The following is a 72,089-nucleotide window of genomic DNA, read 5'->3' as shown; positions in this document are numbered from 1 at the left end:
TACCTCAATTCCTCCTCTCCTCTTTTTTTCATTTTTCTCTTTTCTATCTATATAGATTTTAGTTTTTAAATTGTTTTTCTAAACCACATTGAACCCTATGGGGGTCTTTTACTAAAGCGTGCTAGCGTTTTTAAAGTGTGCTAATATTTAGGATGCACTAAAAACACTAGTGTGCCTTAATAAAAGGAGGCCCTATGAGGTATATCAAGCATGCAAAATAAATCAATCTAGTGATCACCGAATGGTGTGGTTCCATACTATGACACAGGAGAAGAGGGATTATTCAAGCCTGAAGGTTCTAGACTTCAAAAGAACTAACTTTGTCAAGATGGGGGACTATCTCAAGGAAGAGAGTTAGTTGGATGGGAACAGCTGAAGGCATTAGAACAGTAGTGAGAAAAACTGAAAGGAGCTATTTTAAATGTGACAAACCTTTATGTTAGAAAAGTACATAAAAGTAAGAGGAAAAGAAGGCTGTTCTAGTTCTCTAATGTAGTAGCTGAAAAGGTAAAGGAAAAAAAGGTTAGCCTTCATAAATTACAAGATAACTCAGAAAGAGGAAGACAGACAAAAATATCTGGAAAAGCTGTCAGGAAAGCAAAGATGCAAATGGAAGAAAAGAAAGCCAATTAGGGCACGACATATTTTAGATATGTAAGTGATAGGAGGAAGTGCCAAAATGGCATTGTGAGGCTCAAGGGTGAAGGGGAGGAGTACGTAGAAGCTGATAAGAATAAAGCTAAACTGTTTAACAATTATTTCTTGTCTGTGTTCATAGGTGGAAGGCCAGAGGTAAGACCACGGAAAACAAAACGCTAATTGGAATGGATGTGTGATAGACTAGACCAGATTGATTCTCAGAAGACTGTGTTCATGCGGAACTAGCTACACTAAAAATAGACAAAGTGATGGGACCTGATGGGATACATCCAAGGGTAGTCAAGGTACTCGGAGAAATTCTGGTGGCTTTGCTGCCTGAGCTCTTCAATGCTTCCTTAGAGTCTGGAGTGGTCCCAGAGGACTGAAGAAGGGAGGATGTGGTCCCTCTGCACAACAGCGGAAGGAGGAGGTTGGGAATTACAGACCTCTCAGTCTGACCTCAGTGGTGAGTAAACTAATGGAAACACTTCTAAAGCGGAGGATTCTGAGGTTTCTCAAATTGAATGGACTGCAAGACCCGAGGCACCATAGTTTCACTATAGGCAGGTCCTGTCAGACAACTCTGATCGATTTCTTTGACTGGGTGACCAAACTGTTAGATTGGGAGAGGCGCTAGATGTGGTGTACTCAGAATTTACCAAAGCCTTTGACACAGTTCCGAATAGGCAACTGATAAATAAAACTGAGTGCCCTCAGTATGTAGGCCCTAAGCGACTGACTGGGTTAAAAACTGATTAAGTGGAAGGAGACAAAGGGTAGTGATAAATGCAGAGCCCTGTTTACTAAGGTGAACTAACATTTTTAGCATATCCTAAAAATTAGCGCATGATAAACACTAAACACATACTCCTATGGGTGTGTCTAGTGCACGCTAAAAACGCTAGCGCACCTCTAGCATGGCTTAGTAAACAGGGCCCGGAGTTTGCTCCAAGGAAAAGGATGTTATTGGTGGTGTAATACAGGGATCAATCCTTGGGCCAGCACTTTTTAACATCTTTGCAAGTGATACTGTGGAAGGGCTGTCTTGTAAGGTTTGTCTCTTTGCGGAAGATACCAAACTTTGTAAGAGGGTAGACATCCCGAAGGGTGTGGATAACAAGAGAAGGGATCTAGCAAAACTTGAAGAATGGTCCTTGGTAACTAAGATTTAATGCTAAAAAATGCAGGGTCATGCACTTGGGTTGCAAAAATCGAAGGGAACGGTATTTATTTATATCCCACATTTTCCCACCTATTTGCAGGCTCAATGTGGCTGTGGTATAGTATAGTATAAGGGGTAAAGTATTTCTGTGTAAGAAAAAAGAAAGGGACTTGAGGGTGATCACATCTGATCATCTTAAAGTGGTCAAACAGTACAAAAAGCAACAGTCAAACCCAGAAGGATGCTTGGGTGCATAGGGAGAGGAATGGCCAGTAGGAAAAAGAAGTTGATGCACACAATATTCTAAATGAGGTCTCACCAGAGTTTTATACAGGGGCAATTCTGAAGACTGCACCTTCAAAACGATATAAACAGGATGGCGTTGGTTCAGAGGGCAGCTACAAAACTGGTCAGTGGTCTCTGTATGGGAACAGACTTACAGACCTCAATATGTATACTTCGGAAGAAAGGTAGGAGAAAGGAGATATAATAGAGATGTTTAAATATCTCCATGGCATTAATGTACATCAGGTGAGCCTTTTTCAAATGGAAGCAAACTCTGGAATGAGAGGGCACAGGATGAAGTTAAGAAGTTATAGGCTCGGGAGTAATCTAAGGAAATGCTTTTCACAGAAAGGGTGGTGGATGCAAGGAACAGCCTCCCGTGAAGGTGGTGGAGAAAAGGACTATATCTTAAGAAAATGTGGGCAGGGCCGTGCCTAGGGTCTCTGGTGCTCCCTGCAGACTATCAGTTGGCGCCCCCCCCCCCCCACCCCGGTGTGGCACAAGATGCAAAAGAAATAGGAGCTGAAAGATGGAGTGCATCTTTGTGGGATTGCCTATTTATTACCTTTAAAATTGACTAACACAGCAGCCACAGTATGTTACCCCCTGAAAGTGAAACTTGAAAGGGATATTGCACTTTTTGACAGCTTTAAGAAAAATACATGTATATGCTTCTAAAATGGCAATATTAATCCCTTTGATTTTGTAAACTTTTATTGTTATAAAATGGATGCCCTCACCACATATAACCAGCTCATAAACACCCATTTCTCAATGTATTTCAGAACAGACTCTGCATCAGCAGATCCTGTTCTCAAATACTAGTGGAACTTCAAATATCTCAACCTAGACATATCAACTCCAGTTTACATGTCCTTTCTAAAATCCACTTTAATATACAGCAGTTACAGGTAGTTTATTAAATTTGCTATACCGCTAGGCTTTCTACCACAGAAAGATCACAGCGGTGTACAATAATAAAAAAACAATAAAACACAACACATAAAAGGAACTACAATGTTCACATAGGAAAGAAACAAACAGAACAAAGCAAAGTGGGACAGGCAGGTGGGGTCTCTTAGGGAAAGGTGATAGTGAATGATGAAGACTGCTGACTGGATGGGTCATTTGGCACTTATCTGCCGTCATGTTTCTAACAAGTGTCTGTGGTATGGTAACATGCATTATCACAGTAACTCTAGCTGCTGTACTATATGCTCTCTGAGCTCAGGGAAATTCCTACTGTTTCATTTGCATTGGGTTGAAAAGCATCTAATATCTAAAAGGGCAACAGGAACAAGTATTAGCAGCTGCCAAATACAGGCACGAAGAAAATAATTACACACAACAAAACGGCCCCGTAAATTATTAAAAAAAGAAATCACATAAAGGCCCAGATACTTTTATGGGGTCTATCAAAAGATTTTTTTATTTTTTGTGGTGACAATTCACTAATCCACAATTTCCATGTTCCGATTTCCCAGGAGTCATTGTATTAAGTATAAAGACTAAATCACTCCAAGACACCGAAATAAACACAACTTAAAGGAACTGCTCCGGGCTCCGCACACCGCCACCTTTTCCTCCTCCCCCACTTAGGTACCGGAGCCTTACCTATAGCTTCCCGGTACTGCAGCCCTGGACAGGCGAACCAGGTTCCACGCCACCGCCATATTTACGCACACACGCACAGCAGGTCGGGACGCACGCACCGCGCTCTTCTTGGCTGCCTCCGTCGCCTCGTCCTAATGCTGCCGCTAATGCTCACGGGACTCGTAGTGTAGGCGGCCTGGAAGGCTGTACGTCTAGCTCACGTGGGGCAGTTGCAGAGCGGTGATAATGATAATGTGTCAGTATTATATGCTGTGTTCATTGCTTTAATCATTGTTTTGTATCATAACATAATCCGCCGAGGGCCATTTATAATTTCACCGATGACAAAATAAATTGGTGAGATTAAGGTCCCCCCCCCCCCATTCAGTAAGAGGCGGCGGCTATTTGTACATTACTCGCAATTAGATTATCAAAGGTATTATTTGTATTATTTGTGTTCTTCCAAAAATAATTTGTGGCCCGGTTTCCATAGCATTGCCTGTTTTAATACAGTAAGATGTCCGTTGGTGGTACTTGCTTTAAAGACACATTCCAAATAGTCACTGAGGATTCTATTCATCTGAAAACAGTAACACTTAAGTATTGCAATTAATATATTGCAAAGTATTCAGAAAAATAATGTATATTTATCTCCAAAAGCACATTCCTGTAGTAAACTGAAATGCAGCTTTTTTGTGTGATTTATGTTCTCTAGGCATACTTGATGACTTTTTTTTTAATAGTGTTTAATTCTCTGCTAATGTATATTTGTTTAATTCTCTGCAAATTTATATTTGTCTCATTATTTAGGTTTTATTTATTTATTTATTTATGCATGCATGCATGCATGCATGCATTCTTGTATCCCACTGTTATCCAGAAAGAAGTTTTGGTTCAAAGTTTATAAATGTCCCTAATATGAAATATACTGAGTGCATCTTAAACTTAGTAACTTGACAAAATAAACACAACCTCACAATTTGCAAGGTAGACTACAGTAGTTGGGAAGCACACAGCCTTGGACAGGGTAAAAGGAAGGCAACTGTCACTTGGCCATTCGAAGACCAGAAACAAAGCAAACACAAGCACAAAAGAAAAGGAACGAGAGACCGCATGGTTTATCCAATCTCCCCATTTTCACCAACTGCTCTGCTCTACAATTCCTTCCTCTCCCTCAGAGATCATTTGTGCTTGTCCTATGTTTTTTTTTTATTCAGATACAGTCCTCATCTCATCTATATGGGTATCAATGACATAGGAAGATATAGGAGGGAGGCTCTGCAAGTCAAATTTGGGATTTTAGGTAGAAGGTTTGAATCCAGATCCTGCATTGTAACATTCTCAAAAATGCTCCCCATTCCACACACAGAATCCCAGAGGAAGGTAGAAGTTCCAGAATCTCAAATGCGAGGATGAGACAATGGACAGAAGGCAGTATTATATTTCTTAGAATATGGGCAATATTTTGGGGGGGCTGGAAGCAGCAGTTGTTATTGGGGGTTGTGGGGAAGCAGAAATAGGGACCAGTTACAGGAATTTCAAGAACCCGACTCTGAAGATTTCTGGTCTTCCCAGTTTGCAGACACTGATGATTGTAAAGGAAACACGGGCTTGCCATCTACACCAAATTTTTGGTGACACACCTCTTGGGTTCTTAATTGGACACCACTGGTTCTTAATTGGAGAAGAATTCAGAAGTCTATAGCTTAACCCAAGTGGACGTATATTACTAAGGGAAGGGTGGATAGTGTTGCTTTTTGATCCAGTTATGATATTTTGGAGCCTTGTCTGGCATTCCAAAAATCTACGCACAGGGTTATAGAATACACCAGCTCTACTACTACTACTATTACTACTATTTAGCATTTCTATAGCGCTACAAGGCGTACGCAGCGCTGCACAAACATAGAAGAAAGACAGTCCCTGCTCAAAGAGCTTACAATCTATGCCTAACAATTAAATTACAATAATAAGACTTTCTTTTTTCCTCAGTGCCAATTTCAGTGTCTCTTTGTGATAAGCCGCATTGAGCCTGCCATCGAGTGGGACAGTGCGGGGTACAAATGTTATAAATAAAATAGCATAAACTTGACCTGCACGCCAGATAAAGGGATTTAGCAAATTCTTAATAGACAGAAACATAAAAAAGTATGTTTTGTTGTGGGACTTGGATTATATCAATGGTTCCCAAACCTGGTCCTGGAGGCACCCCAGCCAGCCAGGTTTTCAGGATATCCACTATGAATATTAGTGAGAGAGATTTGCATGCACACTATTTATACTGAAGTTTGCCACCGGTGCATCACTATCATTAAGGTCTATTTAAAGACCAGTTTTATAGTCGTTGTAGCAACCTGATAAGTGTTATACCTCAATACTATCTTGGATACATCTATATAGTAATGCTTTAGAAATGATAAGTAGTAGTAGTAATCTTATGACCCCTGAGGAACACAGTACCGTGTCTGGCTTTATATATGTTTACAAGTACCAGAAATAAAAGTGGTTTTGTCATTGATGACTATCTTGTATTCTTGGTTCATCTCAAGCCTTTTCCATCTACCCACTGCCGTTTGCTGACTACGCTCTACGTGGGATTCCTTTTAGTTTTCTTTTTGTTTCCTGTGGTAACTCACAGTAACTCGCATTTAGAAATTAGGAATGTCCTTGTTTTCTTAAGAATGTTGTCTCTGAAATAAGTATTCATCTTCCATCTCCACTGTTACCTATCAGCTTTTTATTTAATTTCTTGAACTATTGCTGGTTTATATATTTGTTTAGTGTGGGATCTTTGATGCTTTTTGGGGGGAAACCTGAGACAACAGAGAGCAGCAAGGAAAGTGAAGGAAAAGTCAGAAATAAGGTTGGCTTGGTGATATTGTAGCAGAATGGAAAAACCAGGGGATCAAATAGGTCTTTATTTACATTTGCAAATGTGAGTTCCTTCCACTGCAGGTTGTGCAGTCAGTGCTGGGTGCAGAGTGTGTAATCTCATACCAGACAGTGATTCACTGCAGCAGCACTGCACTCACTGTTCTGCAGCAGCCTGTTGAATCATGTTTTATAGAGAACAAGACAGCAGGTCCCTCATGGTGGCAGTTATCTAACCTTTTGGTTACCAATTTCTCTCTGTAACAGCTGGTTCTAGAAGTACACCAAGAACAAAGTTTGCCTTCCTGGAGAAAGTTTGCCAGCTCTGTTGCACACGGATTTCCTTCATGTGCAGCAGCTTGGAATCAACGGTATAATTTACATAAGAACATAAAAAATATGACCATGAATATTGAATCAGAACAAGTCCAGCATCCTGTCACTGACAGTGGCCAATCAGGGTTGCAAATACAAATACTCATCTGATCCCAAAAAGTAGATCCTATACACCACAAATAAGCAGTGATTTCGCCAAGTCTAAACAGTGAATAATGGTTTATAGACTTTTTATTTGTAGGAACCTGGCCTGCATCTTTTTAAATCCAGATATACCAACTTCTTTCACCACATCTTCCATCTGCAAAGTCCACAGTTTAATTGTATATTGAGTGGAAAGAATATGTTCTCTGATTTGTTTTATTTATTTATTTATTGCATTTGTACCCCACATTATCCCACCTTTTTTGCAGGCTCAATGTGGCTTACAGAGTAAGGTTATGATAGAGTCAAGACATGATTTAAATACAGTTGATTATAAGCTGAGGTAGAAGAGGATTTAGATGGGTGGATGTTGGGTAGGTTGTGTGAGAAGTGTTTTAAGTGGATTACCTAATTTACCTGTTAGGTTCATGGAGTGTTCTTCACAATCTTTGTGCTATTTGAAAGGGTAAACAATCATTCCCTATCTCTTCTTAACTGTCTTTTCTCCAAGCTGAAAAGCAATATCCGTTTAGCCTTTATAATAGCCTTTGTTTTATTCTCTATTCCTTTCTCAACAATGCACTCCCCCATACCACTGAAACAAAGCAGAAAAAGAGCTCTCCAATGCTTAAAAGAAATGCTATTCAAATTATATGTGTGCTGCAAAAGCAAAATCAGGCGGAGGAATGTGCTTGGCACATGTGCAGAAGAGTTTCGCAGTCAGCACAGCTCTTGTGTGCATGCGCCGGGCAAACCTGACCATGCAGCACACATTAATGCTGCTCTTCTGCACCCTTAAATATAAGCTTTTCAAATTTTTTTTTTAACTTAGAAGGATTTAATTTAAGCACAGAAACCAGACACCAGTGTGCGCTTTCACTTTTGGATTTGCCTGCACTCGCTCACATTTCGTTTTCAGTACCAGCGTTTACAAGCTTGTACGGGCTTTCGTCTAAAGAAATCAAAACTGGCAAATTTTAAACTGGACATTAAAAGAAAACCTTTCTTTAAATCTTCCACCGCCAGCTATGAGCTGGTGTTATTTTTCCAACAATAAGAGCAAGGTTTATTTGTCCGCTGTTCCCTGAGCATTGGGAAGGCATAGCAAACAACATCATTAGCATACATGTGACTACATTTAAATACAATTTGCGGCCATCTCTGCTGCACATTTTGTTTCCTGCGCTAAAGCCCTTTGAGCTTTACACGCAGATTTATATGGGTGCTAACTGGCTTTACCGCTGGCGGTAGGTTTTGAGAATCAGCTTGTTAATAATTTGTAACATTGTATTTGCTTTTTGAACACGTTATATCGAGCTGAGGATTTCAACATATTGTCCATGAAGATTCCAAGGTCCTTTTCCTGGATGGTGACTCCTAATATGGAGCCCAGCATTTTGTACCTATTGTTAGGATTATGTTTTCCCGGGGCAATTTCTCCAAATGGGTTAGTATTGCGCATACTGTGACAAGAAAGGAACTCACTTCTAAGCCAGGGCATGTGGAGTATGATTTAGTCTCTCAAATTAATGCTAGCGCTCACCATAGTACTTGTATTGTGCCAAAGAGAGCTTCCTTCTGGAGTTCATAAGATGTAGCATGTATAGGCAACTTATCCAGATGTGCTTAGAAATTCTTTTTGGTCAAGTCTGTGGCACCCAAAACAATGGGAAATATTATTGTATCTTTCTGCCACATTTTCTTGGTCTTCAACTAATTGGACTTCAGTCCATTCGATTCACCAAGCAATGGCTTGGGACCAAACCTGTATAATTAATGCTGTTCTGGCGTTTTTCTTTTTTACCGTTATGTACGTTTTTCTGGCATCCAGCTTTTTATCTGTTGGGATGGGGCTGTCCCAGGCAATCATCATTTCTTTGTTTTGCCAATTCTGTTTGGACCCTGTTTACTAAGGTGCGCTAGCGTTTTTAGCATGCACTAAAAATTAGAATGCGCTAATGCTGCAGAGTCCCATAGGAATATATGGGTGTCTCTAGCATTAGTGCGCGCTAAAAATGCTAGCGCGCCTATAGCACGGCTTAGTAAACAGGGTCCTTAGGATCATGATCCTGATGCTTTTCTGGTTCACTGATGTTGCAGCATTTACAGAGATTCCAATGAATGAGACATGCACAGGGCTGCTGAGAGACAAAGCTGGGCCTGGGGCAAATTAGTCTTAGGGGACCTCCCTCCTTGCCACACCATCAGTCACAGTGGAAAGCAGGGGTGTAGCCAGCAGCCCATTTTTTTGGTGGGGACTGGGGAGCCACCCATTCCTTTCTGCTCTCTCCCTGACTCCCCACCCATTAAAAATTTTAACTTTGCTGGCAGGGATGTCCAAGCCCTGCCAGCTGAAGAGATCTGGGGGCTTCCCTGGCATGTGGAAATAGGGGACTTTGAAGAAGATGGAAGGATGGAGTCTTGTGGGTAACTGGAGAAGCTGATTGGAACAGGCTGAGAATCCTGGGTCATGGACCCCACAGGAAGAACCAAGGGAACCAAACTTACAACAAGAAGGTACTTACCTAAAAGGCTCAAAGAAAAAGAAGCTTTTCAGTACAGTTTATGTTAAATACCACTTTGAAGAAAATGCTAGATTAGCTTGAAACTTAGTCAAACAGACAGGGGGTGGATCATAAGATTATGGAGAAAGTTAAAGTCCTGTCCAAGGGGTGGTGGCTGTTTAACTGAGGCCCTAATTCTCCAGTGAAAGAGGGCTCAATTGGAAGAATTCCCCACAACAGAGTGGTTGTTGAAGACAATCTGCATATTTGTTGCCTAATTTGCATATCATCTGAAGCCTGCTAACCTGTTTATTCCTATGAAAGGCAGCAGGGGGCTCATGAGAAGTACTAGAACTGTTGGCTGATCCAGGGAAAAACTTCATAAAGATATTTAGACTGGACAACCAGGGTGGCGGGGGGGGGGGGGGGGGGGGGAGTCGCCCTGTGAGAAAAGAGGTCCCCTATTCATGACAGTGCGAGTATGTGCCATTTATTAAGTATTGTTTTTAAACAATTTCTTACAAGCAAAGTATTCTGGATGGCTTTTAAAGTGGTCTGGTTATAGTCAGGGCTATAGAAATCCAGAGAGTCCACCAAAGCACTAGTTACCTAACAAGGAGATCTGGTTCCTAATGGCAATTCCCAAAAGAGACTTTGTGGGATCCCATAGGTATTGTAGAGGAGCACTACTTTTACTAACTGAGCCACAACTGAAGTGTATTATCAAAATCAACCAGTGAAGCAATACTTTTTTCCTTTCACTGATCCACAACTGAACTGTATTAAATAGAATACCCATTAGAGTCTCTGTACTGAAATTCAATTGAAGCCCTGGTTGGGGAAAAAGGAAAAATATTATGTTGATCCACAAAATGTGACAATTGAGCACCAACTGCTCCTTCCATCAATTATTCAAACGGTGGTATAGATGCAATCAGCTTATAATTTGTGACCGTACCTACTGGTTCCCTATTCTTCAGAATAGGAATAATAATTATGTCCCCTAATTTAGAAGGAACTCTTCCCACTGTAAGAGCACCTTCCATGAGGAGCTGAGAGAAAGGAAGGGGACCTCCATGAATTAAGAAGGAAGGATGTGGAGCAACTCGTGAGCAGACTCTCAGGAGATGGACCAAGGCGGGCTGAAACCCCGGGGTTAGGACCCCAAAGGGAAAGTCCATAAAGAATGAGAAGGAAGGATGCCAGAGAGAGAAAGGTTTAAGTTGGACTGGAAACCCAGGGGGGAAGGATTCCTAAAGAACAGTTAAGGAACTTACCTGAACACTAGAAGAAGATGGAAAATGTATCAGGAGGAATCTTTGTTGGGGACTCCAATGTGAAGAACATTGGCCCAGATTAAACTCAGTAGTTTTTGAACTAACAACCGTGGGGTGGAGGACAGGACCGTAAGGTGATTGTAAGAAAAGTCCTTTCCAAGGGGAGGAGGCTGTTAGACTGAGACCCCCCATGCTCTGTGAAGAGAGGCTCAGTCCAACCAGTGACCAGGAGTGAGAGACCTGGAAAAGAGGAGATGGAAGACTCTACATTTGTGTTTAGCTAAAGCAGCTTGTAAGGGAATTTGCATAAGGCTGTTTTACTGAGACTCCAATTCTTCCTAAGGAGTGCTCAGGTGTAAGAGTGTTTAATGACATACTGATATGAAGAAGTTATTCCCCCATAAAGTATCTTTCATTAAAATGGTAAAGGATACTGCCTCCTGAAGCCCTGGCTCATTTACTAGATTACTTTGAAGAGGTGATCCATGAAGGCTGCTTCCCAGCTTTTGCTAACACAGCATTAGTAACACTAATTCCAAAAATAGGAAAATCACCAGAGAGACCAGGGTCTTACAGACCAATATCATTATTAAATGTTGAAATAAAATTACTGGCAAAAGTCATGGCGGATCGCCTGGCGGCGTGTCTGCCTGACATTGTTGGACCTGAGCAGGTTGGATTTGTTAGAAACCGGAGGGCGGGCCATAATGTGAGAAAACTATTACTGGCGATGGCAACATGTAAAATTAAAGACATCCCAGCTTGGGTAATAAGTCTAGATGCCGAAAAGGCGTTCGATCAAGTAAGTTGGGCTTACCTATTCCAGGTGTTAGCAACGGTGGGCATAACGGGGTGGTTTGCCAAAGCAATAAAAACCTTATACACGGACCCCAAGGCCAGTGTGATTGTAAATGGACAGAAAGAGACAGAATTCCCCATACAAAGAGGCACCAGGCAGGGATGCCCACTCTCGCCATTGTTGTTTGTGCTAGCAATGGAACCATTATTGAAACAATTAATGCAAGACAAAGAAATACAGGGAATAGAGGTGGCAGGTCAACGGTTGAAAGTGTATGCATATGCAGATGATTTGCTACTATTTCTAACTAACCCCAAGTGCTCTCTAGAGGCGGTACTGAGCGAGATAGAGAGGTTTGGAGAACATTCAGGGTTCAGAATAAATTACACTAAATCACATGTTCTACCAGTCAATGCAGAAGTAGTGGGAACCTGGAAAGGCCCGCAACATCTTACGTGGACCCAGAGACCAATCACATACTTAGGAATTAAGCTACCTGCAGATTTGGGAGAGCTTTATAAAGAGAATGTAAGGAGGTTATTAAAAGAGACTGAAGAGAAGTTGGCTATGTGGAGATCACTGCCCATAACACTCTTAGGACGGATTGCCCTATACAACATGACTATAGTACCAAAATGGCTATATGCATTCCAAACTATCCCACTCTACCTAAAGAAAAAAGATGAAAAGACCCTGAACAAAACATTACAGAAATTTCTTTGGCAGGGGAGAAGGGCACGTTTACCGATATCCACCTTAACAACTCCGGTGGAATACGGAGGACTGGGACTGTTGAGTATACGATATATGACAGTGGCTTGTGGAATGCGCCACATTAATGACTGGTTCCGTGGAACAGAGGATTTTTCGAACACAAGTTTGGAGTTACAAGTGGTACCAGAGAATCACTTCACAAATTACCTACATGTAGGAGGTGGCCCCATACCTGAAGTTTTAAGGTACTCGTGGATAATGCTGGCAGCAAAAGCCACATGGAACTGGATATGCCGGCTACACAAGTTCTCAGCAAGAGTGACGCCATTTAGGTCTATATGTGGAAATAGAAATTTTGCACCTGGAAACATGTATGCGGTGTTCCACAGATGGAAAAATAAAGGAGTGATATATCTACTGCAAGTGCTCAATCGGGAGGGCAAGATAAAACCGTTTTTGGAGCTACAGAAAGAGTTTGGCCTTGCAGCAACAGATGAATTTCACTACAAACAGCTCAAGCACTATGTAAACACCTTGCCATGGGAGTGGTTGGCAGAAGACGTCCAGGAGGAACTGGCGGCGGCGTTCTCTATGGGGGCGCAGCAAAAAGTCCCACTCACATATCACCATCGTCATATCCGGGATACCGCAACAGAACTGGATTATAAAGGACTGGCGGAGCAATGGAATAAGGAATTGCCGATCAAGATACAGGCTTCACAGTTGCAAACATATATCCTCTCCATCAGGCAATTAACTACAGCTGCGAACCACTGGGAATTACAATACAAATTTGCACTGAGACTATATATAGCTCCTCGAAGAGCCTTCCACATAGGTGTGTCCCCTTGGGGCACGTGCCCAAAATGTGGAAAAGAAGGAGCGACGCTAGGACACATGTTCTGGGCCTGCCAGAACATTTTGAAATTTTGGAGGACCATTACAACCTATGTCTCACAGATATGGAGCACGACTTGGAGATGTGAGGCGACTTTGCTGTTTGGACAACCACGGTTGAGTACGCTGAGACCAGGGGGGCTCAAAGAGTTTGTACTTAAAACCACCATTGTAGCTAAGCATGTCATTTTGTCAGAATGGATTTCAACCAAATCACCCACAAGACAACAATGGAGAAGCAGGATGTTGCACCTAATGAGAATAGAACGGCAAGGGATCCATAACCTAGACACAGAGACAGGAAAGAAATTTCAAAAGTGCTGGACCCCATTTTGGTTGACGCTAACTCCAGCAGCCCGAAGTTATCTTTTGAATTTTTGAACACTTAAAGACAATTAGGGGGACATATCTGGCATGGAAGAAGTGGAATAGATAGGATCAGAGATGTTGTAGATGTGAAGGATTAGTGGAGAGTTAGCTTAGTACTAGAAGGAAAGGGGGGGGGGGAGATAAAGGGAGGGAAGGGAGGGAGGAAGGGAGAAGAAAAGGGCACTACTGTTGAATACTGTTAAATGGGGGAAAGGAACGGCTGTAAAAGATAGGCACACAATATGTTTTTTTCTCGGACACAATATGAAGTGTCTGGGATGTCGTTAAGTTCTAAGTGGTATGCCATTTGAATAACAAATTGGAATTTAAATGTTTGGTAATATAGAATTGTGGGGGGATGTAAGCTGGGCAGAAGGGGGGAGGGAGGGGGAGAAAAAGTAAAACTGTTCAATGATTCTTAATCACAGATAGGAATTATTGTATTGTATACTGAATAGAATTGTTGTCATATTTCGGCTAATAAAAAAGATTTAAACATAAAATGGTAAAGGAAGCTAATTTGGATATTTGTGGAGTCTAATTTGCATGTTACCATCAGCATGATAACCAGTGTTTTACAAAGAAAGAAAGAAATCTGATGATCAAGAGATGGTACCAGAACTGTTAGATAATCTTTGAATAACCTTCCCAGAAAAGTTGAGAGGGAAAACCCAGGTGGACAAAAGTCACCCTAAGGTGGAAGGAGGTCCTTTACATTGACTCAGATAGCATTAGCCGCTTGATTGAGAGAATTCTTTGAATTCTTTCTTAGAGATAAAGGTCTGACAGTAAGTTAGTGGTATAGGTGGTGAATCACAAGGGAGTTATCATATAATTATCACCCCAAATGAGAGTGGAAGGACCATACATTGATGATTAAGTCCAGTTAATACTGTAGAAGACCTAGGAGTATCACCTGTTGGAATACAGATAGTCCCCAGTGAGCAAGAAGATAGAGCAGAGTGAACCCTTGGCTACAAGGAGCCCATCACAGTATATAGAATCTAGTCCTAAGTGCACGTAACAGAGAATTCTATAAGTGCTGTTCAAAAATTGGTTTGGAAAAATCATGTCCTTTATATAATCGCACTTAGCACTGATTTCTGTGCCTAACTTTTGGTGCTGAAACCTGGTGTAAATGCTGCGCTGAGCCAGTATTCTGTAAGAAAGCATGTAATTTTTCAGAATGCTCTGACATTCCTTTGCGTCACCTGGCCACACCCCCTTTTGACTTATGCACTATTAGAATTAGGCGCAATGCCTTATAGAATAGCGAGCAGCCACATGTGTGTAAATTTTTATTAATGGGTGCCAATTAATGCCAATAATTGGTTGTTCAAATCATACTAACAAAATGTCCCAAACATTTGAATTTGCACCACAGATTTTCTATAACTGCAATAACACCTCAGTTTATTCAATTTTTTATGGGGATCATCAGATCTAATGCATCTCACACCATATGAACTGCCTTGTTCTTTCTTCACAGAAAAAAATGGCTGTGGTGCAAATCTTCATAAGATCACCCTTCTTTTCTAAATTTCTCTTTACTTTTGTTGTTATTTTACATATTTTAGTATGCCATGACTGTGCAGTAAAACAGCATTGTTTTGCTATAACAAAAGTGCATTTTAGCACAAACTTATCTTTGAAAAATGGCAGCTTTCAAGCGCAGGAGAACCTCCACAGACGTGGCCAGGTTTCGCAATAAGCTTTTTCAAGGAAGATGTATGATGTGTTTTTTTGTAGAGAGCCTCTTCCTTGAAAAAGCTTATTGCGAAACCTGGCCACGTCTGTGGAGGTTCTCCTGCGCTTGAAAGCTGCCGTTTTTCAAAGATAAGTTTGTGCTAAAATGCACTTTTGTTATAGCAAAACAATGCTGTTTTACTGCACAGTCATGGCATACTAAAATATGTAAAATAACAACAAAAGTAAAGAGAAATTTAGAAAAGAAGGGTGATCTTATGAAGATTTGCACCACAACCATTTTTTTCTGTGAAGAAAGAACAAGGCTGTTCATATGGTGTGAGATGCATTAGATCTGATGATCCCCATAAAAAATTGAATAAACTGAGGTGTTATTGCAGTTATAGAAAATCTGTGGTGCAAATTCAAATGTTTGGGACATTTTGTTAGTATGTATTGAATGTTAGTCCCCACATTTTTTAATTTGGTGGACTACAATTAGAATAATTGGTTGTTAGCACCCGATTATTGACATTAATTGACTTATTAGCCAATTAATTTGCACACACATCTTGGAAGCGCATCCAAATTTTGGCGCACAAATCTAAGCACCATATATAAATTCCGGGGGACAGTGCACACTATTGCACACATTCCGCACTCTCTTCTGATAGCACACTCATGCATGATGGTTTGTGCATCTGTACTGGTTCACACATAATTATAATATCAGGAAAGACTGTGTACTGTGGGCCAAATTCTATAAATGGCACCTTAAAAATCGTTGCTGAAAAACCACATGGTTAGCGTAATTCTATAAACTACACCTAAAGTTAGGCGTAGTTTATAGAATACATTCATGTGCTGTCCTTGTGACTAAAATTTAAGTGCACCCATTTAGGCCACCTAAAACCAGGCCTAAATAGCGCAGATCGTGTGTATTCCATAATAGTGCACATAGTTTTTTTAATGCCCACAACCTGCCCATTCCACGCCCATGGACAAACCCCCTTTTCAACTGTGCACATTAGAATTTATGTGCACCATGTTGTAGAATACGCCTAGAAAGTTGTGTGTGTACATTCTAATTAAAGCCAATTAGTGCTGCTAATTGGTTAAGTAACAATTATCAGTGCTGACCGGCTGGTTAGTCAATTAAGTTAGTACATAGTACATAGTAGATGACGGCAGAAAAAGACCTGCACGGTCCATCCAGTCTGCCCAAGAAGATAAATTCATATGTGCTACTCTTTTTTATTTGTACTGTCCTCTTCAGTGCACAGACCGTATAAGTCTGGCCAGCCCTATCCCCGCCTCCCAACCACCAACCCCGCCTCCCAACCACCAGCTCTGGCACAGACCGTATGTCTGCCCAGCACTATCCCTGCCACCCACCACGGCTCTGGCACAGACCGTATAAGTCTGTCCAGCACTATCCCCGCCTCCCAACCACCAGCTCTGGCACAGACCGTATAAGTCTGCCCAGCACTATCCCCGCCGCCCAACCACCAGCCCCGACACAGACCGTATAAGTCTGCCCAGCACTAGTCCCGCCTCCCAACCACCAGCCCCAGCACAGACCGTATATGTCTGCTCACACTAGCCCCGCCTCCCAGCCACCAGCTCTGCCACCCATTCTAGGCTAAGCTCCTGAGGATCCCTTTCTTCTGCACAGGATTCCTTTATGTTTATCGCACGCATGTTTGAATTCCGTTACCGTTTTCATCTCCACTGAGACAGCATGGGCATAATTATACATATATAAGAAATTATATTAAGTGTTAATTCTGTTTAAAGGTGGTCAAATACTATTTCAACTTTGACCTTGCAAGTAAAGTGAAGGAATGCCAGATGGCTCAGATTATTTAGAAATCTAGCTTTGCTGGGTTAAAAGGTCAGAGAGAGAAACTTCTTTCACCCTTTGTGAGTGATGGAGGGTTAAGGCTAGTTCAAAGATATTACCTTACCACATACATCTGTATACTATTATGAACGAGGCAAGCAGGCAGTTTGTTTTAAGATTAAGCTGAAATACTGTTTAGAAGAAAATAGTTAGATTTTAGAAGTTCTTGATATTTAGAATATGTCTTATAAGGAATACTGATTCTGCTTATTTTAGAATATGTTTATTCTGTGTAGTTAATATGTAGAATACCTTTTTAAATCTAATGTCTGTCCAACTCTTTGTCTGACTTTCTAAGTAAGACTGTAGTTGAAAAGGTCAGCATATGGTTTGAGTTAGCTGCAGTCCTGGCTAGGTGAAAGAGAAGTCAACTCTCTTTTCCTTGATTAATTATAGGTAAATGTAGGACTGGGCTTTCTGAAAGAAATAACAAACTATAGCTGTATGCTATTAAGTAAGACTGGCCCTTGACCCCTTAATGAATGCCAGAGTTCAGTTAGCAGTTAGTATGAAGTTGACTAGGAATATGAGAATGTCCCTTAGCCCCTAAATGAACCCAGTTTAAGCTATAGCTGAGAAATTAATCATAATGAAAATGCAAGAGACTGGTGCTATATTGTCTAATGTGAGGGGCCCCAGGTCATAGGTCAGTTTGAGAAATATTAAACCTATGTAACTGATATTTGGAATATATGTATGGTAATAATTAGTTCAAGGCAGGGTGATCAATCTATTCTTTACCATCTGGAGAGTAAGGGGGGCTAGGAGGGAGATAGAACGGTATATAAGTGGGAGCAGAAGCAGCTTACGTCAGAAGGAACAGACAGAAGAAGGAGAGCTGAAGGAAGACAGACAGCAGAAGAAGAGAAGAAGCTGAGACAGAAGCCATAACATCCAGAGAGCTGAGAAAGGGAAGAAGAGAGCTAGAACTGATGTCCTACTTTGTTTGCTGGCAAATAAAGAAGATTTCTCCCTCATTCTGGTGTGTGCTGTTTGACTCCTGAAGTACCACAGATTCTGCTAACAATAGGGGTAATTCATGCATCAATTCCTGCAACAATTCTTGGTGGCAGCGGTGGGATCCTGAACCGGCACCCAACTGACTGAGGAACATTCGCCGGGTATGTATTCTGTATTCTGTATTGTAATCCTAGCTAGGAAACTGTAAACCAGCCCCTCATAAATTGAGGGAAGGGGAGTCTGATCAACTCTCAGCGAAGGCCTTAGTAGCTTTTAGTCTAGTGGAGATTAGAAGCGAAACCGCTTGAGCTTATCTGTATCTGAGAAATTTGAAATTGTTGGGTGGGATTTTCTGTATTGAATGTGTGATGCATGAATGTTAAATGAGTGCGGACTTCTTATAGCTGCGTTTCCAATTAACGCGAGTTCAATTGGCCAGCGATGGAAGGAAGCGATTGTTGTCTGTCTACCTAGTGTCTCGAGAGTGGGGACCCCTTACTGCACTCTCAAAAATTCCCTCCCTCTTTGTGTGTTGTAACTGTAAGCATTATGGGAGGGAAATCGTCTAGACAAATTGATACTCCCCTAGATTGTATGCTTAAGAATTTCAAGAAAGGATTTTTAATTAATGATTCTGGACAGACTTTAAGCTCAAGTACTCTAAGAACCTTATGTGAAGTTGAGTGGCCATCTATGGGAGTGGGGTGGCCCCCTAGTGGCAGCTTAGATATTGAAGTAATCCGGAAGGTCTACAGCATAGTTGTAGGAGAACCAGAATATCTTGAACAACTCCCCTATATAGATTCCTGGGACAGCCTTGTGACTGACCCTCCCTCTTGGTTGAAAACTTATATGGGATCCCCAGTAAAGTTCATGTTGGGCCGCGTTCAAAGAAAGATTAGAAAATCTAAATTGGAAGAGGGAAAGAGCCCTAGGAAGCCTACCACCCAATCGGTGGCTTCCGCCCCTACCCTGTCCGAGAAACCTATACTCTCGGATGACCCCTCAGATCTTGAGCCACCACCTTATGGCCCATTGTTGGGGTTCCGTGCCACCCCCAGAGATTCACGCCGCCCAGCCCAAGCTTCTCCAGCACAGGCTTCTCCGGATAGCTCCTCTTCTGTGCAAACCCCGTCACATCCTAGGGTGGACCTTTCAGCCAGCCTCTACCCTCCTTTGCCACATTCTCCCCTGTTAACCTCCCAAGACCCGCTTTGGGCTGCACCCCCTGACTCCTCAACTCCCGACAGCCCAGCCTTTCCCTCTAGTACCCCTACCCACTCATCAGGGGCCCGGCATCCCTTTCAATGGACTGAATCACCTGTGACCACCTCTCAGTCTATGAGTACCCCTCCCCATCCCTCAGGGGTTCAACACGCCTCCTCTGAATGGGTTAGACCTGCTGCAATCACCTTTGAGCATGTTAGGAGGGTAGCTCCTAGCTCTACCTCAGGTTCCATTCCCACCTCCTCGAGAGTTCTGCCCCTCCGCCAGGTAACCATCACTCGACCGGATCCTAATAATGAGGGTCAGGTTATACAGGCACAGGCCTACCAGTATGTACCCTTCACAACCACCGATCTCCTGAATTGGAAGACGCATTACCCCTCTTATACTGAAAAGCCTCAGGCAGTGGTGGACCTAGTGGCTAGCATTATGGCCACCCATAACCCAACTTGGACTGATTGTCAACAACTTCTCCTGACCCTCTTCACAACTGAGGAGAGGCGGAAGATTTTACAAAATGCTGAGGCCATCACACGAGCGCGTGTCCCCGAGGGGACACAGGACCCAGAGCAATGGGTTAGAACTCGGTTTCCTCGCGCAGCTCCAGTTTGGGATCCAAATAATGGGCAGCACTATGAACTGTTGTCTGGCTATTGCCGGGACTTGCTGGAAGGTATGAGGAAAGGCATAAAGAGGCCCATTAATCTGGCAAAGGTCTCTGAAATTCTCCAAGGGGCAACTGAATCCCCTGGGGCCTTTTTAGAGCGACTAATTGAAGCCTACAGAACATACACCCCATTTGACCCTGAGGCACTAGAAAACCAGAGAATGGTGAATAGTGCATTGGTGGCCCAGAGTATGCCAGATATCCGGAAGAAGTTGCAGCGTCAGGAGGGATTCGCAGGGATGAATACCACCCAGCTAATTGAGGATCGCAACCAAGGTTTTCATTAATAGGGATCAGGAGGTGCGCCAAGAGGCCGACCGGAAGATGCAGAAGAAGGCCGACCTTTTAGCGGCAGCCATTACTAATTCCACCCTTAACCGAGGTCGACCTCTAGCTAATGGGAAGCCAAAGTGGGACCCCGGACCACCAGCCAGGCCCCGAGATTCCTTCAATCAATCCTGGCCACGAGTGGAGAATCCCAGACCAAGATTGGAGAGGGATCAGTGTGCCTACTGTAAGGAAAGAGGGCACTGGAAAGATGAATGCCCCCAGAGGCGCCAGGGACTGAGAAGGGGACCAGGAGATCGAGGAAGCCGAGGCCGTGTTCGAGAGGGAAGGTATGAGCCTCCTGAATCTGACATCATCGGGATAGCCGAGATGGCAGAATGGGACGAATAGGACAGACCGGGTTCCTACAAACTGGGCTCCCAGGAACCTATGGTCAAAACTATAGGGAGCCGCTCAATTCCATTCATGATTGATACAGGAGCTGAACATTCTGTTGTGACGGAGCGATTAGCGCCTGTGTCTGGAAAAACTGTCCGAGTGGTGGGAGCCACAGGGGTGCAGAACCGGAGGCCCTTTCTGACGACCCGTAGATGCCAATTAGGCTCACACACAGTCACTCATGAATTCCTGTATATGCCAGACTGTCCAATCCCTTTGTTAGGTCGAGACCTGCTGTCCAAGCTTAGGGCCCAAATTTCCTTTGACTCTGATGGCCAGACTTCAGTCTCCTTTCGGCCCCCGATATCCAGCCCTAAGGGTATATTGAGTTTCTGCTGCCCCCTTGAAGAAGAATGGCGGCTGCATCAGTCGCATGGCCAAGTTGACCTACCCCTGGCAGACAGCTTTCAGGTCAGTGGGGTATGGGCAGAAGATAATCCCCCAGGGTTGGCCCGAAATATTCCTCCTGTCCATGTAGATTTACTTCCAAGTGCCCGGCCAATCCATCTTCGCCAATACCCAATTCCCCGAAAGGCTCTGGAAGGGATTCAAGCACACCTGAATCGTTTGTTATCCCATGGAATTATTCGTCCTTGCCAGTCTCCATGGAATACGCCACTGTTGCCAGTTCAGAAGCCAGGGACTGAGGACTACCGGCCAGTCCAAGACTTACGAGTGGTCAACAAATCCACTATCTCATTACACCCTGTAGTGCCTAATCCATATGTCCTGCTAGGATTGATACCTTCTGGAGCTACCCATTTCACGACACTAGATCTAAAAGATGCCTTCTTTTGTATTCGGGTGGCCCCCGCCAGTCAACTGCTTTTCGCCTTTCAATGGGAAAACCCAGTAACAGGAAGGAAGCTTCAGTATACATGGACCCGCCTGCCACAGGGGTTCAAGAACTCCCCCACCATTTTTGGGACAGCCCTAGGGCAAGACCTTAAGACTTTTAAATCTGAGCCTTCCAGGCGAGTTTTACTCCAGTATGTAGATGATCTCCTGATTGCAGCAGTGACCCAGGAAGAGTGTTTTGAGGCTACCAGAGAATTGCTGGAGCTACTCTTGGATGCAGGCTATAAGGTCTCACGCTCAAAGGCCCAACTCTGTCAGTCAGAAGTGAAGTATCTGGGCTTTTGCATTTCCCAGGGAAGTCGGAGACTGGATGTCAGTAGGAAGCAAGCAGTTGCTGCAATTCCCCAACCCAAGTCCAGAAGGGAAGTTAGGGAATTTCTGGGAGCAGCCGGATTCTGCAGAATTGGATTCCAAATTTTGCATTGATGGCGAAACCCCTTTACCAGGCCACAAAGGGGGGTGAAAAGGAACCATTTGAATGGGGACCTACTGCTCAACAATCCTTCATTGCCATAAAGAAAGCCCTACTCCAAGCCCCTGCGTTAGGCCTTCCTGATGTGGAGAAACCTTTCTCATTGTATGTCCATGAGCGACAGGGGGTTGCTCTGGGTGTGCTGACCCAGATGATGGGATCCTGGCAGAGGCCTGTTGCATACCTGTCTAATGTAGATATGATCCAGCTGGCCCTCAGCTCAGATCCTTTTTTTCTCTGTTGTCCCGATTCCTTAGGGGTCTTTCCACTCAAAACCCGGCTCCCTGGGGAGACAGGCTGTTTCCAGCACCTTTCGATTTACAGCAAGGCTTTTAAACACAGTGCCACTTGCAGCAGGGCTTTTACAAACTCAGCCCTAAATGTAGCCTGGCTTTTCAAACACCTTCTCACAAAGTAGCAAGGCCTTTAAACACAGTTCCACTTGCAGCAGGGCTTTTCCAAACACAGCCCTAAATGTAGCCTGGCTTTTCAAACACAGTCTCACAAAGTAGCAAGGCCTTTAAACACAGTTCCACTTGCAGCAGGGCTTTTCCCAACACAGCCCAAAATGTAGCCTGGCCTTTCAAACACCGTCTCAAAAAGTAGCAAGGCCTTTAAACACAGTTCCACTTGCAGCAGGGCTTTTCCAAACACAGCCCTAAATGTAGCCTGGCTTTTCAAACACAGTCTCACAAAGTAGCAAGGCCTTTAACACAGTTCCACTTGCAGCAGGGCTTTTCCAAACACAGCCCTAATGTAGCCTGGCTTTTCAAACACAGTCTCACAAAGTAGCAAGGCCTTTAAACACAGTTCCACTTGCAGCAGGGCCTTTCCAAACACAGCCCTAAATGTAGCCTGGCTTTTCAAACACAGTCTCACAAAGTAGCAAGGCCTTTAAACACAGTTCCACTTGCAGCAGGGCTTTTCCAAACACAGCCCTAAATGTAGCCTGGCTTTTCAAACACAGTCTCACAGAGTAGCAAGGCCTTTAAACACAGTTCCACTTGCAGCAGGGCTTTTCCAAACACAGCCCTAAATGTAGCCTGGCTTTGCGCGGGCTCAAAGCCTCCGGGTCCCACCCTCTTGGTCAGCCTTTTCTCCTGACCTCCTCCCGCTTGACCCGGACAGCCCCCTATACCTCCTGCTCTGACTGAGTCAGAGCCAACAGCTCCATCGGTTCCTCAGGGACCTCCTCTGGCTCTCCTTGTTCCATTGCCTCTGGCTCCTCTCCTCCCCTCTCCTCTGGAGCCCAGTCCATTTCTCCTCTCCCCTCCCTCCTCCAGCTGATTCCCTTTTCCCTCATTAACCGGGTTCTGGGGTTGTTCTTTCTCCGCCCCTTTTTTCCACCACCACCTTTTCCACCAGGGTAGGGCTTCAGCCTTCTCCCTTTTTGGTTGGCCCCCTTTTGGAGCCTCTGGGAGGTGCACCCTATTTCTCCCCCTTACCAGGTGCTCTCCTGGGGCTTTCTGGGACTTGTAGTGTTCTACTCTTGTGTCCCTTTTGGGCAGGATCGGAACCCCCACCGTGCCTTCTTTCCCTTTTTGGTAGCTGGGGTTCCTCCCCATCCCCTTTCTTTCTCCAGACTCCTTACCATACTCCTTACACTAAACAGCTGGATGGAGTGGCTAAAGGATGGCCAGCCTGCATGAGGGCCATTGCAGCAACAGCCTTACTGGTCCAGGAAGCTGATAAGTTGACCTTGGGGCAAGAACTAGTTGTCAAAGTCCCCCACGCAGTTCTCACCCTCATGGAGTATAAGGGCAACCACTGGTTTACAAATAACCGTATGGTTAAGTACCAAGCCAGTTTGTGTGAGAATCCACGGATACACTTGGAAACAGTGGCTACATTCAATCCTGCCACTCTTTTGCCAGCATCTGAGGGACCACCGGATCATGACTGTATCCAAACCATGGATGAAGTGTACTCCAGTCGACCAGATCTTAAAGATGTTCCTTGGAGGGACCCAGATGTAATTTATTTCACAGATGGAAGCAGTTACGTGGAGAACTCCAAGCGATTGGCAGGCTATGCTGTGGTGACAGAGGACAAGGTGATAGAAGCAAGAGCCCTGCCCCAAGGAACTTCAGCCCAGAAAGCAGAACTTGTGGCCCTCATACGAGCTCTGGAGCTAGCAGCAGGACTGGTAACCAACATTTATACTGATTCCAAGTATGCCTTCACAACTCTACATGCTCATGGAGCTTTGTATAAGGAAAAGGGACTCATAAATGCCGCAGGCCAACCTGTAAGTATGGACCTGAAATACTTCAGTTGCTAGAGGCTGTTTGGGCCCTAAGAAGGTAGCTGTCATTCACTGCAGGGGACACCAAAGGATAGATACTCCAGTGGCTCGAGGGAATCGCCATGCTGATCGGGTGGGCCAAGGAAGCTGCTCGAGGACCCTCAGCAAGTACTGTGACTCCCCTGTTCCAAATTCGACTGCAAGAATGGACGCCTATGTACACCCAAACGGAAGAGAAATGGGCTCAAGAGGAAGGTGCAGTAAGGAGACCTGATGGCTGGTTACATCTCCCTGATACCAGAGTTCTGGTGCCACGCCACCTAGCTTGGCCTGTAGTGTCTCAAGCTCATGACCTATCACACTTAGGGAAAACAGCACTAGCCCGCCTACTCAGTCGAGTAGTGGTGCTGGAGGGATTGGATAGTCTGGTTGCCACTGCCTCTGCCCGATGTACTCTCTGTGCCCAGAATAATGCTCGTCAGGGACCCCGTATTCCACCAGGAGTTCAGTCTAGAGGACTAACACCCTTTGAGTCTCTAGTTATAGACTTCACAGAAATGCCCAGGAGCGGTAGGCTCCGATAGCTCTTGGTCATGGTTTGCACCTTTTCTGGGTGGGTGGAAGCATATCCTACAGTCACTGAGAAAGCCACAGAAGTAGCTCGAGCCCTCCTTAGGGATGTCATCCCCAGGTATGGACTGCCCCTTGCCATAGGCTCAGATAATGGTCCCGCCTTTGTTGAAGCTACACTTCAGGCCCTGTCCCGCGCATTGCGCATTACCTGGAAATTGCATTGTGCCTATCGTCCCCAGAGTTCAGGCAGGTTGAGCGGGCAAACAGAACCTTGAAAAAATAGCCTAGCAAAGATTTGTCAGGAAACCCAACTGAAATGGCCACAGGCACTGCCACTAGCCCTCTTCCGCCTCCGATGCACCCCAACTAAAGGAACAGCCCTCTCTCCCTTTGAAATTGTGTATGGGAAGCCCCCAGCCATTTTGCAGGGAATTAAGGGAGACATAGGGACTTTAGGGTCTGCCCAGGTGCAGGAGCAGGTAGCCCTCTTGGGCAGGATAATTTCTGAGCTTCAGTCTTATGTGAGAGAAATAAACCCTGTCCCCTTCCAGGCTCAGGTACATTCCTTCCTGCCAGGAGATAGAGTTTGGGTGAAAGACTGGAGGCTCCAGCCTTTGGGGCCCCGATGGAAAGGACCTTTTACTGTTTTGCTTTCTACCCCTACAGCTGTGAAGGTCGCAGGGATAACTCCATGGGTCCATTGGTCTCGAATCAAGTCTGCTGACCAGACTGAGCCCAGCACGGATCAGACGGAGCCTAAACAGTGGAGAGCAGAAAGTGATCCAGCGGAGCCAATGAAGTTGCGCTTGACCCGAACCAAAGAATCTACTAGCTGAAAAGAAGGGTCAACTGCATACTGCAGGAGCTGCTGAACTTCGGCTTCACACTGAGACTCTTTCTTGCCCTGATTCTGGCTTTCTTGGAATTTGAGAGCTTGATCCTTGTCAGTTGAGGGTCTATCCCAACTAGTATAAGAACTCAAAGACTGAGAACATTATATTAGAGTAATCTGTGATTAGCACAGACTGTTGAAATATTATTGCTTAATTAGTTTGCTGTATTTGTTTTAGATTAGGAAGAAAGAAAATGTTAGTAGTTTGGATGCTTTTGTTGTTTTCTACTCCTTGCCTCCTTGTTCTTAATACCCCAACTCGCTCCAACCTTTGGTTACACTCTGTCCAGGAACTAATTAGCCAGGCAAAGATTACTTCCCCTTGTATTGTGTGTTCCCGATTTTCTCCTTATACTACAGATGTCCCAGCTGTACCTGTCCCTGTGCAGCTCCCAGCTCTTATACCTCCCTACTTTTCGAGTTCAGGCCCTTGGAGCCAGGATTATACTTGGTGGTCCTTTTATAATGCTACCTCCCCCTCTGAATCTTCTCTAAGGCCAGTCTTTACGTCTCCCTATCCAGCTTCTGGAGTGTTTTGTTTAACAAGAAACATCTCAACTGTTCTTCCCATTCCCTGTAACTATACTAATGTTCTCCCAGAAAAAGGGGAATCTGTGTGGGTAGTCTCTCCAGGTACTCCTATGTGCCCTACTACCATACCTGCAGATTATGACCAAGGTGATTATCTGGCTCCTAACCGTACTACTGAGAAGACTATAGTGTCCCGGCCTATTTTCTACTTTCATAAGTCCCCGGGGTATGAAAGGTTTATGACACATGAGCAGCTTGTCACAATTGGGGATTGGCACCTATGGTGTACAAAGTCTCCATTTCTTCTTTGTTCCCCCTGGGATAGGGGCTCGCATTATGGGCATCCTAATGTCCATCCTGTGCCAACATTTATTGGGAACTTTCCTCGCCCTCTCCTTGGTCATTACTGGCTCTGTGATAATGTCCTCCACATGATTCTTCCCCCCACATATGATTTTTGTGTATTGGTAACCTTGAATTATTTTCCTAAAGTTATTCCTCTCCTCAGGCCACCATCCCCGCACCGCTCTAAGCGAGAGGCCTTGTCCTTACCTTCCTCCGTTGCCACAGAGGATGAGGCGATTGAATTAGCCCTCCAGTATATTAACTCTACTTATCCTCTGACTAAAAAGAGACTTGTAGCCCTTTCTGCCACGGCCTGGATTCCAATTGGGGGTCCGGTAGCGGGTATTACTGAACTAGGCATGGCTACCCGGAGACTTCAGTCTCTACTCCATGTTTTAGTTCATGAGCTGAACGTGGTAGTCAATGCATTGCAGGATCAAATTAATGAATTAAGTATAGTTTCTCGGTATAACCGTATGGGTCTTGACTATCTCTTTGCAGCCCAGGGTGGCCTCTGCACAGTGCTAAATTCTTCAGAGTGCTGTACTATTGTCATAAATAGGACGCATGTAGTTAGGCATGCTATGGATAAAGTCCTACAGTTGGCCAGCCTTAATGTGGAGGATTACCGAGGAGGATTAGACCTTACCTCCTGGTGGTGGTCATTGACCTCCTGGATACGTCCTTTGTTTTATTTCCCTAATAGTCTTAGTTTTAGCAGGGTTGTTGTTTTGTTTCCTGCCTCATGTGCTTCGGCAGTATGCCGTCGGACCTTAACAAGTAGGGTAATGGTGATTCACAAGCCTATTCTTAGTTAGGATCACTATAATCTCCAGAGTTTGAGTTGTGAGACTTATCTCTGCATAAGCTGATTTTAGTCTCAAAGGGGGGAATGAGACAGCATGGGCATAATTATACATATATAGAAATTATATTAAGTGTTAATTCTGTTAAAGGTGGTCAAATACTATTTCAACTTTTCACCTTGCAAGTAAAGTGAAGGAATGCCAGATGGTTCAGATTATTTAGAAATCTAGCTTTGCTGGGTTAAAAGGTCAGAGAGAGAAACTTCTTTCACCCTTTGTGAGTGATGGAGGGTTAAGGCTAGTTCAAAGATATTACCTTACCACATACATCTGTATACTATTATGAACGAGGCAAGCAGGCAGTTTGTTTTAAGATTAAGCTGAAATACTGTTTAGAAGAAAATAGTTAGATTTTAGAAGTTCTTGATATTTAGAATATGTCTTATAAGGAATACTGATTCTGCTTATTTTAGAATATGTTTATTCTGTGTAGTTAATATGTAGAATACCTTTTTAAATCTAATGTCTGTCCAACTCTTTGTCTGACTTCTAAGTAAGACTGTAGTTGAAAAGGTCAGCATATGGTTTGAGTTAGCTGCAGTCCTGGCTAGGTGAAAAGAGAAGTCAACTCTCTTTTCCTTGATTAATTATAGGTAAATGTAGGACTGGGCTTTCTGAAAGAAATAACAAACTATAGCTGTATGCTATTAAGTAAGACTGGCCCTTGACCCCTTAATGAATGCCAGAGTTCAGTTAGCAGTTAGTATGAAGTTGACTAGGAATATGAGAATGTCCCTTAGCCCTAAATGAACCCAGTTTAAGCTATAGCTGAGAATTAATCATAATGAAAATGCAAGAGACTGGTGCCATATTGTCTAATGTGAGGGGCCCCAGGTCATAGGTCAGTTTGAGAAATATTAAACCTATGTAACTGATATTTGGAATATATGTATGGTAATAATTAGTTCAAGGCAGGGTGATCAATCTATTCTTTACCATCTGGAGAGTAAGGGGGGCTAGGAGGGAGATAGAACGGTATATAAGTGGGAGCAGAAGCAGCTTACGTCAGAAGGAACAGACAGAAGAAGGAGAGCTGAAGGAAGACAGACAGCAGAAGAAGAGAAGAAGCTGAGACAGAAGCCATAACATCCAGAGAGCTGAGAAAGGGAAGAAGAGAGCTAGAACTGATGTCCTACTTTGTTTGCTGGCAAATAAAGAGATTTCTCCCTCATTCTGGTGTGTGCTGTTTGACTCCTGAAGTACCACAGATTCTGCTAACAATAGGGGTAATTCATGCATCAATTCCTGCAACACCACCACCTCTCGCGGAGGGGCATTCCAAGCATCCACCACCCTCTCCGTGAAAAAATACTTCCTGACATTCTTCTTGAGTCTGCCCCCCTTCAATCTCATTTCATGCCCTCTCGTTGTGTACGTAATTTGACCATTGTGACGTTTGTGAGCCCTTGGCCCAGAGGTGGCCGCGTGAGAATCACCCAACCATCTCTGGGTAGACCCCCTCAGAACTAAGAGTACTCCAAAGAACCGGCTGGACCACAAGTGGAGATGAACTGGCGCAGCTTTAATAGTAGCAAAACACAGGGCAAAAAGGGTAGCCAAACGGCACAGAAAGAAAACACGCAGGCCTCACTACACAGTGTAACAGCTGGATCAAGGCAAACATAAACATAAAATAAGGTAAAGTAGAACAGCCTAGATGTATAGGGAAATCAGTCTAGTTACGTCTCTCAACACTGGCTGTAGCAAAGCGCAATATAAAGTAGCAAGGCCCGAGCCGACGCTCCCAGGGCTGGTGAAATAAAGTAGCAAAACCCGAGCTGGCGCTCCTAGGGCTGGTGAAGTGAAGTAGCGAAACCTGAGCTGGCACTCTCAGGGCAGGTGAAGTAAAAGCCGAAGGCAAAGCTTTACTCCTCAGAACAATCAGGTTTGGAAGCAGACTTCCCACTGGAACACAGCATAAGGTGAAAGCTGTAGGCAAAGCTTTATTCCTCAGGACTCCCTGGCTTGGAAGCAGACTTCCACTGGAACACAGCATAAGGCGAAAGCTGTAGGCAAAGCTTTAGGCTGCAGCCTAGCAAAGAAACAGTAGTAGGAACTAGCAGAGCCCCAGGCAGGCCTGGGCTTAATCAAAGATAATTGCCAGAACACTGAGCACACTCAGAAGCCAGCTTAAGAAGTGCTCAGTGCTGATGACATCACCAGCTTGGCCTCCACCACTCTACAGTGACCCCACAGGTCACTGACTGGAACTCCAGGTAATTTTAGAAGGTTTAGAAGGAGGAACAGGGCACTGATGAGTGCCCTGACGAGCAAGTGTAATAAAAGTGAATTTAAAGATTGTTTTTCAACTCTGTCTTGACCGACCTGTGCACTCAGGGTCTGTATTGTTGATTAGAAGTAATTCTGTTTAAAAATGATTAACTTTGATTGTGTGAAAATAAGTTTGAATGCAGAAGATAAGACACAGCTCTAATTAATTTGGTATGTGAAGAGGAGGATGGCGCTTGTTTTCCGGAGTTCAGCCTGGCCACCTGGACTTGGAAACATGTGACCAAATTCCCACAGTACCTAAACATAGAAGCATTCTGTAATTTTCCTTAGCTCTGAATATGAGTTCTAAGCCTTATAAAAAGGGGGGCTTGTTGCAGCAGAGCTTTGGGGGCTCATCTGTGGTAGACGTACCATGCAGAGGACTTGTTCCTGGTCAAAGAAACTCCTGGCTTTCGCTGCAACGGGCCCCCCCCCCCAGCTGATGATAAGAGCCTGGATGATGTAAGGACCAGTGATGATTGTATGTATAGTGTATTGTTGCTTCTTTTCCTGGTCTAAGAACTCTAGCGTTGCTTAGATGTAGAGACCAGTGATGTAACGATTGTTTATATAGCTAATCATTGTGTGTATATAGCTAATCATTGTATATATCTTAATCATTGTAGATTTTGGCACCTCTAATAATGGTCTCATTTACCTAATATGAATCCAAAAGAATCCACAGTAATTATTGAGTAGTCTGTGTCAGTAAGACAGGCTATAAATCCATAGCAGTACAGCAAGACACGGACGTCGGCGACGATGACCGTGACAACCATGTGGCCAAATTAGCGTGCACAACTTAAGGCGCCACATATAAAATTTGGGGACATGTGCAAATAATGCGCAGTCTTTAAGAAATAGGAGCACTGTCCCCCGGATTCTATAAATACCATGCAAATTTCCACATTATCCTGAGATGCACACACAACTAAATTGGGTAATGAGCCAAATAGTGCCAATAATTGGGTGCTAACCATCAATTGTTGGCATTAATTGGCAAACATTAGGATTTGTGCACGCATCCTGCTAAGCGCTATTCTATAAAGATCCGTGTGCACATCTTATAGCGTGCAAATCAAAAGAGGGCATGGTCATGGGAGGGGCAGGGGGTGCATCGGGGCATTCATTAAAGATGAGCACAGTATTACTGAATACCGAGGATCCCCGGTAAAATTACACACCAGGATTGGTGTAAATCCTCGCACCTAAAGTTTTGATGCAGATCTTAGCTCTAAGCACTATTCTGTAAATAGCGTCCAGCTCAGAGTGACATTTATAGAATAGCACTCCGCATGGATATTTTTTGGTGCCATTTTTAAGCGCCATTTGCTAAATCTGGTCCTGTGTGTGCATAGTGCAAACTCTTAATGACATTCATTCCCAACAAAAACAAACATGAAATTAAATATTTCTGGGTGCCCATCTAATAGAGTGGCCTGGAAGAGTGGCCTAATGGTTAGTGCAGTGAGCTTTGATCCTGGTAACCTTGGTTTGATTCCACTGCAGCTCCTTGTGACCTTGGGCAAGTCACTTAAACCCTCTGTTTGCCCCAGTTACAATAACTTAGAGCCCATTTTACCAAGCTGCAGCAAAAGAGTGCTGGTTTTACACGTGTGCCAAGGCCCCCTTTTTACCGCAGCTGGTAAAAGGGAAGTTTCGCCTTCCTGCAGGAAATGGCCATGCAGCAAGTAAAGCACTTGCCGTGCAGCCATTTCAGGGGGGAGCCCTTACTACCACCCATTGAGGTAGCAGTAAGGGCTCCCAAATTAACACGGCGATAACTGGGCAGCACTTCCCGATTACCGTAAGGTACACTCCAGCGCTACAAAAATAAATACATTTTTGTAGCGCCGGAAATTATGGCACACTAGAGGTGGGAAGTACTGCTGGGCTGCTGCGGTAGCCTAGTGGTACTTCCTGTATAATGCGCAGTTAGCCCTTGTTGGGCTTACCACCACTTAGTAAAAGGAGCCCTCTAGGGACAGAGAAGTGCCTGCATATAATATGTACAGCACTGCATACGTCAAGTAGTGCTATAGAAATGATTAGTAATAACTTGGACCACATCCTATATAATAATTCTCACCACCAACGTTCTAATGTGGGACTGCCTGTGTCCGTGGCTCCTGGAGTTGCTGAGCTAGGCTCGGTAGCCAGGATGACGTCACTAACAGCTGATTCCCAGGCAGGGGGAGGAGTGCCAGGCAAGGGGAGGAGTGTCCCTACTCCTCCCCCTGCCTGGGAATCAGCTGTCAGTGCGCCGCTCCCTGCTACTTCGGAGCAAGTGGCAGGGAGCGGCGCATCAAAAAAACTACAAGTGCGGCACCACAGAACCCCCCCCCCTTGGTGCATCAAACCCCCTCCCCCCAAGCACATCAAACACCCCCTCCCCCCACCTGAAGCACATCAACACCCCCCCCCCCCAGTGCATCAAACCCCATCGCCACCCTAAGATGCCAGTAGTAACGCTGTCCAGCCGCTGCTGCTTCTCCTGTTGAGCAGCAGCGGCCGCTACAAAAAGAAAGAAGCAATAGATGTTTTTAAATCCAGCCCAAATCATTCGCAAATGCCCGAGTCTTACAATGCAGTCTCTGCAGCCGCTCCTCCTCTCGCCTCCACGTCACTGCCCTGGAGGAAGACCCCGGAGGAGCGCAGTGAAGTGACAGGTGAGAGGAGGAGCAGCTGCAGAGAACTGCGTTGTAAGACTCGGGCTGTCACTGTCTCTCTCTCATTCTCTCTATGACACACACATTCCATTTCTCACACACACTCTCAAAACATACACACTCCGAGGAAAACCTTGCTAGCGCTCATTTCATTTGTGTCAGACACGGGCCTTTTTTTACTAGTTTTTGACAATAAAACAAAGAATATTACAAAGTCTAAACGGATTAGGCTTTTTCAGCTTTGAGAAGAGATAGGGAATGGTTGTTTAGCCTTTCAAATAGCGCAAACTTGGGTGGGGGGAGAACACTCCATGAAGCTAACAGGTCATCCACTTAAATCAGAGAGAATATATCTCAATCAATGTACAATTAAACTGTGGACTTTGCCGCCAAAATATGTGGTGAAAGCAGTTGGCTTATCTGGGTTTAAAAACGTGCAGGCCAAGTTTCTGGAAATAAAGTCTATAAGCCATTATTCACTGTGTAGACTTGCCAAATCACTGCTTATTTCTGGTGTGTAGGATGTACTTTTGGGATCAGCTGGGTATCTGTGACTCTGATTGACCACTATCAGTGGCAGGATGTTGGGCTTGGTGGAACATTAGTCTGATTCAATATTCAAGGTCATACGTTTTATGTGCTTATGTAAATTATACCGCTGATTCCAAGCTGCTGCACCTGAAGGAAATCCGTGTGCAACGTGCTGACTAGTATTTCTCCAGGAAGGCAAACTTTGTTCTTGGTATACCTCTAGAACCAGCTGTTTACAGAGAGAATCGGTAACCAAGATTAGATACTGTCACTGTTAGGGACCCACTGTCCTGTTCTCTATAAAACATGATTCAACAGGAAGCTGCAGAAACAGTGAGAGCAGAGCAGTGAGTGCAGTGCTGCTGCAGTGAATCACTATCAGTGGTATGAGATTACACACTCTGCACCCAGCTCTGACCTGCACAACCTGCAGTGGAAAGAACTCACATTTGCAAAGGTAAATAAAGACCTATTTGATCCCCTGGTTTGATATCACCAAGCCAAACTTATTTCTGACTTTTCCTTCACTTTCCTTGTGCTCTGCTTGTCTCAAGCTTTTCCCCCAAAATGCATCAAAGATCACACACCTATAACAACTAACTACTACAAATGCACTCGATCTGCAGCCCCTCCTTACCTCTCTACCCTCATCTCCCCTTATGTTCCTACCCGTAACCTCCGCTCTCAAGACAGATCCCTCCTTTCGGTACCCTTCTCCACCACCCGCCAACTCCAGGCTCCGCCCTTTCTGTCTCACCTCACCCCATGCTTGGAACAAACTCCCTGAGCCCATACGCCAGGCCCCCTCCCTGCCCATCTTCAAATCCTTGCTCAAAGCCCACCTCTTCAATGTCGCCTTCGGCACCTAACCACTTTACCTCATTCAGGAAATCTAGACTGCCCCAACTTGACATTTCGTCCTTTAGATTGTAAGCTCCTTTGAGCGGGAGTATCCTTCTTTGTTTAAACTGTACAGCGCTGCGTAACCCTAGTAGCGCTCTAGAAATGTTAAGTAGTAGTAGTAGCAGTACTTAACGAAGATATAAAACAGCAATAGCTCAAGAAATAAAATAAAACGCTGAAGGAAAATAGTGGAGATGGAATATAATACTATCCCAGAGACAGCATTCATAAGAAAGCAGGGATATTCCTAATCTCTAGTTGTGAGTTACTGTGCGTCCACATGTATATCATATATCAAAGGATGTAATCCAAATCCCACAACAACACATACTTTTATCTTTTTTTATGTTTCTGTCTATTAAGAATTTGCTATATCACCTTATCAGGCGTGCAGGTCAAGTTTATGCTATCACAAAGAGATAAGGATGGTGGAAACCTCTTGATATCCAAACCCCGTGCTGTAGGGTTGGTTGGAAAGATGTTCATAAGCATCCAGGAGTTCTAAACACAGATGTAATCTATGAGATGGGCAGTTGTTTCAAATGAATGTTGTTCACCGATAAGAATGCCCGTATAGGGGTGAATTCTATATATGGAGTCAAAAATCGGTGCCAGAAAATCAAGCGCCTTTTACTGAATCTGGTCCTTCGTATGCATACTGCACAATCTTAACGACATTCGTTTTCAACACAATAAACAAAACATGAAATGAAATATTTCTGGGTGCCCATCCCTAACTTGGGCCACATTTGACAATATGGTCTACCACTGGGGAAAATAATCCCTGATTCACACACAAAAATGTATTGACTGTTAAATAGATTTTTGTGGGACCAATGATTATAGTCTTTGGATTTAGATTTGAGATTTAATTGCTCACTCTTCTAAATCCAAGTTCACAGCAAGTTACAAACTTTGGAGTCCATTTACTAAGCTGTGGTAGAAAGTGGCTTTACTGTGCCCTTGTGTGGATTTTTCTAGTACGCTAAGACCATTTTTACCACAGGCATAAAATGGTCAATTTTCTATTTTTTTTTTCTTTTAATGGCCATATGCTAATCTTTCCATTAGCGTGCGGCCATTACAAAAATGTACGGTGTAACCACTTACCTCCACCCTTTTTATAAGCAGTAAGGGCTCATTTGGTATCTGTGTGCCAGGGGTGTAGCCAGACCTTGAGATGGAAGGGGGCCAGAGCCCAAGGTGGGAGGGCACATTTTGATCGCTGCCCCACCACCGCCCCCCCTCCGCCACCTCATCACCCCCTCCACTGCCCACTGCCGCTGCTGTAAACATCTTGGCTAGTGGGAGTCCCCAACCCCCGCCAGCTGAAGACTTCATCCAGTGCTGGTCTCTGGCACTGCCGCATTGCCTGCCCTGCTCCCTCTTCCCCTCATGTCGGGCACGCTCCTTTTAGGGAATTCTTGACATGAGGAGAAGAGGCAGGCAATGCGGCGGTGATTGCCGCAGACCAGCGCTGGACGAAGTCTTCAGCTGGCTGGGGTTGGGGACCCCCGCCAGCCATCCAGGGGCCCAGAGCAAATTTGGGGGGTCCAGGCCCCCTTGGCCCCACCTAGCTACGCCACTGCTGTGCGCTAACCGGTCAGCACATGCTAATGCAAACGCGTTAACTGTTTAGTGCAAGAACACTCACTCTCCATCCCCAACACAAACCCCTCAAAAATATATATTTAGCATGTGGTTACCGCGCCCACATTCGCCATTTTAAGCTGCATTAGTGAGCATTAGCGCCTAATGCAGCTTACTGAAAGGTCCCCTTGATACTGAGACTAATTTGAACTTACACTTACAGTTAGGATGTATGAAGATTCTCTCTGAGACACTGTCAAGATCACTGTTTTCTATCAGAGTTTAGGGGGATTTATTGGATACTGTTGGTGTACAAGGTATGTTTGTTTCTATCACTTGCCCTGGAAGACTATGAAAAGAAATATTTCCCTATGTTATTCTTTGGTGTATGGTTTATGATTTATTTGAATTTGTATGCCCTCTGAGCCTCACAGCATGGTTCCTTGTTCTAGAAGTTGCTTCTACATACTGTGAAAATACCATTCTGACCTCAGGAAGTAGAGGAGGAGGAGGAGGCCATAGCCTGAAGTGCCACTGCCATCTTAACACTAAGCCTGGATTGGTGTGCAGAGCCAGCCCAAGGGTATCTGACACCCTAGGTGAACCTTCAGCTGTGCATCCCCTCCACCCCCAGCACCAAAGGATGGCTTGCACCTGAAGGTCCTTTCCTCCCTTTCCCTACTTCCTTCCCTCTTTGGTCTCCAGCGTCTCTCCTGTCCACCCCCCCCCCCCAGTGGTTTCCAGCATCTGTCTTTTCCACTCCCCCCCCCCATGGTCTCCAGCTTCTGTTTCTTCCACCCTCCAACCCAGTCTCCCCCCCCCCCCACACCTATGGTCTTCAGCATCTCTCTGTTCCCTCCTTTCCTTATTCTTCTCCCTTGTCCCGCAGGTGTTCTGGCCTTACTTCCCTTCCTCTGGGGCAGTGATGAAGCAGTCAGCAACTATAAAGATGTATCATGGTCAGTGTAAGGCCTTGAGCATTTGCCCATTTCTCAAGCCCTACTGGCTTCTGCCCCATCTGAACTTCCTGTTTTGGAGGAGGTGAGAGCCAACGGGCCTTGAGCATGTGCAGATGCAGAAGGTCCCCCCCACCAGTCACCATGCATTTTCTGTAGCTGCTGACTGCTTCATCACCACCCCAGAGGAAGGGAGGTAAGGCCTGATCACCTCAGAGTTGAGGGAGGAAGAGAAGAGGGAACCTATAGACCAAGTGCTGATGTTACCCCCTAAATTGTGCTGCCCTAGGAATCTGCTTAGTCCACCTAGTGGATGGGATGGAAAGGAAGGAGAGCATCAGTATAGAGAAAGCTGGTCGGTGGGAATGTGGAGAATTTGAGGGAGGGGAACATAAGGAATGTGGGGTGTAAATGAGATCAGAGGGGGTGCAGGGTGTCAGTGCAGGGATCAGTGTCGGGAGGAGAGATGGGAGAAGTGGATCCTCCCTCCCTCCCTCTCCCTGATTCTGGATCTCCCCTACCTGATTTCTCCTTTTTCTCTTCCACCCCTCAGCCCCTTTCCTTTCTTCCCCTTTGGTCCCTCATATCCTCATTACCCATTTCCAAAATCTCTCCTCTAGCCTTCATTTTTTAAATTTCTTAATATTTTATATTTTACACTGCTCCATCTCAACAGCCCAGTGCAGTGTATAGCAGAAATAAGATATAATGTACACATTTTATCTTTCTTCCCCTCCACTTCATTCTCTCCCTCCTCTAAGACCCACTCACCTTCCCTTCCCCCATCACTTAGATGCCCTCCCTATCCCTTTTCTCTATCCTATTTTTCTTCAATGCTTAGATCTTTCTTCTCCCAAAAAGAACAAAAATAACTAGCTGGACACAAAAGAAATGTTGAAAAATTACAATTTTTTATAAAGTACAATACAAATTTTTATTTCTATATTTAGTATGGAAATATATGTAAAAGTGTCACAGAAGTTCATAAACTTTGTTGCAGAATTTTCCAACTTTTGCAGCAGGATTTACCCCTTTCACTGCCACAAGAAACTGGGGGCTGTGGGTATAATGCAGAACTTGCTGCAGAGTTTTGCTTCACGTAACTGTGGGATGTGTTCTCAGGCATGAGGCCTTCCTTTGGATCTGTGCCTCACCATAACACACCACACCCCACAATGCTTCATGCTGTAATATCATCTATTACCTGAACAACCAAAACAGCTCTTGAATAATTATAAAATAATCCATCCATCAAACTGCTGTGGGTGTGCACATGGTTCTCCTTCTGGGTGACAAGTTCCACATGATGTCACTAGTGGACAGCCAATGAAAAGGCAGCATTCCTACACCTGGTGTGTTGTCTTGTTTGACTCACATGTGGAAAGGAATAAGAAGGAAATTTTCAGCCCAGAGGGAGAACTTCAGGCCAGTGTCAGAAAAGATCCTACTCCAGGAAACAGGATAACAGGGACAGTGAACGTGAGTATATCTGACCTCGTGTTACCTGGCTTTCTCTTTAGTGGCTATGGTATTCTGCATGGCTTGTGGCATGTTTTGTGATTTCTGCATTACCTGAACTCTGTAAAGTGCTAGGAAAAAAAAACAGGACAGGTATGATACTTTAGGAGAAATGAAAGGGCAAAATAGTGGAAACTATTATCAAGAATAAAATGACAGGAGACGTAGACAAACATGGTTTAATGGGACAGAGTCAGCAATGGGTTCAGCTGAGGGAAGTCTTTTGCCTCATCAATTTGTTAATTTCTTTGAAGGTATGAATAAACATGTGGATAAAGGTGAGCTGGTTGATGTAGGTATCTAGAGTTTCAGAAAGCTTCTGATAAAGCTCCTCATGAGAGAGTCCTGAGAAATTAAAGAGTCATGGGATAGGAGGCAAGGTTCTGGTGTGGATTTGGAACAGAAATTGGACAGAAAACAGAGGGTAGAGTTAAATGGCCATTTCTCTCAATGGAGGAGGATGAACAGTGGAGTGCCGAAGGAATCTGTATTGAGACCGGTGCCATTTAACATATTAATAAATGATATGGAAATCAGAACGATGAGTGAGATGATTAAATTTACAGATGATACAAAACTATTTAAGGTTGTTAAAACGTGCAGACCATGAAATATTGCAAAAATTGGAAGACTGGGCATCCAAATGGTAGATGAAATTTAATGTGGACAAATGCAAAGTGATGCACATTGGAAAGAATAATCCAAATTATAGTTACCTGATGCTAGGGTCCACCTTGGGGATCAGCACTCAAGAAAAAGATCTAGGTGTTGTTGTATCTGATCAGTATGCGGTGGTGGCCAAAAAAGCAAACAGAATGCTAGGAATTTCTAGGAAAGGGATGGTGAATAAAACTGAAAACACTATAATGCTTTTGTATTGCTCCATTGTGCAACCGCACCTTAAATATTGCGTTAAGTTCCGGTTGCCGTATCTCAAAAAAGATATAGCTGAATCAGAAAGGTTCAAAGAAGAGCGACCAAATGATAAAGGGATGGAACTCCTCTTGTATGAGGAAAGGTTAAGAGGTTACGGTTCTTCAGCTTGGAAAAGAGATGGATGAGGGGAGATATGACTGAGGTCAACAAAATCCTGAGTGGTGTAGAGCAAGTAGAAGTAAATCGATTTTTTACTCATTCCAGAAGTACAAAGACTAGGGGACACTGGAGGAAGTTACATGGAAATACTGTTAAAACAAATAGAAGGAAATATTTTTTCACTCAACGAATAGGTTTTTTTTCTTACATTTGTACCCCGCACTTTTCCATCATAGCAGGCTCAATGCGGCTTACATATTATATACAGGTACTTATTTGTACCTGGGGCAATGGAGGGTTAAGTGACTTGCCCAGAGTCATAAGGAGCTGCCTGTGCCTGCAGTGGGAATTGAACCCAGTTCCCCAGGACCAAAGTCCACCATTCTAACCACTAGGCCACTCTGGAATTCTTTGCCAGAGGATGTAGTAGCATATCTGGGTTTTAAAAAAGGTTTGGACAAATTCCTGGAGGAAGAGTCCATAGTCTGCTATTGAGATAGACATGGGGAAGCAACTGCTTGTCCCAGGATTGGTAGCATGGAATGATGCTGCTAATTGGGTTTCTGCCAGGTACTTGTGACCTGGCTTGGCCACTGTTGGAAAACAGGATACTGGGCTAGATGGACCATTGGTCTGACCCAATATTGCTACTCTTATGTTCTTATATATTCTAAGCTTTCATACACTATAAGGATTGGATATGATTATTATTTTTTTATATAGGAAAATCATATTTTGCCCCAGGCCAGTAAATGCAGGGCATTCACCTCTCTGTAGTTTACAAGAGGAGTGTGGTAGCCGTGTTAGTCCACTCTTAAGGTTATCAATAGAAATCAAACAAAATAAAACATGGAAAAGAAAATAAGATGATACCTTTTTTATTAGACATAACTTAATACATTTCTTGATTAGCTTTCGAAGGTTGCCCTTCTTCTTCAGATCGGAAATAAGCAAATGTGCTAGCTGACAGTGTATATAAGTAAAAACATTCAAGCATTACTATGACAGTCTGACAGGGTGGGAGGATGGGGGTGGGTCGGAGGTATGCATGTGGACATCAAAGCATCTCATTGATATTCTAACAGGATGGGTGTGGATAGGTGAGGGGTGGGGTGATCAACAGAGACATACAGCTTTATGGTTTATAATGGGCTAGGAACCCCAGGTCCTTGTTAAGTCCTTTCTGTTGGTGTTAAAATATTCAATCATTCTGACTTCAAAGGTCTTAGGTTCTTGTATGGTTTTAAAGTTACCTTTCAGTATTCTCACTGTGAAATCACTGGTACGGTGTCCTGGTTCTGTGAAGTGCTGTCCCACCGGGGTGGGGGCCCTAATGGCTGTATTGTTCATGTGATGTCTATGCAAATTGAACTCTTGTCTTAAGCAACTGGCCTGTTTCTCCAATATAGCATCCTTCGTTACATTTTTTACCACCTCAATATTTCCTCTAGTGCCGGAAATGGTGTGCGCTGGGGGGGGGGGTGGAGCTACCACTGGTACCCCATGTTGGGCCTGTGGTGTTCCAGGTTGCCACGCAGCATCCTTTTAGTAAAAGAACTCCAAAGTTAGGAGCATAAATCTTTTAAATATCGAGCCCTGCGTGTTTTGGGGGAACTGCTTCAAAAACTTTACTTTGCTTATGCAAATAAAACCTTAATGTTTAATTCACAGTTTGCTTGCTAAATTCATGCAATAACTTGTTTAATTTAAAAAGGGTGTTTAGTACAGGGCGTAGCCAGACCTCACCGTGGGAAGGGGCCAGAGCCTGAGGTTGGGGGCATCAGCGTGCACAGGAGGAGCAAACGAAAGAAGAGCAGGGGCAGGCAGCGAACGTGACTGTTCCTGAGACCGGCGCTGAAGAAGGCTTCGGCTGGTGAGGGTTGGGGAACCCCGCCAGCCAAACCAGGGGCCCGGACAATATTGCAAGGGCCCAGGCCCCTGTGGCTCCCTTAGCTACGCCCCTGGTTCAGTAGGGCCTAAGTTTGCCAAAGAGAGCTGCTGAACACAGTGGTGTTCCTAGGGTGGCTGCCACCTGGGGCAGATCACCACTGTGCCCCCACGGCGAATCACCACCCCCCCCCAAGCGCATCACTCTTACCTCCTGGGGGTGCAGGTAGCAGTTGTGTGGTAGTTGGCTCTGCCGGTTCCCTGCCCCGGGACAGGAAGTAATGTAAGAGGGAGCAGCGAACCGGCTGAGCCAATGCGGCTGCTCCCTGCACCCACCTTGCAGTGTGCATCCAGGGAGGACCACCCCACCGCCCCGCCATTGGTACACCATTCATACAGCAACTGACATGTGAAGTATCAATACCACCTACAAACTAAAGCATGGATCTTCATTAGATCCACCTGCAGAGATGTCGTTACCCAGTTCAGGCTGTAGATTTTGGCCCAGTCCTGGATTCCAACCACCCCATCCTAGTTGCATTATGGAACTTGCAGCAGTGATTTCAGTGGCCAGGGTCAGGCACTACAAATCCCACAGTGCTTTTGGTATGTAAGTTCCAAACCACGACTAGCCCAAATCTCCAGCCTGGAACTGAGTAACTGGCATCTCTGCACCTGCCCACTGTCGGAGACAGGACGCTGAGCTGGATTGACTTTGGTCTCACTCAGTTGGCTGTTTTTTTATGTTCAGGTGGGTCGGTCCAATGCCAGGTGGAGGGATATGGGTTCAATTCTTTGGACAGGTCTTTCGCTCCCTAGATTGATTGGAACTGGAAGTGCTATGAATGCAGTGCTCACAGCCCTAGAAGCAGTGCCAGATTTAGACTTGGTGAGGCCCTATGCTATATAAAGCTTGGAGGCCCCCTTGTTAAAAAGTTACACCAGAAGGTCTCACACAGATGCATACCAAAACAGGAACCATGGGTTGCCATGAAAAACTGAAAACATATATATGTCTTTTAATTATCCGCTCTCAAAATGTTCTCTTCGCTGCAAACCTGGAAACAGAGAACATTTGGGCTTAAAATATTACTTAATTACATATAAGTCATTTAAAAACTACACATATAAATCTGCTACACAAGATTTCAAAAACAATAGTACACATAAAAAGACACATAAAATTATAAAAGTCAAAAAACCATTTCTGAAATTTTGTGAGGTCCTAAGCTGTAACTTGTTTAGCTTATGCCTAATCGGCACTGCCTAGAAGGCAAATTTTAAAAGTCATTGTTGGTGTTAAACTCAGCAAAAATGACCTTCTCTTGAACAGTAAAGAGTTTGCTCAATACTGAGTGCTCCTTAGTAAACGTGTGGTAGTGATTCCTGGTATGGCAAATGTGATGAAGCCCATTCAATTGCTATGGGCTTCATCGCATTTGCTGCATGGAAATCACTACCACAGCTTAGTAAAAGGAGCCTTGAATGCATTAAGGGGTCCTTTTACAAAGGCACGCTAACATTCTTAACCTTACGCTAAAACTAAGCACGCACTAAACATTAGAGACACCCATATATTTCTATGGGCAACTCTAGTATTAAGCGCACACTAAAAACCACTAGCATGCCTTTGTAAAAGGACCCCACAGTGCCCAACACATCCACAGAGCTGGCACCTAGGGGAGAACAAGGGAGTCTTACCTAGTGACTGGATATAGGGCCCATGACTGCTGAGTTCCAGAAGGAGCCTCTCTCTCAGATCACACTGAAAAGATTATACAAGAAGTGGCAAGGAAATCTCCAAGATCTTGCTAATGAAGGACCAGGATGGCTGATCCCACCCCTGGGTCAGAATGAGCTGGAACTAATACAAAGGGCGGGAGAAAACTGGTGGGTGTGTGGGTGTGGGTGTGTGGAGGGTGGGGGGGGGGGGGGAACTTCATGAAGATCATCACACTGAGACATGGGGGGGGGGAAGGACCTCGTGAAGAGCATCACATTGAGACATAGGAGGGAGGTTCATTACTACCATGGTATGGTATGCGCAAAAATAACCCCTCTGGAGAAATTGCCCCAGAGACGTATGAAGAGAACACGAGGGCTGAAACACATATTCAGGATCGTGGCTATGATATCCATACAGATATATAAGATATCATATCACAGGAGAAAAAAAAAGAAAGACAACGTAGACACAGGACTTAAAATGAAAGAAGAAACAGAATTAAAGGGCAAGTTGGTATTTAGGGATCAGTGGTTAACAAGGTAATCACGCCCCAAGGAACACAGGCTGCACACCAGTGCCCCGCCCCTTTTTCTCTTAGCTGGTCCGTTACTGATCTACGCTGTGCTTCTGATGGTGGCAGCTGCTGTCAGTCATGTGAGGACCCATCCTTGAGGGAGGGGCTTACAGGGTTTCCCCTGAATCTTGCAGAAAGGAGGTGGGTTTCTCTCCGGGTCGGTGAGGAGGCAGCATGGGAAGAGGGTTCAGGTAGATCAGGTGGTGCTAGAGCAGGATGGAGGGCTCTGGCTGATCCCAGCTGCCGACAAAGCAATGAGATCAGGGCAAAGCCTCAAAAATAAATCCCCCCCCCCTCTCAGCAGCAGATTCCTGCCTCTCTGGATTGGCTGCTGTAGAGGGTTATTTGTTACCCTACCCCCTTTATTTTGCACAAAGTCTGTATTTAATTTCACGCTTATAACAACGACTGCTGATGCTTTGGGTCATTAAATGAGGTAGTTTAGCATACCTCCCCCCCCCCCCTTCACCATTCAAAGGAGTTGTATGCAGTATTATTTTTTTTGGGGGGGGGGGGGGGGGGGAGAATGGCCACAAGGTGTTGAGAACCGGAATCCTGGATTTTATAGCGATTTATAATGTTGCTTGCGATAATACTACATAGTGGTTTTGCTGCTTTGATTGATGCGCTTAGATTTTCATAGGCAAAATTAAATGAAAACAACAGGCCTTTTCCTGCCTGTCTTTTGAACGATAAAAAGCAAATCTCTTTCTGGCATGCTGCAGATTTCTGTAAATGACTTTTGTTGCAGTGTATTGGAGCTGGGCTAGGATATCTCGATTTCTCTGTTTTTCGCCTGCCCGTGGCTCTCAGTTTAGCTGACCCTGCAGCTAGCTCCCTGTATGCACCTGTCAAAGCAGGAAGGAATCCTGCAAGTATTATCACTGTACAGTTGCCCCTATGCGGGAGAGCAAGGGAGGGAGCCGAGAACGTGGATGGAAACAACCCTTTGTTTTGCAGGGGCCGAGGTGCTTTTTATTGCTCAATGTCGGTATCTTGCCGAAAGCCAGGCCGTTGGCGCGTTTTGACTGCGCAGAGTCTTGCTGAGCAGATGAGGGGGGGGGGGGGGGGGGGGATGGAGAGAACCTGCCTTTCTGTCTGGCTTTAGATGGTGATATAGCATCCTAATGGAGGCTGGAATAAGAGTATATGAAATATTTTATTTGTAATATTCTCTGCCCCCCCCCCCTCCAAACAGACTGCTGGGGGCGAATTGCGTCTCATACATCTTATCTGTTTGAATGGCTTCCATGCTTAATTAACCCTTTGGAAGCTGGTAGCAGAACTGCAGGCTCTGATCGTTCCTTGCACCGTTGTTGTTCAAATGCTTTTTTCTATAGCTGGCTGATACATTCCTAAAATGGTAACGTTATCAGGGTAGGAGTATTGACCCATGCCCAAACCTAAAAGTATATATGATCAGAGGTGTGAGCTTTGCTGATTTTATGCTGTGCTGCTAAATACTTCATATTCTGGATGGGTGGCATGTTAACACCATACGGCTGTGTTTATGAAATGTCCAAGCGAGACATGTTCGTCGTTTATTATTATTATTATTACTACATTTCTTTAATTCTCGCCCCTTCCCTAAAACATGTGCAAAATTTTCTTAAGCCCATTCGTCCTGGTTTCAAAATCGTTGCAGGGATCTCTTCGTGTCTTAATGTGTTATACTGGCTATGCTAAGCTTCAAAAGCTGCAAACAGCATAGTAGCGCCCGGATTTTTTTGTGGTTTAGCCAGTTTGCAAACAGCAAAGCAGAAAGTGTGTGTGGGGGGGGGAGGGGGGGAGAGCAATTAATTTGCTTCAAACAAAGCAGGAAAGAAAGAATCGAATGAATTATGTTGATGTTTTGCTAGCTGTAAAAATAAAATAAAAATATTATATATTAAGGGAAGAGCTGATGTTAGAGGCCACTTCAATTCACTCCCAACAGCAGCATTACCTAGCACATACCATATTCCTGTAAAAAATATAAAGGTCTAACATGTGTTTACGATTTGTATTTTAGAAGGGATGGCATTTTGGAAATGGTTTATTGTAGATTTTCTTTGCAGTTTTTCAGGGGCAGGGCAGAAGGAGGGAGGAATTGGGGTTTATAAGCAGTTCCTTTCCCTCAAGACTTTGGCACTAGCAGGTGAGAAAAACAGTGGGCAATTTTATTATTTATTTGCAGGAGGATGATATGTTATTTGGATGCGTTTGGTTTATTTGCACCACAACCGAAATCCAATAAATTGGATGACTTGCCATACGGAAATGTGCCTGCATCAGATACTCCCAATCATTTTGGTTATCTGTACTCTGTTTCGTCGAGCACATCACATTAAGGCCAGTTTAAATAATAAAAAAAAAAGGCACAAACTCAACTGTAAGAAATGGCCCCGGTGTTATTGGAATAATCAAAATGTGTGATAGGGTGACACTGAATATTAAGTTCTTAACATTTAATTTAGTCTGATCTTTCACAAGTACTACACGCTTTCCCTGGAGTTATCCGGATGTTAAAAATCTGGAGATATGATACTGAGTTTCTCTAGTCCAGTAAACACTGAAGGCAGGGCTTGGTGAGGTCACAGTGCAAGGTTCAGGTGAATTGTGCATTTCAATCATAGACACGGAAGGAGGAAAATGGTAAAGAAGTCTTGGGAAACGAGAAAACCCTTTTCAGTGCATATGGTCCCAAATCCCAGCACGATTAGAAGTGAAGGAGCTGTGGGTTCGGATTCACAGTTGAGAGAATTATCCAGTAGTCCAAATTAACTGGTCATAATTTCGTTTCTTCGTTCCTGACTAAACGCAGTGTATAGGACTATAGTCGGTTAGTACAGGCGTCCACTGAAATACACACCTTACTTGCACCGTTCCATGTAGCTCTTGATTTGAAGGTTCTATTTGCTTTTCTTTCCTGTCTGGAATCTTCTTGCCTAGCCCATTCCCACTGCAGCAGTGTTATCATATCATATACCACTTTTCAACTAAAGTAGGTCAGTGATTTATCTAGCTGGTAGCATTTATTCTGCTGTGTGGTAAATCGGGAGCAAAAAAACTCAAGGGCAATCGCATTCCAAGGGCCTGACAGCATCTTTGTCATTCAAATAAAGCCATGGGAAGGCAATGAATGAAGAACGAAAGCACAAAATCTCAGGACTTAATTTACATTCGCATAGGTCTCAGCTAATAGCTGAATGGCTCCTACGGCCCCTCCACGAACCCCGGCTGGGCTCTTGTAAGAAAGTGTTAGTCGCCGCAGGTTTTTTCAGTGTACGACTGCATTGTGTTGTTCAGCTGTATCATTCAGGGCTCCTAACCTGTCCTTCAGATTCCTAATGATCTGTATGGATGATTGCAAAGACACCAAAATGAAGGCCAAGAGTGCTGATTCTGTACAGACCTGATGCAAGTCTGTTTGCCTCCCAGAATAAGCAGGTTACAACCGCTGCCGTAGGTACCCGTACATTCTCTAAATTAAAAGGATTCCTCAACAGTGAAGATATATGCAACCACCTCGGCAATGGTGACTTGCATACTACACAAGGCAACAATACTGTGCTCATTCCTCCGCCCACCGTGAGCTCTCTCCATGGTGCTGTAACCCCTTTAGGAGAGGCATAGGGCAGGCAGATTCTTCTGTTTTGGAGTCTGTACATGAAGAGCGAGACTGTTTTCAAGGCTGGCAACTCTAATGAAGACAGCTTATTCACTTAAAGGCAATTAGCTTAATTACATTCCATATTTAACCAGAATGAATAATCAGAAGAAAGTGCATCTGGTGTTATGGTAGAGGAAAGTGGTGATTGAGCTTTGAGCATACCAAGAGGTGGGGGCAGGCTTGGATTTCCACTCCTAGAAAGTCTAGCCTGGTTGGAAGGATCGCCATATGTTGCGATGGATCGGACCACAGCATCATTGTATCTGCATCGTGCCTGACGTCCTCGGAAGGAAGTGGGCAGTAGTAGTTACCGAGGAGGTTAGATTGAGAACAGCAGACGGTACGAGGCTATCTAGCCCATTATATGGGTTGAAGCCAGTAGGCGGAATCACAAGTACACCCAAAACAATAGCAAACACTATTGAAAGCGATAGTAAAAGATTATTAGAAATAATGGACTGCCTATGTGTGGTCCTTCTGTAAAAAGTCTAAAGCTGTTCCAGTTGGGTAGGCAGTGCCTTAAAAGGTGGAGGACAATTTTTTTTTACTTATTTGACAGATTTTTTATTTATTTGAAAATGTCCCATGTGTAGATATAATATCATGACATCAAAACTGAATATCACTAAAACAGCTTCAAAAATTATTGTAGCTGGTAGAAACAGCACTAATAAAGGCTGTATTTTGTTCTCATTTTTCTACACTGTTCTATACAATTCAGTAATACATGACCAAATTTCAGAGAAGATATCTTGTTTACTGATGGGTTCATCTTAACTCTTGTTGTTGTAATCTGCCTTGGGAAGCCTGGTGTTATAAAGACTGGAAGTAAAATTAAACTCTCCTTTCATTGGGGCACATGGAATCACATCTTCAACTCATCTCTTTTGTACAAATTGAGTATCTATTTTGAGCATGTTTCAGGGACAAGTGGTTTTCATAAATCAAAATAATAAAATATTTTCTTTCATGCAGATCTCTCATTTGTTTAATAAGCTATAAGCCCCTAATGCAGTCCATTGGTTGTCTTATATTTGTCCTTGTGATGACATATACTGTGCCAAAACTGGAAATACAGAGACAGAATAATAGAATTTAGTAACATCCAAAATTTATTAATTAGCATTATAATTGTGTTCACGTTTGGGTAATAACCTGAGAAAATGCTGTTGAAACTGACTTGAAGAAAAATATGTATCACAGAATTGGAAAATTTAGACTGATTCTGGACTTCTGCATGAAGGTAGCTCTGCCCTCATTATTTAATATCTTTCTTTTAAATAGTAGTAATAAACAATATTAATTGCATTTTTATAACATACCACTGCATTCCCACAAAACAAAGGAGCAAGTTCCCACAAACCATCTTTCTCTTTTGATCTAAGCACAAGAAAAAAAAAGATTTAAATGTTCCCAGGTTTCAACCTAATTCATGTTTAATGTGGGATATAACTGCCATAAATAAGTAAATAAATTACTAAATAAATAAATAGATAGATAGAAACTCTGAATGCTGAACACCTGATTCTCATAACATCATGTCTGTTTTAGTGGCCCTTTACCAGGAGAAAAAAAATCTCTGCAGGAATATAACACATGCTAAGATATCTCCTCCAAATGACACACTGATTACGACTTATAACAAATACTTACTCTACTTATGAAAAGTTATCCCATTATTATACTTCCTCTGTGTACATCTGTGTGCTGCATAAGCTGGCATGTTTGAAAATATAAGTGAGATTAAATTAAAATACTACCAGCAATAAAGAATGACAACATGGATGCAGTAGCTCATAGGTTTGTTTGCTTTGTTTTGAGTGTACGCAGATCGACGGCTAAGTAGGGAAGCTATTGCAAGTCTAAACATCTTGTGTGTGTGTGTGGGGGGGGGGGGGCACTAAATAAGCCGTTTCAATCTTGATATACCCTTTTCTGCTATGTTACTATGAGACCGTTACCCTAGACCTGAATAGGAACAGTGGTTTTATGACCCCACTACAAGTGTCAATGAACTTCATGCCCAGTCTATGCTGTCATTGGTTTCTCTGGACCACTGTAGTGCATTCTTCAGTCTCTTTTCTGTATGCTGTATCCTCTCATCCCCTCTCTACACATCCACTCTTCATTTATACATAGTCACCTCTTCATGCACCTGACAAAGTGGACTCTTGTCCTTGAAAGGTCATGTATCAATACATTGTGGAGTCTAAAAATGGTTTGGTCAAAAAAAGAGTCAATAGAAGCTGAAGTCTAAGGGGAATCTAGCTCATAAGCTCAGCAAAGGTTAAGAAGGGAATCCAAATATCCTAAACTTCACCTGGTTGTTCTTTTAACTATTCTTCTTCAGAGCTAGAAGCATAATATATATAATCCAAAAAATATAATCACTTCTACAAATAAATGCAAGCAGGAACAATAAACTCCAGTCCTATTATATATTCACAGCAACAATGGAACAAGTTTGTGCTCACAAGTTACAATTCAGCAGCAGTTCTTTAAAGATTTTAATTCCAGTTGGATCAGTGGTGGTTTTTTTTAATGACCTATGATGGTTGAATTGAAACCTTGGGAAAATAGGGGTTGTTTATAGTAAACTGAAGTTTCTTTTTTTCTCCACTGTTGCTGTGAATATATAGTAGGACCGAGGTTTATTGTTCCTGCTTGTGATTATTTGTTGAAGTGATTATAGTTTTTTGCTCTCTTAGCTGCCAGGTCAGCTAATCCATGTGCACCATTCTGCTCCTCCCAGATTGGGGAGAGGGGGAAGGATTTTCGTCCTTATCTAACTAAAGTGGCTGTCTGGCTTCATTGCAATAGAGTTTGTGCATCATAATACACTAGATGAAAACGGGACCTCAGGAGATTATAACCCAAATTATAACTACATGATGCTACGTTCCACTTTAGGAGTCACCACTGAGGAAAAGGATTTAGGTGTCATTGAGGCATATTTTCAAAGCACTTTTGGGAGGCTAAGTTCCATAGGTTTCTATGGAACTTTGGGAGGCTAAGTGCTTTGAAAATAAGCCTCATTGTGGACAATACATTGAAATTTCTGCTCAGGGTGAGTAGTGGCCAAAATGAAAACAGAATGTTAGGAATTATTAGGAAAAGAATAGCGAATAAAGCAAAGAATATCATAGTACATACAGTGGTGGAAATAAGTATTTGATCCCTTGCTGATTTTGTAAGTTTGCCCACTGACAAAGACATGAGCAGCCCATAATTGAAGGGTAGGTTATTGGTAACAGTGAGAGATAGCACATCACAAATTAAATCCGGAAAATCACATTGTGGAAAGTATATGAATTATTTGCATTCTGCAGAGGGAAATAAGTATTTAATCCCTCTGGCAAACAAGACCTAATACTTGGTGGCAAAACCCTTGTTGGCAAGCACAGCGGTCAGACGTCTTCTGTAGTTGATGATGAGGTTTGCACACATGTCAGGAGGAATTTTGGTCCACTCCTCTTTGCAGATCATCTCTAAATCATTAAGAGTTCTGGGCTGTCGCTTGGCAACTCGCAGCTTCAGCTCCCTCCATAAGTTTTCAATGGGATTAAGGTCTGGTGGACTGGCTAGGCCACTCCATGACCCTAATGTGCTTCTTCCTGAGCCACTCCTTTGTTGCCTTGGCTGTATGTTTTGGGTCATTGTCGTGCTGGAAGACCCAGCCACGACCCATTTTTAAGGCCCTGGCGGAGGGAAGGAGGTTGTCACTCAGAATTGTACGGTACATGGCCCCATCCATTCTCCCATTGATGCGGGTGAAGTAGTCCTGTGCCCTTAGCAGAGAAACACCCCCAAAACATAACATTTCCACCTCCATGCTTGACAGTGGGGACGGTGTTCTTTGGGTCATAGGCAGCATTTCTCTTCCTCCAAACACGGCGAGTTGAGTTCATGCCAAAGAGCTCAATTTTTGTCTCATCTGACCACAGCACCTTCTCCCAATCACTCTCGGCATCATCCAGGTGTTCACTGGCAAACTTCAGACGGGCCGTCACATGTGCCTTCCGGAGCAGGGGGACCTTGCGGGCACTGCAGGATTGCAATCCGTTATGTCGAAATGTGTTACCAATGGTTTTCGTGGTGACAGTGGTCCCAGCTGCCTTGAGATCATTGACAAGTTCCCCCCTTGTAGTTGTAGGCTGATTTCTAACCTTCCTCATGATCAAGGATACCCCACGAGGTGAGATTTTGCGTGGAGCCCCAGATCTTTGTCGATTGACAGTCATTTGTACTTCTTCCATTTTCTTACTATGGCACCAACAGTTGTCTCCTTCTCGCCCAGCGTCTTACTGATGGTTTTGTAGCCCATTCCAGCCTTGTGCAGGTGTATGATCTTGTCCCTGACATCCTTAGACAGCTCCTTGCTCTTGGCCATTTGTAGAGGTTAGAGTCTGACTGATTCACTGAGTCTGTGGACAGGTGTCTTTCATACAGGTGACCATTGCCGACAGCTGTCTGTCATGCAGGTAACGAGTTGATTTGGAGCATCTACCTGGTCTGTAGGGGCCAGATCTCTTACTGGTTGGTGGGGGATCAAATACTTATTTCCCTCTGCAGAATGCAAATAAATTCATATACTTTCCACAATGTGATTTTCCGGATTTAATTTGTGATGTGCTATCTCTCACTGTTACCAATAACCTACCCTTCAATTATGGGCTGCTCATGTCTTTGTCAGTGGGCAAACTTACAAAATCAGCAAGGGATCAAATACTTATTTCCACCACTGTAAGTATTGCCATACTGGGAAAGACCAAAGGTCCTTCAAGCCCAGCATCCTGTTCCCAACAGTGGCCACTCCAGGTCACAAATACCTGGCAAGATCCCAAAAAGTACAAAACATTTTATACTGCTTGTCCCAGAAATAGTGGATTTTCCCCAAGTTCATTTAATAATGGTCTATGGACTTTTCCTTTAGGAAGTCGCCCAAACCTTTTTAAAACTCCGCTAAGCTAACCGCCTTTACCACATTCTCTGGCAACGAATTCCAGAGTTTAATTACACATTGAGTGAAGAAATATTTTCTCTGATTCATTTTAAATTTTCTACATTGTAGCTTCATAAGGGCTGTACCAAATATTCATATTTGATTCGGCCCCAAATAGTGATTTAAATCCAAATATGAATAATCCGGGGCTCTACTGTGCTAAATTCTACTGAAATAAACACTTGATCTCTGATTTCACATTTCTTCTTTTATTATTTATGTTAAAGCTCAATGCCATTATTCATATTCGGCAGAATAGTAAAATATGCTATTTGGTACAGCTCTAACATAATGCTTCAGTATTGCTTCATGGTGAGACCACACCTTTCAATCATGCAATTCTGGTTGTCACATCTCAAAAAATATATAGTGGAACTGGAAAAAGTACATAGAAGGGTGACCAAAATGATTAAGGGGATGTAAGGACTCTCACTTGAGGAAAGGTTAAGGAGGTTAGGGCTCTTTAGCTTGGAAAAGAGACGGCTGAGGGGGGACATGATTGAGGTCTATAAAATCCCGAGTGGTGTAGAATAGAAGTGAATCAATTTTTCTCTCTTTCAGATAGTACAATGACCAGGGGACACTCAATGAAATTACATGGAAATACTTTTAAAACAAATAGGAAGAAATATTTTTTCACTCAAGGAATAGTTAAGCTCTAGAACTCGCTGTCAGCGTAACTGGATTTAAAAAAAGGTTTGGACAAGTTCTTAGAGAAAAAGTCCATAGTCTGTTTCTGAGATGAACATGGGGAAGACACTGCTTGCCCCAGGACTGCTAACATGGAATGTTGCTACTAATTGGGTTTCTAGTTTCCAAACTAAAGAGCTTCCAAACTAAAGAGCCCTAACCTGGATTGGCCACTGTTGGAAGCAGGATACTGGGCTAGATAGATTATTGGTCTGACCCAGTATGGCTGTTCTTACGTTCTTAGAAGAGATGGCTAAGGGGGGATATGGTAGAGGTCTATAATATCCTCAGTGGAGTAGAGCAGCTGATCATAAATCGTTTACTTTTTCAAAAAGTATAAATACTAGGGGACACGTCGTTAAGTTACATACTTTAAAACAAATAGGAAAAACAATTTTTTTGGTTCAACATATAGTAAAGCTATGGAACTTATTGCCAGAGGATATTGTAAAAGCAGCTAATGAAGTGGGTTTAAAAAATGTTTGGGCAAATTCCTGGAGAAAAAGTCCATAAGCTGTTTTTAAAGTAGTATATAAGTAGTATGGAATCTTGCCACTCGTTCAGATTCTGCCAGGTACTTTTGACCTAGACTGGACCACTGTTGGAAACTAAATACCGGACTAGAGAGACCCTTGGTCTGACCCAGTAGGGTAACTCTTAGGTTCTAATGTTCTTATGAGATGATATTGTAAAAGAAAATTTGTTACAATGGGATTTCATTGCAGAATTACTATTGCCCGATGACCATGGTTCTCTGGTTTTACTCATATAATTTAATATAAACAGTGGCCTTCCTAATCTAATCATTGATATAAAAACCTAGACAATTGTAGGTTTATTTTTATTTTCTGCCATTTGACAAAGCTCACTTTTAAGAATTAAAATCCCCTAAACAAAACCTAGAAGTGCTGAAGTAACAGTATAGCCTCTTAAGCAAATGGCATTTTCCACCTTTCAGTTCATCTTTTCTCACCTGGGCATATCTTTGACTTCTCACCATCAGTAGAAAGCAACCTCATCCTATTAGCTCAGCCAAAGGAACTGCTGCTTCAGTTTGCTGGTAGAATCTCTGGCCTACTGTTGCTGGCTGAAGTTGTTAAAATTAGTCATAGTGGGAATATCACACTCTGGTTTTTCACTACTCACCTGAGTCCTGATATTCACATATTGTTTGACTGGAAGATTTTAGCTTGTCTATTCTGTCAGCGCCAAATATAATCAAGGTATTAGTTTGTTGAGGAGAAGATCTTAAACAGCAGCCATGGCTAGTAGCTGCTAACAATCTCTTTCTTTGATCTTGCCAGGTGGGATGAAAGATTTTTATATGATTCTTTGTATAGCACAGAACCTGCTTGCATAAAATGGGCTAAAGGTGGTACTGAGACAACTGCTGTCCTTTTTGCTTGGAAAGCATGGATTAGACTGGGAGCGAAGGCTTGAGCACTGTTTTTGGGGTTTTTTTTTTAATGCTGTTTCTTTTGCATCTTGTCACTCAGCTATGAAAGAACATGGGGTGGGTGGAGGTTATTGATGTGTATGCAAATTGGATTGACTGAGAGGTGCGGCCAATAGTGTGTGTGAGGGGTAGAGGATATGGTGTGTGTGTGTGTGAGGGGAGGATATGGGGGTGGGGGGGTAGAGGGTTAATGATTCGTGTTCAGCTGTAGGCAGAGATTCTGACATATTCCTGGAGCATCAAATGGCTGCTGTTGCTAAGTAAATTCATGGTGAATACAGGACCCAGTTCGGCTTTATCAGCACCATCTCACCCAGGCACCTCTTATATTGTAAGAAACAGCACAGGTAGCCTCCCTGTTGACCTACTGGTCTGGTAGCTTATTAGATTTTTAGACAACGGATTTTAGTAATTTATGATAGATATCTAGATAAACAGAATTAGTGCACTAAAGATCTGTCATTGCTAAGCAGATAAGCATACATTTTGTAGAAGGTAGTTTCAAAACCATTTCCATGGAAATTGGTTTTTACAATATTACCCACCTGGTATACAAGTAAGAATATCCACATGCAGTGTGTATTCACATACTTTCACCCACAGTGAGTAGAGGTGTCCCAGGGGTGGGGTTTGTATTGACCCCCTTTGAAAAAGTCAGGCATATAAATCAGAGTTTTTCACAAGCAAAAACTATGGACACCAAATAGCAGCCATAAACGTGTGTGTGTCTAGTTTTCCTAGGGTGATTTTCAAAGGGAAAGTTTGCATGTTCTTTCACTCTGAGAATCTGCCAAAGTGTACATAGCAAAAATAGGTAATTATAAAATGACTCCTATAATGTGTAGTTTTGTATAATGATTTACTGTTAAGGAAGCTAGAAACTCTCTCATTCAGATTTCTTACATCAAGTGGTGAAAGTTTGAAGGAAACAGTTGTCAGACTACTGCTCTGCCCAAGTGCTTTGGGAGCAGGACTGACCTGGCGAAGACAGGATAATTCAAAAGCTAGCCACAGACATTAAATATAGGCCAGCCTTTATTTCTAAACATTGAAATAGACTAACACACAGTGACATTCCTAGGGGGGCTGACACCCGGGGCGGATTGCTGATGCGCCCCGCCCCCCGGGTGCAGCGCCCCCCTGAACAGTGCAACGCCCCCCCTGGCGAAAGCACCCCCGATCCTCCGGCGAAAGAACCCTCCCCCCGGTGCATGCCACTGGGGGGGGGGGGGTGCCGCGCGCCTGCCGGCTCTTCGTTTTCATGCTCCCTCTGCCCCGGAACAGGAAGTAACCTGTTCCGGGGCAAAGGGAGCATGAAAACGAAGAGCCAACAGGCGCGCGGCACCCACCCAGTGGCGTGCACCCGGGGTGGACCACCCCCACCGCCCCCCCCCCCCCTTGGCACGCCACTGCTAACACAGTAGCCATGATTCTTTGCTTAAGATGGGAGCAGGAGAGAAATCTGTCAACACTTAGCTAAGGAGACAGTTGAGATGCACAGTCTTATCTTATCTCACATCTCTGGAGTGGGACTTAAGGCTCGCATATCTTGCAACCACTTCACCACCTTTCCAAAGTGCGTCATTCACCAGTCTATCACAATGTGACAAGGGCAGAGGAGGCAAGGAAAGGTTCAGTAGGCTAAAGTCATTCCAGATGGGATCTGGAGTCTGTCCAAGCTTGTTGTGATCTTTCCCTCTGCTAAGAGCTCAGACCAAGCAGAGCAGAGGGAAGTAATACAGACTGAGCAAGCTCTCATTCAGAGAGCTGGGATTACAACCCCTGGAGTTTTCACTCTCCTTCAATGCTAAATACACTCCCACACTGTTGAGTCAGCTTTCTGCATCTGAGCCCCAGTGGTTTTAGTGAAAGTGTGAAGTATTAAGGCCAAATTCTGGTGCATCAGAGTTGCTCGAACATATAAAGAGGAATCCAATAAAATCTATATGGAAATATAATGTTTGATTTTAACAAAATATTTCTAAAAAGCAAGGAAAAGACCTCAAAATGCCCGACCGCTTACTTTCAGTTTTCAGCGGCTTTAACTGGGGGCGTGGTGTTCATCACTGGTCATAAAAACCTTGCTTGGAAAAAATTATTTTAACTTTTAATTTATTTCCAAATAGATTTTAACAATTTTGCTCTTTTTACAAGAAAATGTTTTTAAATATATTGACAATATCAATGCTAATTTCAAATTTTCTTTGGTTCATAAAAACCTTCACTGATTCTCATGAAGTGCTCTAAAGCAGCTTTACAAAGATAAAGTAAAGTCGAGCACTTATCTGTTGCCCGACAGTGGCCCCATCCGTTTCGCTTGTGGGCTTTTTCAAGGGCTGTGCTTCGACAGGGAAAGCATTGAGAAAATTTTTTTCCTCTCTCTTGATCTGACCAAAACTTAGTGCTTTCCCTGTCGAAGCACAGCCCTTGAAAAAGCCCACAAGCGAAACAGATGGGGCCACCGTCGGGCAACAGATAAGTGCTCGACTTTACTTCATCTTTGTAAAGCTGCTTTAGAGCACTTCATGAGAATCAGTGAAGGTTTTTATGAACCAAAGAAAATTTGAAGTTAGCATTGATATTGTCAATATATTTAAAATTTTTTTCTTGTAAAAAGAGCAAAATTGTTAAAATCTATTTGGAAATAAATTAAAAGTTAAAATAATTCTTTCCAAGCAAAGTTTTTATGACCAGTGATGAACACCATGCCCCAGTTAAAGCCGCTGAAAAACTGAAAGTAAGCGGTCGGGCATTTTGAGGTCTTTTCCGTGCTTTTTAGAAATATTTTGTTAAAATCAAACATTATATTTCCATATAAATTTTATTGGATTCCTACTACTACTACTATATAGCGCTACAAGGCGTACGCAGCGCTGCACAAACATAGAAGAAAGACAGTCCCTGCTCAAAGAGCTTACAATCTAATAGACAAAAAAAATAAATAAAGTAAGCAAATCAAATCAATTAATGTGAACGGGAAGGAAGAGAGGAGGGTAGGTGGAGGCGAGTGGTTACAAGTGGTTACGAGTCAAAAGCAATGTTAAAGAGGTGGGCTTTCAGTCTAGATTAAAGGTGGCCAAGGATGGGGCAAGACGTAGGGGCTCAGGAAGTTTATTCCAGGCGTAGGGTGCAGCGAGACAGAAGGCGCAAAGTCTGGAGTTGGCAGTAGTGGAGAAGGGAACAGATAAGAAGGATTTATCCATGGAGCGGAGTGCACGGGAAGAGGTGTAGGGAAGGACGAGTGTGGAGAGATACTGGGAGCAGCAGAGTGAGTACATTTATAGGTTAGTAGAAGAAGTTTGAACAGGATGCGAAAATGGATAGGGAGCCAGTGAAGGGTCTTGAGGAGAGGGGTAGTATGAGTAAAGCGACCCTGGCGGAAGACGAGACGGGCAGCAGAGTTTTGAACCGACTGGAGAGGGGAGAGGTGACTAAGTGGGAGGCCAGCAAGAAGCAGATTGCAGTAGTCTAAACGAGAGGTGACAAGGGTGTGGATGAGGGTTTTGGTAGAGTGCTCGGAAAGAAAGGGGCGGATTTTACGGATGTTGTAAAGAAAGAAATGACAGGTCTTGGCAATCTGCTGGATATGAGCAGAGAAGGAGAGAGAAGAGTCAAAGATGACCCCAAGGTTTCGAGCTGAGGAGACAGGAAGAATGAGAGAGCCATCAACAGAAATAGAAAACGGGGGGAGCGGGGAGGTGGGTTTGGGGGGGGGGGGGGAAATGAGAAGCTCGGTTTTGGTCATATTTAATTTCAGGTGGCGTTGAGACATCCAGACAGCAATGTCAGACAAGCACGCTGAAACTTTGGTTTGGATGCAAGGTGAGATAGGGGTAGAAAGGTAGATTTGGGAGTCATCAGCATAGAGATGGTAGGAAAAGCCATGGGATGAGATTAATGAACCAAGGGAAGAAGTGTAGATAGAAAAGAGGAGGGGACCAAGAACAGAACCCTGAGGTACGCCGACAGGCAGAGGGATAGAAGTAGAAGAGGATCCACCAGAGTGAACACTAAAGGTGCGGAGGGAGAGGTAGGAAGAGAACCAGGAAAGGACAGAGCCCTGGAATCCAAGTGAGGACAGGGTATCAAGAAGTATGCTGTGATCGACAGTGTCAAAAGCAGCGGAAAGATCAAGAAGAATGAGGATGGAATATTGACCTCTGGATTTAGCCAGTAATAGGTCATTGGAGACTTTAGTAAGCGCAGTTTCGGTTGAGTGGAGAGGGCGAAAACCAGATTGTAGTGGGTCAAGAATAGCATGTGAGGAGAGAAACTCAAGGCAGCGGCGGTGAACAGCAAGCTCAAGTAATTTGGAGAGAAAAGGAAGGAGGGAGATGGGTCGGTAATTAGAGCGACAAGTAGGGTCGAGTGAAGGCTTCTTAAGGAGAGGTGTGACCACAGCATGTTTAAAGGCAGCAGGGACAGTCGCAGTGGAAAGTGAGAGGTTGAGAATGTGACAGATAAAAGGAATAAGAGCAGGAGAGATGGCATTAAGAAGGTGGGTGGGAATGGGATCAGAGGAACAGGTGGTACATTTTGAGGAAGAAAGGAGATGTGTAGTTTCCTCAATAGTAACTTCAGGAGAGGAGGAAAGGAGGATTCCTCTTTATATGTTCAGTGATCTTACATCTTGGAGTCCTGTATGGTAATCCTCTTACTATTGTCTGCATTAGAGTTACTGCCATAGTAACACAGTAGCTGGAAACTTAGAAAGACCAAATAGCCTATCTGCTCTGATGCTTTACAAATGGTGGAATAACAAATTAATTAAGAAAATCAAACACCACTGTCCACACTGCATGGATATATCGCAGCTGTAGAAGCTTGACTGTTTACAGGACATCACTGCTCTTCCTCTCACCTTTTTGTAGCTTCCTCATAAGATTTCCACTCTCCTCGATAGATAACCACACAATATTTCATCCCTCAATCCAAACACCCAAATACCCAGTCCCTAGTGTGCCTAATCTAGACGGCTACCAGACTAAACAACAGGTCTTTTATGCCATAGGAATTTGATGAAAACCCTGACACTATTCTGATAGCCTCAAGGCCAATTATTCCATCTATATCCTTCCAAACTTGACACAATATTTTTAGGAGAGGTCTCACCAGGGACTTAAATGGAGCAGGTATCTGCTGGTTAGGCCTCTCCCAATGAAGCCCGGCATTCCTCTGGTTCCAGCCACTTTTTTATCACACTGTTTTGGTACTGTTTTATCATCAGACACTGCCACTCCAAGGTCTCTCTTCTGGGTCATACATATGAATTTCTTACCTCTCCTGATCACGAATGCTTCCTCAAACTTCTGCACCCCTAACTGGAATCTTACCTGCCAAACATTTGATGGCTCCTTTAATCTTTTAGATCAGTTCTCATGCCATCTTCTTTCCAGGAGTGTCAGCTCTGTTCCAGATTTTAGTATCATCTGCAAAAAAAAAGGAAACTTTCCTTCTAACCCATCCATAATATTGCTCACAAGGATGCTGAATAGAATTGACCCCATGACTGTTCCCCGAGGAGCTAAACAGAACAGACCCCAGAACTGATTCCAAGGAGCTTCACTAATCATTTTTCTTCCCTCCAATGTGAATTTAATTAACTACTACCCTCTGTTGTCTGTCATGCAACCAGTTTCTAATCCAATCCATTCTCCTGGGGCTTTCCATCTGGCTGCTCAATTTAATCAAGAGACCTTTGAGTGGGACAACATTGAAAAATATTTGACAGTATCCCAGAAAGCTATGTCTCTAATGTACAGGCTTGATCTAATTCCCTAGTAAATCAATTGCTCAAATTTTTTTTTGACATGCTTTTCTTTCAGTAAAACCACTGCCTTGGTTCCTGCAAGAATTTCACTCTCCTTTCCTTCATTAGAGTCTCTATTAATTTTCTGAGAGATGTAATCTTCAATCTCATCTCTGTTCTCACATTTGGGAAGAGGAGCAACATCATCATTCCTTCAGTCTCAATGAACCACTGCTGTCTCAAAAAGTTTGTTGAGCAGATCATCTTGAGGACTCATCTAAATCTCTCTGAGCTGGCTTAATAGCCAAGGGTGTATCACATCTGGTCCTCCAGCATTGTCCACGTTAATTTTTGTTGGATTTACACAAACTCTCTCCTCTACCAAATTTGGATTTTAGATTTAATTATTCACATTTTCCTACTCCAAGTTCAAGACCAATTACTATTCAGATAGTGCACTTATTTCCCTGTCCAGATGGGTTTACAATCTAAGTTAAACCCCTGATGGTCTTTCTCCAGTCCTCCCTTCAATAAATACTGAAAAGACGTATTTAAGTATTCCTTGTCCCCACCCTCAAACCTCCTTTTCTCCTGTGACTCTTATCACTGCCCCCCCACCTTTCCTCTTTTCACTGATGTACCTGAAAACATTTTATCGCCTTACCATACTATCTCGTTTTTCTTTATTCACTTTTTGTGATTGCCATCCTGACTGTCTTCCCTGCTTCTGATATTCTTCCCTGTGCTTTTATTTTTCACCCAGTAATCTCTTTCAGTTCCTGTGTACCTCCAGCTCCATCAGAGTAACATTGTGAACAATGGCAGATAAAGACCAAAATGGCCTATGCAGTCTGCGTGGTTGAGGTTCATGCACATTTGTAGATGTACATACAAGTTCCTGTATGAAGCCCAACCCAACCTCTTCACCTCACATCTTTTACTAACTTTGCACACACCAACCTAACACTCCATATTCCCTCACAACTCCCAAACTCTGCTTCTATGATGGTCTCACAACTCCTGCAGAAGCAACCTCGAGTCTTGCCATCTTTAACTTTGCTTCATACAAGATCAACCTTTAAGTCAGCAATGATGCCCGCTTCCATGATAAAATTCAATCTTCCTTTGCTCAGTTAAACTTAACTTGAATCAGTTAAACTTAACTTGAACCATTTCCTATCGCTCTATTGCAACTAATACCATTGTTCACGATTGCAACTGCTGTTCCTTACAAGCTAAGCTGTGCTAATGCTGTTTTTAGGTTGTAATTGGCACTGCATGATTGGAATCCTGCACCATGAACCTTCATTCACAACTATATAGGAATATTTACCCCCTGTTTATATTCCCCCCCCCCCCCACACACACACACAGTCTGACTAGTGCAGTGACAGCCCTGGGTCAGGGTCCATACACCAGGGCTTCTTCTGAAACCCTGCAGTCATAGTCCCTGAATCTGGCTTCTATGTGTTACCCTTAAGTAGGCCCATGATTCCTGAGTTCCTACTGTAGCACTGTGGACATGTTTCCTTAAACTTACTGCCTTGACTGCATATCAGTAATTGGAACCTATGAGAGAGGAGATTAACCGTTTGTTTGTTTTTTCCTTCCTGCAGGACACATAATGCTGACCAGTATCACCGATGGAATCATGTGTTGCCTCACAGGCAAAGCCACCAATTCCGTGGGCCCCGTGGACAGTGTGGAGTCCAGCGATGGCTTTGATTTTGTAGAGGTGAAGCCAGGCCGAATCCTCCGAGTGAAGCACACCCTGCCAATCCGTAGTACCCCTGAGGTCCCACCAGAAGAGGAGGAAGGGAAGGGAGTGGTGCACTGCAAGCGCAAGATCACTATCTATCGCAATGGGCAACTGGTGATTGAGAATCTGGGAGATGTCATTAGCTCAGAAATCCTACAATGCCACAACAGCAATATGGTACCCAACAGCACACTGGAGGTGGAGCTGTCTGACTTCACCAGCACTACTACGCAGAGCCACACTCCCGCCAATCCCAAGGAAACAATAGCTGCCAGACGCCGGAGACGAAAGCCCAAAAAGACCATCAACATTGACTGCAAGCAGAAGATAAGTAGCTGCAAGGGCTCCCACAGTGATGTGGTCATATTTTTCATTCATGGGGTGGGTGGTTCACTGGACATTTGGAAGGAGCAACTGGACTTCTTCACCAAGCTGGGTTATGAGGTGGTGGCGCCTGACTTGGCTGGGCACGGCTCCAGCACTGCCCCACAAATTGCAGCTGCCTACACCTTCTACGCTTTAGCAGAGGATATGAGAGCCATTTTCAAGAGATATGCCAAGAAGAGGAATATTCTAGTGGGACATTCATATGGGTGAGTAGCTATGCCCACGACAATGGAAATTTCTGTACATTACACAGATTCTTAGGTGCTGGATATGAGGGAGAATCCAGCAAAGTGCAGGACATAGAATACTAGGGACTCAGAGACTATACCAATACAATAACAATAAAATACACATATTGGTCCTAAGTGAATCCAAAACAATCAAAGGCTATCTCCTGGCTGATTTGCTTGCATTATAAATGATCAGGGAAACTCTTGGAACTGATCACCACTGATATATTAGAGGCAGTTCTGCTGCTGTTTCATGCAAGGAATGCACAGTCCAACCTGCCTTAAGGCTCCTCTTAAAATGTACTAGAATTAATTATTTATAAGCTCTTCAATAAGGCATGAATTAATAATATGTACTGCTGATGCCACACTCCTCATCCAAAAACTACAGCCAAATCCAATGTCTTTCTCTAAGAGCTGGATGCCAACAGACTCCCTGAATGGGGGCAGAGCAGCTTTGCAGTTCAATGCATCAGTACACTGCAGGGGCTTTGACATGCAGATGGGCTGCGCTAACTGCACCCTTCCCAGTGATGCAGAAATCGAGATTGGCAGAGCTGAAAACCGTTGCCTTAGGGGTTCTAAAATACATTAGGAAATATTCTTAAACAATCATTTTTCTGACCTGGTTTATAAAATCATGGGGCCAGATTTCAAGAGCACATTGAGGTAGCGGATAAACGCCCTGTTTAGCTCTATCTGTGAATTTTCACTCAATGGCACTACACAGACAGTGCTACTGAAAATTCTTACAGACAGCCGGTACTATCCAGATAGAACCGGGGCACAGCGAGGGTGTTCTGCCTATCGCTGCTATCCAGAGGGCTGTGCAGTAAAGTTAGGACAGCAAAAAGAAGGTCCTACTGCTTATTTCTGTAGCACTACTAGACATACACAGCGCTGTACACAATTAAGTGACAGTCTTTGCTTGACAGAGTTTACAATGTATTCAAGACAGGATAAATAAAGGAGTTTCATTTAGTATGGGAATGATTAAAAGAACATGGGTATTAAACAGGTGAAAAGGAGTTAATAGTTAAAATCAGCCTCAACAAGGTGAATTTTATTCTGGATTTGAATAGGACCAGAGACGGAGCATGTCTTCACTTAAACCACATAACGACCTGTCTAGCAGCAGACTATCGCCCCTATCCTTACAGACAGCACCAGTCACCACTCACCACTAAATACATATATTCAGCACCATTGCTTCTGCGGACAGTGGCACTGAGTATATGTGGACAGTTTAAACACCCTGGCTGGCATTTACAAGAAACACTGATCACAACATTTGAATACTGACCCAGTGGTATCTTGATTGACATAGCTCTTAGAACGGTGCTTCACAAACTGTTTTTCAGTCCATTTTAAAATATTAAACAAATCGGGCAACCCCCATCCGACTTTTCCCCCATGCCTCACTCTAGATCGACTTCTAGCATAGGTTAGTCCCCCCTGTTGTTGTTCTGCCTCCCACTGAGCCCACACAACCAAGTTATGGTGTCCTGTTGGCTTATATATGACAATAAAGTCACTATCCAGGGATTTAAATTTTTTGTAGCCCAAGTCACAACCTCAAATAGGATTTTATGGACCCATTTGGGATTACAAACCACAGTTTGAGAATCACTGTCTTAGGACATAGAGGATTGATAGGGCAGTTTTCTCATTGCTGGATAATAAATGTGGGGGTGGGGGAGGAAGAGGAAGGCTTTAAAACTTTTCTACCTGCGTTAGCAAAGGTTTGATGTGGATTTCATAACTTGTATTTCCAAATCTAAGATCAGTTATCTTCAGCTTCAGCACGTAGGTCATTATCCTGAAGGGCTTACAATCTGTAACTGAGGCAATGAAAGGTTAAGCGATTTGCCCAAGGTCCCGAGAAGTGTCAGTAGGAGAAGTGGGGTTGAACCTTGGCTTCCCTGGATCTTAGGTTGCTGCTCTAACTGTTTCCTACGCCTTGTTAACTAGGTTTGTCATGGCATTTTGCTTAACTTTTCAATGGTTTTGAAAAGAGGAGAGGCTAACAGCATTAATAGGAACCAGACATCTCATTTCTCAGGTGGTTGATGCTCTGCTGTACAGACATGTCCTTCTAAGATTTTTCTTCTGCCTCTCACCTCTGTTCTTTAATTAGCAGATAGTCATTGGTTGCACTGTGATGCTTTGGGTCTCCACCACCAAATGACACATGGGAGAGATTATTTACAAGCACAGTGATGACAGCATCCTATAAATAACCATAAGCACAAGAAAATCAATCAGTAAGTGTAGGAAGCACCGGGGAACTGAAAAGCCAATACACTTACTGCTGCTACTCCTTGTGATCTTGGGCAAGTCACTTAACCCTGCTTTGCCTCAGGTACAAACTTAGGGGCCCTTTTACTAAAGGACAGAACTCTTTACAGGAGGAAAAGACTTCAGACATCGCAAAGAAATTTTACTAACCTGTTGGGATAATGATCTTCCATCATAGGTCAAAAACTTCCCTCCTGTCCAGTTGTTAGAATCAATGTCCCATTTAATACATTTGTAATCAATTTAATACATTTTTAATCAATTTATAAACATGAACTCCCGGATTGTATATAGCAAAAACAAAATTGCTTGCTCAAATCCGGTCGTATTCTGGATTTGTGTGTGCAATTTAATTAACAAGCCAATCAGCGCTGATAATTGCCACTTAATAAGTAATTATTAATACTAATTGGCATTAATTAGAATTTACGCACACAACTTGCTAGGCATATTCTGTAAACTGGTGGGTGGAAATTCTAATGCACACTGCTAAAAAGGGAGCGTGGAATGGGCAGACCATGGGCATTACCAAAAATCTACACACACGGTTATAGAATACACTTGCTCCATGCCTAACTTAGGCACTGGTATTTTTGGCATAAATGGATGCCCCTAAAGTTGGGTGCAGACACTAGGTGGAAATATTTTCTGTGCCATTTTTTCACCACAGACGTGTGACGTGCAGACTGAAAACCTTCATGCTGAATAGCGTATCACCCAGAAGCTTAATGTAAGGTTAATCACAAATGTATTTGGTATGAGCTAGAGCAGCTATGAATGCATTGCAGTGACACTTATCTGAAACGGCCAGATCCCGACAGGCATCCGTTTCACTGCGGCTTCAACAGGGGATCAAGTCCAAAAGCCACCTACAAAAAATAAAATGATGAAAATCCCATGCAAAATATTCTGGATCTAAAGACGCTCTATAATCCTGAACGCTAGACCTTACTTGCAGCAACACAGTCTGAACTCGTTGCCCTGTTTCTTGAAATTGAAAGCAACATGGTGGCAGTGTTTTAAAACTCTACCTCTTACCCCACATCCACCAATCATATACTAATGATGACATCAAAGAAGAATACTATGAAGCGAGACAATTACAAATTATTGTGTCACAAAATAAACCCAGCTCCAATTCCTGCTCATGTGTAAACCACCTGGTTAAATAGTACTGAGATGAAAAATCCATTGTTGCTCCTGCTGTAAAACAGTCATCAAAGCTGTGAGGAATTGATAAACAATGTTGCAGTAAAGGAGCATCCAATTTCTATCTGGATACACTTGAGCGTTGCTCATTAATCCTCACGTACAAAGGTCTTGTAGTCTTCCCCACATAGAATTTCTTGCAACTACAACACAAAATATATACCACATGGTCTGATGTACAAGTTGTGGAAAATCTCAATTGATAACTTTTATCATCCACAAGATTTACAAAACTTGTTTCTAATATCGTAACTGCAAGACTTGGGTAATGATTTCCACGTTTAGCATGTCCGTGAGAATCCACTGTTTGTTGTTGTGAGTTGCCTAGAAATAACTGGTCTGGACTCAGTAGTTCTTTAAAAAAATTTCCCCCCATGAAAAAGCAACTCTCAACTATTGAGTCCAGCCATACAAATTATGGCATAATATACTACTTACAATGTCAACACAATATGTAATAAAACATTTTAATAGAAATGTTACCATTTTAGTTTCCAGTTCCTAACCCCCACTCCCCATTTTGAGAGGACTTTCCAGGCATCTGTCCTCTTACCATCAAAAAAATATTTCCTGATGTTCGTGAAACTATCATGTGATCCCTAGTTCTACAACCACTTTTTCATAATAAAAGAGGTTTAGTGACTGCATTATCAATAGCTGACCACTAGTTCAATGTTTATCATAGCCCCTTCTCTCCTTTCCTGTATGGTATGCATGGGTCTAATTTTGGGTCGTCTCTGTTGCTTTTTTTCCCCACAGGGTTTCTTTTTGCACTTTTCTGGCCCATGAGTATCCAGACCTGGTACATAAGGTGGTCATGGTCAATGGAGGGGGTCCAACAGCCCTAGAACCAAGTCTGTGCTCCATTTTCAACATGCCAACTTGCGTGCTGCATTGCTTGTCTCCTTGCCTGGCATGGAGTTTCCTCAAGTAAGTAATTCTAGTGTGTAAAGGATGGTGAATGTCATGGCTTTTAATTGGCTGGTGTTCAGAAGCTTTAGGGAGGTCTGCACTGTATCAGCAAAGCTCTGTGTGACTGTACTGGACCTCAGCCACAGTGGAATAGCAGAAGGTGCTGTAGGCAGGAGTGAGGTGCACAAAGCTGGGTGTATGGAGTTTCAGTCAGTATTGGAATATTTATTTGCTATCAACCGAAATGGCAAACGCCATTACGGTACTTTATAAGCCACATTGAGCCTGCAAATAGGTGGGAAAATGTGGGGTATAAATGTAACAAATAAATAAATAAATTTATATTTCTAATACACCACTTCAATAGCTTTTAGGTGGTATGCAAGAATTTAAATCAATGAACAAATCTGCCTTGTACCACATAAAACAAACATGCATGCAGAACTGAGATACAACATAGCAAATGACAGCAGCTGATCTGCCCTTACATCTGAAGATCCTCTCCGCCTACCACAGACTTTACCCCTTGCTCCCCCACCGCTAAGGATCCTCTTCACTTATCTCAGGATTACTTGAATTCTGTTATTTTGGCATCCATCACCTTCTACCACTAGAAATATCTCCCTAAGTAACTAATGAATCCCTATGTGCCTTTGCACTGCACGTCATGACTATTTAATGCTGAGCTTCCTTGCCACTGAAATGCTGTGTATAGTGCTACCACCTTTGGGGAATTGACTGCCTCTCTATCTTACACCCCCTGCTCCTAATATACACAATTCAGCCAAGCCTAAACTTCTCGGGTCACAGTATTCAGTGTTCTTGTTATTTAGCATACCAACTGACAAACTGCTTATCAGGTGTGACAGATGTGAGACAGGGTCCTTGGGTACCTGCCAGTCATGACACTTTCAGCAAACAGTGCTGCACTGGAAACAATCCTTGTGGTCTCAGTGCTCCAAACTGACAGCTTGACTTTTAGTCATTTTGCATGTGACCATGAAAGAAAGCCACACAACACTTAGCACTTAATTCTTCTTTTTCTACTTTTGTAATGAAGGGGGGGGGGGGGGGGGGGGGGGAAGGGTAGGTTGTTAGTCCTCAGGGAGACACAAAATACAGTACCACAAGTTCTAGTAGCTATTTAGTGATGATGAGAAATGATGGAGAAAATTTCATGAGAAATTTACAAGCAGATATAATATTTGACATCTGTTGGATCCCTTCTGCCCATATTTTACACTATTTTTTTGTTACATTTGTACCCTGTGCTTTCCCACTCATGGCAGGCTCAATGTGGCAATGGAGGGTTAAGTGATTTGCCCAGAGTCACAAGGAGCTGCCTGTGCCTGAGGTGGGAATTGAACTCAGTTCCTCAGGACTAAAGTCCACCACCCTAACCACTAGGCCACTCCTCCACTCCCTTATAATAAAGTCTGGTAAAAATTGCAAAGCAGTAACTGCAAAGCCTTTTTGGTTAATTGCTGAGCATGCCTCTCATCTTGTCCATATAGAGACAACATATTTACAGTGTGTTAACTGCATTGCAGGTTAGTGCAGATGTACTTACTATTGAGGTTGCCTTAGGTGATCTGTATTATCTGTTACAATAACAATTAATGTATGGTATTCCCTGCCATGCAGTTAATGCAAGAAATGGTGTGTACTGTCAAGCCACTGCATTAAAAGTTACAGTGGCCCTGTGCTTACATCATGCACTAATTCACATATTAAGTCTTCTTTAAATTGTATCTTTCCTATCTTTGACAGGGCTGGATTTGCTCGTCAGGGTGCCAAAGAGAAGCAGCTACTTAAGGAAGGGAATGCCTTTAACGTGTCATCCTTTGTCTTGCGTGCAATGATGAGTGGACAGTACTGGCCAGAGGGAGATGAGGTGTATCATGCTGAGCTGACAGTCCCAGTGCTATTAGTTCATGGGATGCATGATAAGTTTGTCCCCTTCGAGGAGGATCAGAGAATGGCAGAGGTAAACTGCGTGTTGGCTCTGTTCTTTACTTTTTGTGGTATGCATTTGTTGGGTGGGTACGTGTTATACTGATACCCACAGTATGGTTTTCCTAAGTTACGTTCATGGACAGCCACAGGAAACAGCTCTGCCAGTTACTTCCAGCCCTTCACAAATATTGCAGCTTCGCCTTTCAGATGCACAGAGACTCTGGATTTCCCTGGATATTGCAAAAGTTTTACTTCGAAAATTCTTATTTGCATAGTTCAACATCACTTTCAAAAGAGAAAAATGTCTAAAAAAAAATGGCATAAAGTGCTATTTGGACGTTTTTCTTCTCAAACCATCCAAATCACTATTTTTGAAACCCATTTTTAATATGTTTTTCTGTGCAGTCTGTCCAGATCACAAGGGGGCATGTTAAGAGTCAGATGTGGGCATTCCTAACACTTGGATGTTTTTCTGCCATGATGTAAAAAAACAACAATGTCCAGGGCTGAAAGTTGGATGTTGTTAATATTGATGTTTAGACCTATTTTAATAACAACTATTCCACAAAAAAGTGCCATAAACAGCCAGATGACCACTGAAGGAATAAAGGAATGGCCCTCCCTTACTCCCCTGGTGGTCACTGATCCCCCTTCCACCCCCTCACCAAAGATGTGAATGAAATAGTACATACCAGTCTCTATGACAGCTTCAGATGTTATGGCCAGTCCTATTAGAGCAGCAAGCAGGTCCCTGGAGTAGCCTAGTGGTTGGTGCAGTGCACTGTAGAGGTGACCCAGACCTATAATGCACTCTTTCACTTGTGGGGGGAAATGTCAGCGCCCCCCCCCCCCCGAAACCCACCAAACACCTATTGTACCCACATATAGGTGACACCTGCAAGCATAAGGGCTATTATAGTGGTGTATAGTTGAGCGATCTCAGCCACTTCACTTTTAGAACGTTGGGAAAGTGAGGCTTCATTAGAACGTTGGAGGTGCGTTTTATATAGAGAGATCTGTATCACATCACCCCTGTTTCTCCTTTCCTCCAGGGTACACATGTTCAGGTCAGCAAGTTTCTCCTCATACGTCTTGTAACGCAAATCCCATACCATTCTCGTAGCTTTTCTTTGCACCGCTTCAATTCTTTTTACATCCTTAGCAAGATGCGGCCTCCAAAACTGAACACAATACTCCAGGTGGGGCCTCACCAATGACTTTATGCCCATTCCACACGCATGGTCATGCCCACTTTTTGGCAGCGTGCATTAGAATTTACACGCACTTTACAGAATATGCCTAGCAAGTTGTGCGTGTAAATTCTAATTCATGCCAATTAGTATCGATAATCGCTTAAGTGACAATTATCAGTGCTGATTGGCTTGTTAAGTAATTAAATTGCATGCGCAAATCCAGAATATGAAAGGGATTTGTGCAGAAATGTGAAGGGGCACAGTGGACGTGTGGTTTGAGTGTCACATTTATTACTGATTAAATCACGAATTGATCATGAGTGTGACTGTTGGGCAGACTGGATGGACCGTTCAGGTCTTTATCTGCTGTCACTTACTATGTTACTATTTGCGTGCATAATTTTGGTCGCGCTATATAAAATCCGGGGAAAAGGCGTAAGCACCAACTCTATATCAGGTACCTGCCCCCCTTGCAATTGTGTGCTATGGATTTTACACGCACAATTTACAGAATCCCAATTAAGGGCAGTTGTGTGTAACTGTCCATGAGCGCCAATTAACACCAGTTGTAGTCAATTAGCAGTTAATTAAGTTATGTGCACATGCAAGTTTATAGAATATGGAGGAAAATGGTCTTGCAATATAAAAAGATGTGAGGTATTGCTTTAAAACATTAACTTAGAAGCCAGACTACCTGTTCTATCCCCTTGCACCAGTGGCTGTGCATGACCTTGGACCCATTATTTTAATCTCAGACAGTGCAATCATTTCCACTCAGAAATCTTTCTTGTAGTTTAGGCTGTCATTGTATGCTACCAAAACCAACTCTCCTGTCCCCACTCCCCCCTAAACTGTGTGTTTCTAAAATGCAGGACAAATTATTCATGTGCCCTTCTCTTTTTGAAATCAGATTTTGCTGATCGCCTTTTTAAAGGTGATTGAGGAGGGAAGTCACATGGTGATGATGGAGTGCCCAGAGACCATCAATACACTGCTGCATGAATTTCTCCTGTGGGAGCCAGATGTGACAGCAGCCAAGCAGCAGGAAGAAATGGAAGGCAAATGAGATGGCTATAGGACTGCTGTGTTCATTGAAGGACCTTTCCCTAAAATGAGGAAGAAGGGGAACCAGAAGAGGGCGTGACAGGGGGGAAGCTACTCCCCACAAGCTTTTCTGCAAGCCAAGGCAGTTTCTCAGAGAAGCGCTTTATGGAGATTGGTGAAAGCAAACAAGAGAGAACTTTAAACAAATACAAACTCTCAAAATGTACTCTTTCTGGGAGAAACAGCTGGTGAAGTTTTATTTTTTTAATTTAAAAGATTAAACATCACACCAGTTCAGTGGAATGCACACTAATTCCCGTTAGTGATAAAAACTTGTCACGGTCACCGGCAGGATGATAGCCTAGATGGACCGTTTTGGTTTGGCCCAGTTTGCCGCTGCTTTATATGAACATTATATATGAAAACTGCCTCCAAAGAAAGGCAGCTCTTGTATAAATATAGAAAAAGATGAAGCGTTAGTTCCTCATTCTTTACCAAGTATTCGTGTACCTTGTTTGAGACACATAACCCAGCTTACCCTGTTGTCCCTTATGTGTAAAGTTGCTTCTGGGCCAAGAGTTCTGGGAATAGTTGAGCAACTGCCAAAAAGGGGTTCCAGAGGAAGTCTAGGTATAGGTAAGAGATACCCAAGTTGTAGAAAGCCACAATGGTATTGTGAAAGTGATGATTAAATCACTGTTTTGCTTGAATACTTGTTCTTTTAACATTAAGAAGGCTTTAGGAAAGAGAGGTTGCACGCGAGTACCATGAGCTGAGCGAGTTCTTACTGCATGCCTTTCAGAACATGCCTTACTACTGTATTTGGAAATCAGGGTGGGAACTTCAGTTCCCAGGTGGCGCTGAATTCATGCAAGGTGAAGCTACAGAGATTTAGAAAGCAAAATACGCAAAACCTAAATGCGTGACCTTTCACCATCTGTTTCCTTGGCAAATCACGGATAAAAATACAAAACACATAACCTGGTTGTAACGTACCATACCTTTTCTGAAAATTTTTTAAAACAAAAATCCCAGAAGGTTATTCACCCCCCCCCCCCCCCCCCTACATTGGAGTATTCTACCTCCTCTGGCTCTAGCAGTGGCATTCACAACTCAACACAATTAGGCCAGTTTTCAGCAGCATATCTAGATGTTTCAAATGATTTGTCTAGTCATCATAAGTGCTGCCAGTCTACAAGTATACACAGACTTGCACTATATGCGTATACTATACATATAAGCAACAAACAGCGTCAGCTCTACATATAGGGCTAGATTCTATATATCACGCCTAAAAAAACAAATGGGTGCTGAAAAAAATATGCTTAGGTGTATTCTTTAAATTGTGTCT

The 72,089-nt window shown here is 43.4% G+C and overlaps 2 protein-coding genes across 2 annotated transcripts in view; one reads left to right on the top strand and one right to left on the bottom strand.

Annotated features, from left to right (window-relative positions):
- Positions 1-3,807, bottom strand: part of MRPL34 (mitochondrial ribosomal protein L34) — a 5,287-nt gene extending 1,480 nt beyond the window's left edge. The window contains exon 1 of the mRNA XM_030218907.1: positions 3,701-3,807. Coding sequence (XP_030074767.1) covers positions 3,701-3,759 — 59 coding nt within the window. The 5' untranslated portion in view covers positions 3,760-3,807. The remainder of the gene's footprint in view (positions 1-3,700) is intronic.
- A 39,758-nt stretch (positions 3,808-43,565) lies between these two features.
- Positions 43,566-70,925, top strand: ABHD8 (abhydrolase domain containing 8). The gene is made up of 5 exons (XM_030219552.1): positions 43,566-43,637; positions 61,367-62,102; positions 66,393-66,563; positions 68,316-68,532; positions 70,605-70,925. The coding sequence occupies exons 2-5, from the start codon at positions 61,375-61,377 to the stop codon at positions 70,758-70,760; spliced, it is 1,272 nt and encodes a 423-aa protein (XP_030075412.1). The 5' UTR covers positions 43,566-43,637; positions 61,367-61,374; the 3' UTR covers positions 70,761-70,925.
- Positions 70,926-72,089: the final 1,164 nt, after the last annotated feature.

The sequence above is a fragment of the Microcaecilia unicolor genome, chromosome 11, assembly GCF_901765095.1.
Source record: "Microcaecilia unicolor chromosome 11, aMicUni1.1, whole genome shotgun sequence".
NCBI classification, from domain to species: Eukaryota; Metazoa; Chordata; class Amphibia; order Gymnophiona; family Siphonopidae; genus Microcaecilia; species Microcaecilia unicolor.
This window is presented reverse-complemented; position numbering and strand designations above follow the sequence as displayed.

Coding starts and splice junctions, on each gene's coding strand:
- ABHD8 (XM_030219552.1), top strand. CDS start 61,375: ATGCTGACCAGTATCACCGATGGAATCATGTGTTGCCTCACAGGCAAA. Junction 66,564..68,315: donor CTGGCATGGAGTTTCCTCAA/GTAAGTAATTCT, acceptor TATCTTTGACAG/GGCTGGATTTGCTCGTCAGG. Junction 68,533..70,604: donor AGGATCAGAGAATGGCAGAG/GTAAACTGCGTG, acceptor TTTTGAAATCAG/ATTTTGCTGATCGCCTTTTT.